This window comes from Carassius gibelio, chromosome A4 (assembly GCF_023724105.1).
Source record: "Carassius gibelio isolate Cgi1373 ecotype wild population from Czech Republic chromosome A4, carGib1.2-hapl.c, whole genome shotgun sequence".
Lineage (NCBI taxonomy): Eukaryota > Metazoa > Chordata > Actinopteri > Cypriniformes > Cyprinidae > Carassius > Carassius gibelio.
Window position 1 is genome coordinate 4,314,989 of NC_068374.1, and position 72,089 is coordinate 4,387,077.

The 72,089-nt window shown below is 37.0% G+C and overlaps 1 protein-coding gene and 5 long non-coding RNA genes across 11 annotated transcripts; 3 read left to right on the top strand and 3 right to left on the bottom strand.

The window, feature by feature from the left end:
- Nucleotides 1-2,802: 2,802 nt before the first annotated feature.
- LOC127968761 (uncharacterized) lies at nucleotides 2,803-7,101 on the bottom strand. Its single transcript, XR_008156121.1, has 3 exons — nucleotides 6,804-7,101; nucleotides 6,615-6,711; nucleotides 2,803-3,303 (listed from the first exon to the last, which is right to left on the bottom strand). It is a non-coding gene; the product is annotated as an uncharacterized LOC127968761 (long non-coding RNA).
- Nucleotides 7,102-19,116: 12,015 nt separating this feature from the next.
- On the bottom strand, nucleotides 19,117-20,146 carry LOC127968732 (uncharacterized). Its single transcript, XR_008156092.1, has 4 exons — nucleotides 20,011-20,146; nucleotides 19,623-19,733; nucleotides 19,419-19,522; nucleotides 19,117-19,261 (listed from the first exon to the last, which is right to left on the bottom strand). It is a non-coding gene; the product is annotated as an uncharacterized LOC127968732 (long non-coding RNA).
- A 400-nt stretch (nucleotides 20,147-20,546) lies between these two features.
- Nucleotides 20,547-31,191, top strand: LOC127967944 (uncharacterized). Of its 5 annotated transcripts, XM_052568716.1 has the most exons (14): nucleotides 20,547-20,955; nucleotides 21,117-21,210; nucleotides 22,285-22,427; nucleotides 22,964-23,038; nucleotides 23,417-23,485; nucleotides 23,584-23,637; nucleotides 24,781-24,849; nucleotides 25,345-25,398; nucleotides 26,929-26,997; nucleotides 27,101-27,154; nucleotides 28,740-28,799; nucleotides 28,891-29,105; nucleotides 30,182-30,341; nucleotides 31,040-31,191. In XM_052568716.1, exons 1-14 carry the CDS (start codon nucleotides 20,763-20,765, stop codon nucleotides 31,135-31,137), a joined length of 1,407 nt encoding a protein of 468 aa, XP_052424676.1. In that variant the 5' UTR covers nucleotides 20,547-20,762; the 3' UTR covers nucleotides 31,138-31,191. The 5 variants fall into 5 exon arrangements, with proteins under 5 accessions (XP_052424676.1, XP_052424683.1, XP_052424694.1 ...); XM_052568723.1 differs by lacking the exon at nucleotides 22,964-23,038 and having other exon boundaries at nucleotides 31,040-31,190; XM_052568734.1 differs by lacking the exons at nucleotides 25,345-25,398; nucleotides 26,929-26,997.
- On the bottom strand, nucleotides 21,098-30,320 carry LOC127968642 (uncharacterized). Of its 2 annotated transcripts, XR_008156036.1 has the most exons (11): nucleotides 30,173-30,320; nucleotides 28,864-29,063; nucleotides 28,738-28,778; nucleotides 28,541-28,588; nucleotides 28,232-28,291; nucleotides 26,911-26,985; nucleotides 25,909-25,990; nucleotides 24,763-24,837; nucleotides 23,399-23,473; nucleotides 21,719-21,823; nucleotides 21,098-21,182 (listed from the first exon to the last, which is right to left on the bottom strand). It is a non-coding gene; the product is annotated as an uncharacterized LOC127968642 (long non-coding RNA). The 2 variants fall into 2 exon arrangements; XR_008156037.1 differs by lacking the exon at nucleotides 21,719-21,823.
- Nucleotides 31,192-40,629: 9,438 nt separating the features above from the next.
- LOC127968535 (uncharacterized) lies at nucleotides 40,630-43,377 on the top strand. Its single transcript, XR_008155997.1, has 4 exons — nucleotides 40,630-40,780; nucleotides 41,055-41,088; nucleotides 41,986-42,033; nucleotides 42,122-43,377. It is a non-coding gene; the product is annotated as an uncharacterized LOC127968535 (long non-coding RNA).
- Nucleotides 43,378-52,059: 8,682 nt separating this feature from the next.
- Nucleotides 52,060-53,603, top strand: LOC127968636 (uncharacterized). Its single transcript, XR_008156035.1, has 2 exons — nucleotides 52,060-52,225; nucleotides 52,908-53,603. It is a non-coding gene; the product is annotated as an uncharacterized LOC127968636 (long non-coding RNA).
- Nucleotides 53,604-72,089: the final 18,486 nt, after the last annotated feature.

Sequence of the window (72,089 nt, forward strand, 5' to 3'; positions counted from 1 at the left end):
TGCACAAATACATTAACATTTACCAGATGCTTTGATCAAAACTGGATAATTCGGTAGTCTTTCGAAAATTAACCATGATTTTACTACAGCTTTTTTAGTAAACCCATAGTAAAAACAAAAATAACCATTACTACAGTACTTGCATGGTTAAATGCTGTATGATTATAGCACCTTTTGACAATACTTATTTCAAAGTAGGTTTACAGGAAATGCATGTTTCAAGGTTACAGTTTAAAAAGCCAGAGGTGACTGAGACTCACTGGGAAGACCATCTAGTTCATAATAAAAAGTCATGTGTTCAGTGCTGTCAGCATCGCAGGCTAACTTTATACCAAGAACTTTTTAAAAAGAGTTACATAAAAACAAAATAAAACCAGGCAAACAATAATTAAGCAATTAAAATGTTTTAAATTGCATGATAAAAATTCTAAAATATTTTCTGATAAAATCTTACTAAACAAGTCTCTAGTTTTGTATTCAGTTAACATTAACATTTCTTTCAACATTTTTAAAGGGTAAGTAAAAAAAATGCAATCCATTTTGTATTTTGTTATATTGTTGGTAACATTTGTAAAAGAACAATGTTTATTTTTTCTCCAAGATACTGTTTATTTGCTGCAAAACTGATGCAAAACAGCATGTTTTCATTTAGATACTGCATTGTGTCATTACGTCAAAACTCGTGATTTCATTTTGCATCATCCTGCAGAGTGATGCTTACAAATAAAAGGGGACATGTAGGTCCACATAACTCAGAGAGAGTAAATATTGTTCATTTACAGATATAAGAGAAGTTACAGTAAAGCAGGTTGAAAATAATCAAATTTACCCTTATAGGCAAAATAAGGATAATATTTGTTTTGTGTGTTCATGTACAGTTGTTGTCTGTAGTCTTTGTGAGCGTCGGTGTCATCTGAAGTCTTCACAAGTGAGTTTGGATTCAGTCTGGAGCTGGTGTAATCTCTAGTAATCTTGCGATGGCCATCCTGAGATAGAAACAGGAAATAAAAAGGAGAAAGTTTAGAATAGCTGCTGCTGTTCATATTATTTCAGACAAAATATTATTTATTTAATCACATATAACTGGAGTGCATGGTTATTAGATGTGTTGTGTGAATACTAAACTATCCCAGACAGCACATGTACGTCTGGCCGACGTCGGCCCAATATCGAAACGTCGGCCTCTACCCAGATAGCACACGTACGTCGCGGAGACGTCTGCTAAAGAGCGCATCATCTGATAAACATCGTATTCTTTTTTTATGGTCGTATTTTGATCGTCTGTAGATCGTCTGTTTGAGCTGTTAAAGGAAACGTCTTCCCTACCTCTAAATGACATCTATACGACGTCTCTTTAGCACCCGAAATATGCCGGCATGTGCGTCGAGGACGGGAAGCTGCAGACCAGCTGCTACTTCATTAGGGAAATACGCGAAGAAATAACGATTATTTAAAATTCATATTCTGTGATATTTGCTTTTCAAACATCACATTATTTTGTAGATAGACTTTGCATCAATGGATCCATACTTGTCCCATTTTTGTCTTATATTCCATTAATATTTAGCACACAAGGAGGCACCAACATTTTTTCATTGCTCTAAATGATCAGGCAAAAGGTGACTTATAACCTTCTTTACTGGAAACAAATGACAAAAAACACAAAAAGGGTTTTAACCACGTAATCCATCATGCAATTTTAAATGTTTGTCCAACTATCCCTGTTAGTTTGGTTCTTCTGTAATAAGAGATAAACCTGTATGCAAGTTATTTTGTAGAGAGCATATAAGATCCTTGACTACTTGTAGGTTTTAAGTGTTCAACATTACAAGCTTGGTGATTGGAATTAACGATTAAATGTAAACCTATATATATACACTGTATATATACACACATACATATATATTTGATGCTGAGCAAGTAACTCCAAAGTAAATGACATTACTGTACTATTTACTCTAAAAAAAATAGTGCTTAATGTTTCAAATCATAATGCATAAATTATTCTTGGACTGTCAAGCACACACATCTAAATGTTAAACTTGAGATATTTGTTAAATTCACTAGTTTTAGACAAATGTTCTATAGTCTATACAGTATTTAATGCAATTACTGTACATCCTGCCTATAATTAAACTACAGAATAATTAGGAGCAATAGACTACTCAATAATTAATCACACCCAACACTTACCTGTCTAAATAACTATACAACTTCCTGGAAAGTTCAGCTCCAATCCTTCTCAAACACTACTGAACCAGCTATTTATGAACTTCAGGAGTACTGGTTAATTACAGACAGGGCTGTTGGATCAGTGTTGAATTTGAACAGAATTGATCACCCCTGACCATTAGAATTAAGGGTTGATTCATGGCTTCTGTTCATGTAGTTCTTTACCTCCACAGCATATATTAAAATTATGTAATGTACACCCAGCCATGGCTTACCTCACAGATTACATTTAATATTTTGTTTAAAAGCGCCAAAAAAAAAAAAGCTTTCAGTATCTATTGAGAATGGTTACAAAGACATTCATTTTTAGATATTTAACTATACAAGATAGAAACCTCAAGAGGAAACAGACTACACAAACATTCATCTGACCAGATGTTATGCAGCCTCACAACATTAATGACACATAATTTCTTCTTTCCCAGTTAAACAGTTTTAAACCTGAATCCAGGTCAATATAGCATTTCAATAAAGTAAGATGATGACACTGAACACCTGCTCATCATATTACTGCAGGAAGTCCCATAGCTGACAAGTGAGAGTTTACACTTTAGACGTGTTCAACTTCAATTGGTCTGCGCAGCACTGCTTAAAGTATGACAAAGTATCGTGAGAGTAATTCAAAAGCATAAGAAGCTGTCTTACAGTCTTATTGCTCTCGTGGTACTGTGATGTCATACTTCGATCGGTCTGCACAGCACTGCTTCAAGTCAAACACACCTATTATCTCTTCTCGAGAAAGATTGTGAATTTGCTTTTAAATAATAAACTTGAGATACAATCAAATAATAAGGACATATTTTAACAACTGAATGCACAAAGGTAGGCGAGACTGTGCTACATTGTGAACAGTAACAAATCAGGAAAACTGTTAGGCAGGACTAAATTATTTGAGCTTGATATTATGTAGAGATTGTTGTGAATGGCATATCTCATATCCAGAACAGAAATCCATAATATTAGCAGTAGGCAGGGTGCAGACACTGGTGATGGACTGTGATGAGAGACAGGTGTGGGAATGATCGTGGACCAGGGGTGGATCTAGGAGTCTAGATCACAGGTTGGTTTGTCCTAAGGTATTGGGTGAAGAAAAGAAACAGTAAGAGCATTTTAATGTAACAATGTATACAAAATGAACATCACATCATATAAAAATGAAATAATCGACTTGATAGTTCCCCAAAAATGGTGCAGTTTTGGGCACCACTGATTTCCATTGTAGGGAAAAAAAATTATATGGGGGGAAAAATACTATGGAACTGCTTGGTTACAAATATTATTTAAAATTCTTCTGTTCACCAGAACAAAGTCATTTGTAATTTTGTTCCAAACCTGTATGAATTTCTAACACTTTAATCAGTGACACCAATATACATTATAAAACATTATGTTATAAATAGTTTAATATTTTTACAATAACTGTATCATTGCTTTTTGTTGTAATATTGTTTTATTGTAATATTCTGTGTGGTGGTGAGATAGAAATTAAGTTTAAATAGATTTTTACCTTTTATGGGCATTTTACCATTATAAAGCCATTTTTTCTATAAGTTTGCATTATCTTTTGAATCAAATTCTTCCATTTAATCATTGAATTAGAATAATAAGACATCTGGGCTGTTACCAAGCAAATGAAATCAGTATCAACAACATTCATCCTTGCATTCCAGACATAAGCTGCACCTGAAGTGGCGTTTAGATGCATTTACACACTGTTTAAACCAGAACATGAATGTATTTAACATGCAGTTACAAATGCTTAAATAATGTTTTGAAATATTAAACATAAAACGTTGAATACTGATATTTGAAATTATTTAAAAAGGAAGATACTTTAAATGTGAAATTAAAACCGCCAGTAGGTGGCAGCAGGTCACTGTTAATAAGTGAGTCTTTGTGATTGAACCGAATCATTTAAACAGTTGATTCATTCAGGAAGAAAAAGCCATCATGTTGCTCAGAGATGCAAACCAGTGCTGTGGCTGTTTGGAATTATTTTTGTTGGCAAAATAGAGCAAAAACAGACAATATGGTGTCTAAAACACAAGTCTCTTAATAGAATTTATAGTTTATTGAACTGTTTTTAAAAAAATAAAAACCCATTACATTTGTAAATGGTAATTTTTGGAGAAGAAAAAAAGGCACTCTTCCATGTGAAGTTTACCAAAATTTAAAATTTAACTATATTTAAGTGGTATAAATATACACATGTTCTACCCCCATGTCTTTTAATTTGTGATCATTCTGAATGTATTTTAATAAACTGAATCATGCAGTGAAAGAGTGCACCCTAAACGCACACACGTAATGCGTGCACTCTGTAGGTGTTTTCAATGTTTTTTTGCATCGTGAGAATATTGAGCAAAATAGCTCACTCTCATAGTGTTACTTAACTATATCATGTTATTGTAAGGTCCAGGCACTCGGCCCAAGGAAGGTATCCGGTGCTGGATGAAGGCTTCCTGCGTGTTCTGTCTTTCAGCGCGTAAAGTTATTCAGTTTAGGTTAAGCTCAAATCTGACTCCATTTTATTATTTAATCTGACTCCATTTTAGTATGACCTCGAATTTAGGTTGAAAGGCAAATTGGTTGTTTGTTGGTCTCTAATTATTATTGTTATTCTTCTGAGATTTGATTATTCTAATTTAACTCTTTACTTTATTTTACTCGTTCATTAGGAATCTATGTCGCTCAGGGTGCCCCACGACGGCCGTTCTTCTACGTGTGCCCCACGATCACAAACTCGCCAGTCTCAACAGTAGTCAGAGGTTTATGTCTAATCCATTTAGTCCCCCTCAGCTACCCATGTACAACTTAGTTAAAGCTCAAAACAATAATCAGCGGTTCTGCTAGCACTATCTGTCTAGCCCCCCCCCCGACAGTCATATAACTTCGTACAACTTAATTAAAGCTGAGACAATAACCAGCGGTTATGACCAGTACTGTTACTAGCCCCCCATAGTTAATGCAACTGAGTACAACTTAACTAAAGTCAAACGGTTTAGCCAGAAATCTAAAACCTCACCTGATGCGCCCCATGCTCCATCTAGTCTGAGTTTTAGTATGCACTTAACCCTGGACGCAGATTTGCGGAAACATAGCCTTCACTTAATCTCCTTGAGAAAATAGTTTCAGAGTCAGTCAGAGTAAATCAAATGGAACAATTTATTATCAGTCAGGTAAGGATTATGCCAATTACATAGCCAATTCATAGATATCAAATCAATACTAGACACCAAATTCTCAAAGATGAATCTAATAGTAAAAGATGCATACCTGACTCTTAGAAAAATACATAGTATGAAGTGTGTGGACACACTTCATGCTATGGGCTCATTCCAGCTACAGAAGGCCCTGATCCTTTTGCTGCAATCGTTTAAATACCTCACACAAACATCCCCCGAGATGAAGACAGAAACTAACAATTGGAATTTGCATTAGGTCAGGTCCCAGACCAGGGTAGTTTACACCTCAATGGGAACAGGAGGTAATTTACATGGAGGACCCTAGGAAGGGGCACTCCCTCCCATTACAGATATACAGAATATCTCTTAATTCTTAGGAAATGAATTATCTTTTAATCTACTTTTGTAAGACAGAGACCATTGTACCAGTTGCACTGAGACAATTCAAATGACACCAAACATGACTGTAAATATCACTTGCATTAACATATACCATTATATTCTACTATTGACCATTCTGAGTGAGCTATGTGAAGGGAAGGAATGGAATGAGTAGGAACTGTTGCATATGTGAGAGAGGCGTTTCCTGCATTTTCTCTCAGTGAGATGTGAGAACAGATGTCTGTATGTTAATGCACTGTGTGTCCTTAGTATATCTCAGAAGATCAAAGTGTCTGAAGTTTCTGTAATTCTTACATTATGAATAAACTAAACATTCTGAATTTCTACCTCCATGTGTTTCTACTGAGTTTATGTCTGCTGTTATGCTTATTTGTTCTGAAGTCTCTCACAGAGAGACAAACAGAGTGAGCCTCAACATGAACTTGTATTCTGTATTCTGCTAACTTACTGCAATTCTCTCTGATGACGCAGTAACTTACCGCGGGGAAGAAAAAATCTCATCTGTCCAATGATTGTAAACAGTCATTAGGTCCGTCAGACTGAAGATTTTTTAGCGGTAATGTGACCAAAAATATTTAAGACCTATCTAATCTGAATTTAAGACATTTTAAGGCCTCATAGTAGGAAAACACTATTTAAGACATTTTAAGACTTTTTGAGGACCTGCAGACACCCTGAATATAGCTGTTATATATAGCTGTTATCAAATTGTTCAGAAAAATGATTTAAATTACTAGTTTCAGCTTAAAACAAACCATTCACTGACCAACAACAGAATCTTTAACAGTTCATTACCTCGTCAGAGTGTGATAAGAGGTTCAATGGTTGAGGATGGAAAGGAGGGTCCTCACCAGGTCAGGTTTCCACAGCTGGTGCAGCAGAATTAAGGAAACTAGAGTTAAAGAAAATGTCACAGACACATCACTCATATATCAAAGGAATAGATATAATAGTTTAAAAAAAAGTGTCGAACATAAATCTTACAGTGGATTTGTGTGGAGAAGCAATATATTAAACAAGCGTTTTACAACAAGGTGTCTGCATTGAGTCTGTGAGTTGCAATTGTAAAAATCACTCCATCCAACTTGCCATCAGACATCCGCTGTGAATCAGGACTCAAGCCTGTATTAACTGTTACAGAAATAATGGAATATAATAACAGAATTATTGTTCGTTATGAAGCTATGGTAATTTTTGCATTTATCTCCATACTAAATGTGTTTAGGGTACTGTTTTTCATGAATACCAGACTTTTTATTATTATAACAGTTTTTTTTTCTTACTGTGTAGTGAAGAGCCATTCATGGTTTTACCTGTGGCTACCATGACCTACAAATGTATGGTACTATGGAATAACATATGGTAAGTTTTAATGAGCAAATATAAAGAAAAGCAAAGGCTATGAAGGACCAAGTCAGATGAGCTGTCAAAATACTTAAATATTTTCATATAAAAATTAGTTGATTTTTTTTTTATACACTTTTAACACAGATGTTTTTTAAACAAATTTATATTTGCATCCCAACTTGAGCACTTTACTGTCAAATATCCATTTTCATGAAGAAAAAAAAAATCAAACCATTATGTTGCCACTGTGGCAAACTGATTCTTAAATTGTGTGTCACTGAAATATTCAGGGCAAGTGTAATGTGACACACAGAGAGAAAACGATAAATGTACACATTTCAATATTTTCATACTCTTTTAGTACTGGTTGTCAAATGAAATTTAAAATGCCTAATAAAATATAATAACTAATAAAATAACCTAATAAAATAAAAACAACTGAACTAGGATATGAAAATATTTTAAAATATTTTCAACATATGGTGATTAAAAGTAAAAAAAAAAAAAGTAACAAAAAAAAAAACACCAGGATACATTTATGCCGCGTTTCCACCGAAATTACCCGGAACATTTTTACCAGGAACTTTTTTTCCCAGGAACTTTTTTCCCCCCAGACCTGTTGCTTTCTGCGTTTCCACCGCGGTGTAAAGTACCGGGTAGATTAGGCAAATAGACTGGTGACGTAGGTCTGCGCGCGTTTCTCAATACAAAGTACTGCTGATTTGTTTGTTTTTTTAAAGTACGCTGATTTTGGACGTGCATCCTCGGTAGTTAGTTCAGACTTTGTGCATTCGACTCAGGAGTGTGATGTCCGCGACGACGCAAGTCCGGTAAATCTATAAACAGCAGCGTACTTGATAACTTCAGTCAGCTCGTCTTGGCTACTGCAATTTTCCTATTTACAATAAAACGAAATGGGATATAAAATACCACTGCCTCCTTTGGTTTTCATTTAAGCATAATAACAGCTGCAGAAATGTACTTAGTTCAGGGATATGTGTATAGCCATTACAATGAAACGAAATATTATATAAATTTGCCTTTTTTATTTTCATTTTAACATATAGATAAATTGAATACAGACCAAAGAAAACCTGTTAGATTTACCCCGCAGCTGAATTATATGTTATGTTTAACCACTAAAGACACATCAGAGCCAGCGGCACATATCAGAAGGTCTAGCCGATTTGAGGCTGCATCTCGGCGGATACATGAGGACTGAGCTCTCGCTGATCGAGTGGAGCTCACCGTCGCAGAGATCGGCGAAACACATTTTTTAAATAGGCACGGTCTTTATAAATAAACCATAGATTTGCGTTTTAAACAACTACATTCTCGCCTGAAATACTTTTAAAATTACATTTCATGACACAATAACAGTAATATTTGAAAATGATCCAAATAAATGGTGGTTCCCAGCAAACACAGAACGTTGTGAGGACGTCGCCAGTTAGTCGTCATTTGGTCAGCGCGACATTACTTTATGGCAACGTTGTGAGGACGTCGTGGTAAAGTTCCATTTTTTAAAATCTTGGCTAACTTCCCAGAAACGTCATGGGCACGTACTCAAAAGACGTCGCTAGTTAGTCCCATTGGGGACATTGTAGCGACGTGGTCAGCTGGTCTTCAGATAACTTTTAATATTATTGCACTAGATGTATTATTATTATTAAGATACCATTTGAACAGCATATTCTTTGGGAAATATACAAAAAAAAATTAATCAAGCATGTTAAAATAATTATATATATATATATATATATATATATATATATATATATATATATATATATATATATATATATATATATATGCCATCAGTTTAAGAACAATAAAATAAACAATTTACTTAGCAAATGGTGATAATGTTTGTTAATGAAAGAGAGTACGGGACAAATTAACATTTAAACCTTAAATTAGCAGCGCACGTCACTTTCTGAATGAGGTGCGCGACGTGCGCGTGCCCGTCATTTTGTAACGGTCAACTTCCAGCAGACGGACACGGAGGAAAGGTAAGTCCTATAAATCTACTTTTATTCATAGATTTTAACTGATATAACGTTAAATGCCATCAAAGAGGAGTAGTGTTTTGTATTTTTGTAGGTTTTCTCTTTCAATTTAATAAATAAATGCTCTGTTTGATTAATTAGCTCAAAAGCAGTCTCAGAGGTGGTCTAAGGTAACGGTAACTGTTAAAATCGAATATAACCTTACCTAGTTTAAATTATTTGAAATTTATCACTATAAACTATACAGTGTTAACTTTCTAATAATTTAATTTTTAACCGTAGTAACGTTAATTAGTTTGTTTGAATACCTGCTGCTGGAGCTTGATGATGCTCATTGCTATCCATGCTGTGAACTTGAATATAAACCGATAGAACGTTAAATATAAAGTTTAACGTTAATTAGACCGAGGCTGCCGAAATCATGTTCAGTGTAACGTTATGTGGGATTAATAAATTCCCCTTTTCTCCCTCAAGTGGCAGGCTTGTAAATTCTGTCATCTGTTCATTATTGGTGTTGATGGTGTTTTTCACATGCATGCTTTTTAATGCTAGTTTAATTCTCAAATTGATCTGATACTTTCGTTCCACAAAAAGTAAACACATTTTTCACTTTCTTAGGGCCTGACAACCACCAGTTGAGTCCATGATTCAGTGAGTTCCTTATAAGGAAATATATTTGTTACCACCTAGTAATTTAAATGTATTATTTATTGCTTTAAAATGAACACATATATTTATCATCAGGGGAAGAGACAGTCTGGGCAGCAGCAACAAGACAACTATTACAAGTAGAGATGGGTTTCAAGAACTGGTACTAATTTGGTTCCTGACTTGTTCGGTACTGAAAACATTTACATAAGGTACAGGATCAATAGTGCTGCTATCAGTATTCTTGTAACATTGATTCATTACCCTTTAGACACAACCACATATCCTCCAAATCATCTCTGCGTGGATGGCAGCAAGGATCCAGGATCAAGAGATCATTCTTCATGGAGACTGTTCCACAGGAAGCAGTTTCTCCTGGGTGAAAAACTAAACCTGGTTGTTTCAGCATCACTCAGGCAAGACTAAATACTTTTAAATTGATTTCAGTTGGTTATGTGTTTCAGGTCATCCTGACCATTCTGCTGTTCTGGATGTAAGGCCGTGCTGGAACTACATTTCTCGTGGTTGAAAGATTTGTGCAGCGGTATCCAGACATATAACGCCCCATCACACGGGGCGTCAACGCCTCTCGTTTACTTTTAAATGAAGTGACGTCAAGGATGGTGAAATTAATTCTAGAAATTAATTCTAAATAGAAGTTGAAGACTTCTCAAGCGCCAATGCAGCCGTCCTCCAGTCAGAACATCCTATGCAAATACCCTAGCGCAGACGCAAGCCAATCAAGTGCATGCAATACCAGAAAACTAATGTGATTGGCTGTCACTATGAGAAGAGACAGTAATTCTGATCCGATATCAGTGTCGTTTTTTGCAAAAAAAAATTTAAATCAATGTAGAATTTTCTATACTTCTGTGTAGGGATGTCAATTTTCAATCATTTCCATGATCGATCGTTGTTTAAATTAATGAACAAATAATCGATTAATCGTTAACCTTATATATAATATAATATATATATATATAAAACTGTAAATGTATATATTTTACAGTAAAGACCAAAAGTTTGGACACACCTTCTCATTCAAAGAGTTTTCTTTATTTTCATGACTATGAAAATTGTAGAGTCACACTGAAGGCATCAAGGGCTATTTGGCCAAGAAGGAGAGTGATGATGACCTGGCCTCCACAGTCACCGGACCTGAACCCAATCCAGATGGTTTAGGGGTGAGCTGGACCGCAGACAGAAGGACAAAGGGCCAACAAGTGCTAAGCATCTCTCGGGGAACTCCTTCAAGACTGTTGGAAGACCATTTCAGGTGACTAGGGGGGGGTGGCTAATAGCAGAAATGCATAAAATTGAAAACCAGTGGTAGAGAAGACTTTTGTAATTTTACAAAAGATTACCTTTTTTTCAATGTTTTGAACTTTGTGTTTTATAAAATAATAATGAAGAAAAAATTCAACTTTCCAGAAATGCTAAGTTTTCTTCCCCATCATTTCTAATATGGGGTGCGCTTCCCTAAAACCAACTTTGGTCACAAGTTCCTTCTTTACCAATAGAGTTCAGTGGAACTAACAACCGTAGTAAGCTAACTGCAGATGTGATTTACATCATGTATGTCATGAGCAGATGTACACTTTGATCATAGCGCCAATAATGCGATTAGGTGCATGTAAATGCACTGATTTGTGATAATCAGCAATGTTTCCCGATCAGCAAATCAGTATATGAAAAAGATCATGTGACACTGAAGACTGGAGTAAAGTTACTGAAAAATTCAGCTTTGCCTCATAATTATTTCAATAAATATGTTTAAGTATATTCAAAAAAAGAGTATGAAAACTGTTACTTCTTTCTTTCTGTTTTCTTTTTTTTTTTTTTTTTTTTACATTTTTTTTTTTTTTAATCAAATTAATCTAGCCTTGGTGAGTAGAAGAGACTTCTCTTGAAAACCATAAAGAAAAGATTCCAGGATGAAGAGGAGGAGGAAGAACACGTTTAACAATTTTCTATAAGCTTGCCATTAGTTATAATAAAAACAATGAACATGACTACAATAATATGCTAAATGTTATTAAAAGATTCCAGTTTGCAAGAAGTCTGAGTGTCTGACTCTACACTAGAGGAACTCTTTTCTGAAGAAGATCAGGTGCTGAGAAGAAGCCTTGTTCTACAGCAAAACACTGCATCAAGCCTCCTGTCCTTCCCTCAGAAGAGCCTGTCTTCTGCTGCTGGGGTAAGAAACACCCTCTTCCTCTTCTCTATCGGCTGTCCTTCACCTAACTCTGTCTGAAAGAGTCATCTCCACAGTCAGTAATCACAGATTCTTCTGAGAAAGTCGATATGTTCATTTTCTTAAAAAACTTTGTTTTTTCGGGTGGGACAAATAATACAGGAGAGATGCTAGAAATCTCTATATTGTTCATTTTTCATATCTTTACGCTTTATGAATGTTTTTCTTCTGAGAAGCTCAAAAATTATGGTTCTTTGGTAATTGCTTTATTGTTTAGGTTTATCCTCTGATAGTGAGCACAGAGCCCTGATCATGACATGCAAGAAAAAGAAAGAAATCATGTCCATGATTTACTAATTCATTCCCTCTATGTACTAAAACGTGCACGATTACTTTTACATTTCATTGATTTGCTAAATCGTATGCACAATTTACTAATTCGTTCTCTTGATGTATAAATAGTGTACACGTTTTAGCAAATCGAGGGAATGAAATATAAAATCGTGCGCATGAATTAGCCTAAATTTTTTCCTGCATGTCGTGTAATTAAAGCACATCACCACCAGACATTTATACCAGGAGCCTCATATACGACGCTCACAGTTTTACTTTGTGCAGTATCTCTGTGCAGTATCTGCTGAATTGTTTCATATCTATTTATCATGTATTTTTTGTTGCACTAAATTATGTTGTATCAATAAGTTTACTGATAATTATTTTTAATTTTCACTAATAACGTCATTAACCATCTCCCCATCTTTAAGACAAAAAATTCTCTATTGTTTATATTGTGTAATCTATGAATTGATGTGTTTAGTTTTCTGTGCTCATAACTTAGTAACATTTTGCATGGTTAAAGAACAGGTGCGATGTTCAAAATGTTTTTATACAAAGTAGTGCTGAATAAATATTGATTTGTGAATGAATGCAGTGTGTTTTTGTCTATTTTATATTAGAATGTAATGTTTTTGTATTTGTTTGCATTGCATGTATGTAATTAATGTATTAACTATGAATCCCCTATAATTAGATTACAATTAGATTTCATAAGGTTTATTTTTTGCACCAGAGATGGATTGAGTTTATTAGTTCTTTATGTATTTCAAGGTAATGGTGAGGTGAAAATATGAATTACCAATATGATCCTGTAATGTCACGTCCTCATAACGTGCCAGTTTGGTCGTCAGGACATACTCATCACGTTCCAGTGACGTTCCAGTATAACGTCGCCACGACGGATATGGGAATCACAAAGTTACGTCACTGGAACGTTATGTGGTACGTCGCTGAGACCAATATGGTATTTTATAGGAACGTCCTCATAACGTGTCAGTTTGGTCGCTGGGACATACTCATCACGTTCCAGCGACGTTCCACTATAACGTCGCCACGACGGATATGGGAATCACAAAGTTACGTCGCTGGAACGTTATTTGGGACGTCGCTGCAACGAATATGGTCTGGTCCAGTTACGTCGTCACAACGTAACTGTGTTAGCTGGGTTGAACTCAACCAATGCTGCGTGAACTCAGATGGCTTTGGCTACTGTTATTTTCCCCTCAGTATATTTACAATAAAACGAAATAGGATATAAAATACCACTGCCTCCTTTCGTTTTCATTTAAACATAATAACAGCTGCAGAAATGTACTTAGTTCAGGGATATGTGTAACGTTATATACATCCATTACAATGAAACGAAATATTATATAGACTTGCCTTTTTTATTTTCATTTTAACATATAGATAAATTGAACACAGACCAAAGAAAACCTGTTAGATTTGCCCCGCAGCTGAATTATATGTTATGTTTAACCACTAAAGACACATCAGAGCCAGCGGCACATATCAGAAGGTCTATCCAAGGTGAGGCTGCCTCTGGGCGGATAGATGATCACTGAGCTCTCCCTGATCGTGTGGAGCTCACCGTCTACGAGATCGGCGAAACACATTTTTAAATAGGCGCTGTCTTTATAAATAAACAACAGATTTGAGTTTTAAACAACTACATTCTCGCCTGAAAAACTTTTAAAATTACATTTCATGACACAATAACAGTAATATTTTGAAAATGTTGATCCGAATAAATGGTGGTTGAACTCAACCAATGCTGCGTGAACTCAACCAATCAGGATGTTTAGCGCCAAAGTCCCGCCCCCGAAAGTTCCTGAACTTTAAAAAAGTACCACCTCGCCAGCAGGGACTTTCTGGGGGGCATTTTTTTACCCGGAACTTTTATTTAGTTCCTGGTTCCTGCGGTGGAAACACACCAAGTACCGGACCAAGTCCCTAGTTCCTGGGTAAAGTTCCTGCGGTGGAAACGCGGCTTTACAAATAAATAAAGGTAGCAAACAAGTAACGTTAGCCCTTGACATTATGTCCTTGAGGTAACACAAAAAACAAACAAACAAAAAAAAAACCTGTACTAAGCAATATTTAACCATTAAACTGTAGCAATATTTATAACCTCTCTAAACATGAGCACATTGGGTTTTCTGTATACAGCTCAGGAAAAATTATAATAATAATAATAATAATAATAAAAAAAAAAACACACACACGAATGAATGTCACGTGACCGTAGGCTACATATATGCGGTGACCGTTGTAATTTTTATCAGATGACCGTTGTGATTTCCTCAGCCTACTGTACCCTCAACATTTTTGGATCATTTTTCCCACATTAATAACCTGTAAATAGCACCAATTGTATATATTAAGTTCCTGTTCAATCATTAAGTCTGTTTCTACTACTGTTGTTTTAAAAGTTAATTACTTGTCTTTAAGTTTGTTTGTAGTTTGTCATCAGTTCGTCAAGTGGTTGGTAAGTAACATTTATATGGCTTAATCAGCCCTTTCTTTAAGTTATTATATTCAAGATAAAAATCATTATACATGTAAACACAGACACACACTAAATATTAAAGTTACAGATACAAACAACCCAACTAAAACTAAATACCGAGATGTTAAGGGCACGGTTTTTCCCCTCGCGAAACAGCTGAGGTAACGTACGTCATCTCATTCACTTAAACGCCATTCTGAGCGGCTCCAATCACCGGTCGGGCGGGAAAATCTGAAGCGCTGCTCTGCTCAATACTCTTGGTTTAGGCCTATCGGCACTGAGGGAAATAATGTACAAATTTAAAATGTTGCTATACATAGCTCGTGCTGAATCTAAATCGCCACTCTGTACCCTTAAATAGGATACTTTTCGAAGGACACCCATTTGTGGTGGTCCAAAACCTGAGTGGACGCTATCAAGTGCACTCATTCACTCCTATTTTACAAGTAAGATTTACACTCAGCGGCTGTCCGAAATTGCTCACTCGTTTTCATTCATTCCTACAAGTTAGCTGTATTATCGGACGTCATAAGGGGCTATCTCGGATTGGTGTATGCTGCTCAAGTCCTCATGGGAAGTTCGTACTTACGAGTTGACAAGTCGTAATTACGACGTCGGGTGCGTTGAAGTCAGTTTAGTCGGCACAAGATAGCGGTGTACCTTCTTTTAATAAATTACAAGAAAATATAATTTGTTAACTCTACTTATAGAAAATGAAGAGCAAATAATTTGCATCAGGTGTGTTTTGCAAATTAAATTATTTTTAAATAATTTATGAAGCCACTTGAATCTGTATCGCATAAAAACTTATATTGCAATCCTGTCTATCAATTTCAACTAAAAAATTACCATCAACAGACGTTGCATTTTTCGATTCTGTCATGTTTCTCATTGACACGCCCCCAACTCGGAGCTTAAAGAAAATTGAGTTTCCCACTCGTAATTACATTTACATTTAGCAGACGCTTTTATCCAAAGCGACTTACAAATGAGGACAATGGAAGCAATCAAAATCAACTTTGTGGTGGCGTTCATGTGCGTTTAACTCAATACGATGTATCCGACATGACTTGAACGCACCAGCTCTGAGAAATGTTAAGGCAAGTCAACCATGAACAGAGGCTCTGAGCTAACGTTATAACAGCGACCCGGATCAAGTTACACAAGCACTAAACATATATGTAAGACCCACTATTCCTGAACATGCAGTTAACAGGTGTTAAACATTATTACCTTCGAGACGACGACACCCTGGCAACAGCACAAGCGCAGGCCTCGTTTCCAGCTGGTATTAACACGCATTTCGTGAATCACAAAAAGGCCTGTTGGTGAAACCTAATTAAAATCTCGCGAGACACGAAGCGCCATTCAACTCTCACCTGAAGATTAGATTGACACCAAGTACACTGTCGTTATTGTTTCTGTTATATAAGATTTCTATTTTAAATAAGTGCTGTTGTTTTTAACTTTTTATTTCTCGAAGAATCCTGAAAAAGTATCACTGGTTTCAAAAGAAAAAAACTAAACAAAATAATTAAAAAAAAAAAAATACATATACTAAGCAGCACAACTGTTTCCAACACTGATAATAAATCATATTAGAAAGATTTCTGAAGGATCATGTGACACTGAAGACTGGAGGAATGATGCTGAAAATTCAGCTTTGCATCACAGAAAAAAATTATACCAGAGTATATTAAAATAGACACCCATATTTTTAATTTCCAATAATATTTCACAATATTACCCCTTTTCTGTATTTTGGATCAAATAAATGCAACCTTAGAGCAGAACAGACTTCTTCTGTGTTCACATGATTCTTTGGAAATCATTTTAATATGCTGATTTGATGCACAAAATTGTGAAAACATTTACATTGAATACATGTATAGGGAAAATGTATCAATTTTGGTTTTAGTGAACTTTCAACAAATAAACAGCCTTAAGTAATACGATTTATTTTAAAAACATGAAAATCTTACCAGTACCAAACTTGTGTGTAAATGTATAATTTTATGTGAGCAGATCTCTTAGGTGCAACTGATGATGCTTTAAAGAACATAATGTGTTGAAATGAGAATTAAATCTGTTTAAACCTCAATTATGGAAGATTGTCAATCTTTGATTTAAATCAGATATACTGTATTGTATTGTACTGTAAACTATTTATTAGGGATGCACCGAAATTTCGGCCACCGAAAATTTTCGGCCGAAAATGGCCTTTTCGGTTTTCGGCCGATAGACTTTTATCACCGAAACAACACGGCCGAAATGTTGTGATGACGCAAACAGAAACCGCGACCTGCACGTGCACCTGCATAAGGCAGACAACGAGCTCCACGCGACATTCACTTAAAAACAGTGAGAACATTCTCTCTCTTCGTATTCCTTTATTCACAGCACTAAAACGTCTCCTAACAAAGAAATTAAGACGGATCACGAAGTAAAAACAAAGAAAAGTACAGTCTTATAAAGTCTGTTAGCACACGTCTCACTGAGATCTTGTCGGATCCTCTGCACTTCGCGAATGTGCTTGATCCGCGTTATAAAACCATTACTTGGATGCGGAAATAAGGCAGCGCGCACGAGAAATGATCCAGGCCGCGCTGGATGCGGAGAACCCGCGTGGAGACGGAGAAGCGCCAAGTGCAGGAGACAGATCAGAGCACAGAAAAAAAGACTGGTCTCTGCACCAGATGAGGGGCATGCACCCTCGGTGTCTGATATGTTCAGTGGAATTCTGCAAGAAAGTGCCTCAAATAATAATAATACGTTGGCTATTTTGTTCTTAGGCTACTATATATATATATATATATATATATATATATATATATATATACACACACACACACACACACAAACATACATACATAATATCAGATCGTAGCCGTATTTATGCTAGATTTCTGCTTTAATTTGATAAAAATGTTTATTTATGCCCTGGCCCTATTTAAACACACTCTCTCAAATATTTCTCAAATGTCAGGCAGATGACAAGCTCAACTGCTCAACAGCTAGATGGTTATCTGTCTGAAGTCCCCATCCCCAGAAGTGATAACAGTCTTGCCAACTGGAGAAGTAATGCACTTTCTAGTCCTACAGAGAACAATTTCAAATGCACTTCACCTAAATGCACTTTGTTTTTATGAGAGAACAGTTCATTTTAAAACTTTTCTGCAGGCCAGTAGGCCTATGTACATTATTATTAAATATACACATGAGTGGGATACATTTTTAGTTTGAATTTTATTTTATACTGTGCATTGTTGCAATGTGCTTAATAAATATTTGCAAATCATTTTTAATTGTGTATTTTTATGTTTTTTTTTAAATAAGTTATGTAATTTTAATTATCTTTGAAACTTTAATATTAATTTATGCAATTGCAATGTCTTAATTTTAGTAAAGTTAGTACACGGTCATAGCAATAAATGCAATGGTACTAATAATTGGCATAATTTCTTTCGGTGTTTCGGTTTCGGTTTTGGCCTTGGTTTTCTCTTTTTCGGTTTTCGGTTTCGGCCAAGAATTTTCATTTCGGTGCATCCCTACTATTTATATAACCATAAAATGCATCAGTACACATCAGTACAATTGAAAACGTAGATAAAATGTTTTTTTTTTTTTTTTATAAATGTAGTTATTTAAAATTTCAGCAATTAACTATGTCCTTTGTTTAATTTAACTACAGAAAGTTATCCATTACCATCCGTCAACCAACTAAAGGTATGTACATTAATTATGTTAATGCACATGACTTGGTAGGCCAGTAAACAAACAACAAAAAATGAGTTTGTTTGTATTAAGGTCTTAATACTTAGCTTCAAATGAACCATCCTATTGGACACTGAGAAGAAAAGCAAAGGACAAGGTGGATCAGCAACTGCAGACAATACAGACAACGACTTGTGGGAAGGAATTGGGTTTGATGCACAGTAACACCTGTCAAGGTCAAAATGATGATGATGAAGAAACATTTATGGATGGTCTCTCTCATGTTGATGAGACTGAAGATAGAAGTGTTCCTGATGACAGTGAATCAGACACAGAATCAGAATCAGATCCAAATTCTCTAGAAGATGATTTGGCATCCTGGGCTACTGAACACAAACTCACACATGTGGCATTGAATTCACTGCTCAACATTCTACGGCTACACAGTTTAAATCTGCCAAAAGATTCGAGGACAATGCTAGGAACTGTGCGTTTAAACCCTGAAATACAAGACAAGGCTGGTGGCCAGTATTACCATCTCGGAGTGCTGAATTCAATTGCAGAGGTGCTACATCAGAATGTTGACATTCTGCACAACATTTACACATTGGAGCTTCTGGTCAGCATTGATGGTTTGCTACTTTATAAGAGCTCAGCATCACAGTTCTGGCCCATCCTAGGGACACTGCAAAACATCAAACAAGAGGAACCAGTGACAACAGGTTTATTTTGTGGCACAAGTAAACCTACATCCGTAGCTGAGTACCTTCAAGAATTCATCTCTGAAGTAAATTAATTAGCTAAAGGATTTGAATTTGAAGGAGTGATGTTAACTTTGCTACTCTCTTCGATGGTCTGCGATGCACCTGCCCGTGCATTCCTGAAAAATGTTAAAGGTCACACAGGCTATCACGGATGTGAAAAATGCACACAGGATGGTTTGTACCTAGAAAACAGAATGACATTTCCAAGAACTGACATGCCTTTAAGAACTAATGAGAGTTTCAGAAACAAGACAGATGCTGGTCATCATCATGGTCCATCACCTCTTGAAGAAACATCCCTAAACATGGTCTCTGGTTTCCCCCTCGACTACATGCACCATCATGAGACAGCTTCTTCTCTTGTGGCTGAAGATGAGTCCTCTGACTTGTAGGCTGTCAGGATTTCAAATAAACACATTGTCAGAAAGACTGTTAAATGCTCGAAGAAGTGTGCCCATGGAGTTTGCACGGAAACCAAGGGCACTGAGAGAAATTGATAGGTGGAAGGCAACAGAGTTCAGGCAGTTTTTACTGTATACCGGACCTGTCATGATGAAAGATCTTCTTAACACAGAGGTGTACAAAAATTTCTTGCTACTTTTTGTGGGAATCTTCATCCTGAGCAACAACAGTTTGATTGAAGAATACTGTGATTATGCCAATGACTTACTGGTGCTCTTTGTCTCTCACTTTGGTCAACTGTATGGTCCACAATTCTTGTCCTACAGTGCACACTGTCTTGTACATCTTGCAGATGATGCAAAAAAGCATGGTGTCCTTGACAACTTCAGTGCTTTCAAGTACGAGAATCACCTAAACAAACTCAAAAGACTTCTGAGGAAACCAACATGCCCTCTGAGTCAAATAATAAAAAGACTGTCAGGAATGCAAAGATGCTGCAAAAACACAAAACCAGGCCACATCTGCTCAAAAAACCACATGCGACTGGTCCTCTTCCTGCATCCTTTCATGAGGCGACACAATATAAAGAGTTAAGAACAACCCCTCACACTCTGAAACTGGATCAGGCAAACAGTCAGGTTTGCATTGGCGGCAAAGTTGCTAAGCTGTAAAACATAATTTCATTCAGGGATGAAATTTATGTAGCTTACAGTACCTTCAAACACCAGGAATCCTTTTTTGACTATCCACTGCCATCCTCTACACTTGGCATTCATTTAGTGGATGACCTCTCAACAACAGTTGATTTCTGCAAGTTTGAGGAAATAGAGAGCAAAATTTTTCTTGTCCCCTATCACAATCAATTCGTTTCAATTCCTCTTTTACATACGGAGTAATTCTTTATCAGCACTTTTTGTTTCATAGTTCATGCATTTCAATTACATTGTTGAAAATTAATTAGTTAATAAACAATATGGGTTTCAGACTTGCAAAAAAAAAAAAAAAGAAAGAAAAAAAAAAATGTACCTAATCGTGGAGTTTGAGGGAGAAGGGACGACTGGACCAGCTGCCAAGTCCTGGTATGCAGATGGCTACTCCTGGTGGCCACCATATAAAGACCTTGACAGGTTGCTGAAGAGTGTTAGGACAATGGAGGCACCACAGCCAGAGAAAGGGTGGACCCGACACAGAGCAAGAATCCTGCATGAGTCAGGTAAGAGTAAATGATGCTGTAAATTAAACATGATCTTGCCCAGAGTAGACCTGTATTTCATTTTTCAGAATGTTTGCACATCATTTATCCACACTGTAAAACATGATCTCACATAGTTTTAATAAACAAAAATGAGGCCATACCTTCATTTCTTTTTCCAGCATCTTTTCAGTATGTAGCCAACAACTGGAAGAAGGCCAGCTACACTTCTGACATAAACTCAGAACCTGAAATTACAGGAAAAAGGATTCCCAAGTAAGTCCTCACAAAAAGACAAAAGAAATGGTTTGTCAAATGAAAATAGCATCATTTGCCTTCATATGTCATCTATCTTTAAAATTTAAGTAAGGGATAATGCACAGCTAGCTTATCCCTTACCCTAATCCAGTATCTAAGCTATTTTATTAATAAAAATCACAGGACAGCATTAAAAACAAGTTTCTATGCTCCTGAAAGTCAATGAAATCAGCGCATTAATACAGAACGGTGATATAAACTGACTTGGAACTACCTGTGCATTAAGGAATAATTGACGACAGGCAGTTGAATTATTAGAAAAATAATGCACACCCGAGGTTGTGATGCGTTACACCTCAGATATGCAGTATTTTTCTATTATTTTTATTTTTCACTATTTTTCAGTTGCCTGGAACTACGTTCGCCGTGCATTTCCCAGAAAATAATTGCACACCTCAGAACGTTTGTCAGCCAATCAGATTCAAGCATTCAACGGCCCCATAGTATAAACTGTTTTAATACATACCTGCCAGCCAATCAGAATATCCAGACAGACCATGGTATAAGTTATTGAATAGGAGCTTCAGTGTGACTGGTACAGTCATTCCAAACCAACAAGACCTTCGTTCATCTTTGGAACACAAATGAAGATATTACTGATGAAATACCCCATAGACATCAATGCCACTACCACCTCAGAAAGGTATTAAAGTCATTGTTAAAATAGCGCATTCGGGTCTCAAAATGCTGTCTCCTGCATCAGCACCTCTCGTGAATGCATGTCAGAGACTGACACAGAAAAAAATTAATTGTTGAAAGTATTATCGTCACTTCATAATTAAAGCTGAACCACTATAGTGCTCTTGGATTTCATCCAAAATATCTTAACTTGTGTTCTGAAGATGAAACGAAGTTCTTAGGGGTTTGGAACGACATGAGGGTGAGTAATTAATGATAGAATTCTATTTTCTGGGCGAACTAACCCTTTAAGGAGAAATAAAGCATAACATTTATTGAGCACATTTCTATGAGCTACATAACACAAAGAGGCAATGAATGTGTGCAGTTGTTATTTTATCTTTGTTTTCCTAGAAAGAAAACAAGTACCGATCATATCTACTCGCCAGATGGAGAGGCAGCAGATCAACCACCCATTAAAAAAAGAAAAGCTGCAAACAAAGCAAGTGTTCCACCTGCACCAAAACCTCCAGCAATTCCAAAACGCAACAAAAAAGGTAATGAAAAATAATAATAAAAAAATGAATACTATAAATAAAAGTACACATTCCATGTTGACTCAACCAGAGGTTGAAAGTAAAATATATATATATATATTTTTTGGTTCCCTGTTGAAATAAATAAAAAATGAATATCATGGATTTATATCTACTGTGTAATCCATGATTTTTTAGAGGGGGGTCAAAATTAAGATTTATCAGCCAAATTACAAGGGAATTAAAAAGTAACAGCATTGCTATTTTATTTTTTTACATAAAGATTGGTAGCTTTATTAGTAAAATCTGTTGACTTCAGCAATCTTTGCTGCATATGTCAAAAAAACAAAAACAATAATCTGTGACATTCAATATTTTGGTTTTCTTTCTTCAGAAAAAAAAATATTGGAAATATCAAATTTGATTCAGGGAAGTTTCTGAAATTTGGCTGATCTGACACAGAATGACCCAGTATGAAATAAGTAAGATTAAAGGTGCATAACAGCCAGAACACCAAAAGTGAAATCCCCCCCCCCCCCCCCCCCAATAGTCAACAGCATTTGTCAATCAGCAACAAAGGGACATGGAAGACCAACAGCAGAACTGGTGTGAGAGTCTCCCCAGCTTTCAAGGTAAATAATTAGTTGTATTTGGCTAGCTGGAAAGCTAAAGGAAGATCAGCATTTGATGCAATTAACGGGTTAGTTCATTCATAGAAACCTCTGTGAATACTCATGTCATTCTAAACCCACAAACTTTATTTTCAAAACACAAATAAAAATGTCTTCAATGAACACAGGGATTTCTGTTCCTACATTTCCATAGTCCATACAGAGATTGTAGAAATAATGGATACAATATGAGTGGTTTAATTCCAATCTTCTGAAGAGTCATAATCACTTTATACAATAAACATTTTTTATTTGTAAGCAACTGTCCCTTTAAGATTATGAACTATTGTAAACCGACTTAAACTGCTTGATTCAACTTACCTACTCCACCTTTCTCAGCTCCACTGCGTATGTCTCAGGCAGACCATCACGGAGACGGCTGGTGTGTTGATCAACCTAACACACAAGGTAAAAGACCATAATCATGGATAAAGGAAATCTGAAACATATTCACAGCATTTAAATAAATCTTAAAAACTGAACAACATTTTGTGTTCAATCCATAGAGCACAACTTTGCTGTCCTGAGACCCTCAGAGGACCACCTAGGAAGAGCCCAGAGTAAGTTAATTGCACATAAATCTGTGCTTGATCTTTTTTTGTGAATAATAACTGCAAAATAACTGCAAAGTTATTAAGGACCCATCGATATGGATAGATACATCGATCAAGTGTCTAACGATACAATGTACTGAGGCTGCACATAAAAATAAATAAATACACACACACACACACACACACATATATGGAAAAAAATGAATGACAAATGTCTTTGAAACAAAAAAGCATGTTGAATTGCACCAACTGAAAAAAAGAATGAAGTGAAGTGAAAGTGACATACAGCCAAGTATGGTGACCCATACTCAGAATTCTTGCTCTGCATTTAACCCATCCAAAGTGCACACACACAGCAGTGAACACACACACACACCGTGAACACACACCCGGAGCAGTGGGTATCATTTATGCTGCGGCGCCCAGGGAGCAGTTGGGGGTTCGGTGCCTTGCTCAAGGGCACCTAAGTCGTGGAGTTGCCGGCCCGAGTCTCGAACCCACAACCTTAGGGTTAGGAGTCAGCCTCTCTAACCACTAGGCCACGACTTCCCCGTTAATTCAACACTTATTTCTTATATACTGTCCTTTAAAAATCCAAGTATTTTTCAAGTACCCTCTCAAAAATATGGTTGTTTTCAAGGGTTTTCCAGGACTTCAATTTCAAAAAGTGAAATTCAAGCACTTTAAGCACCTTGTACGAACCCTGGAGCTAGAAGCGGCACGCCTCGCGTTGATCATGACATTCACTCAATTCATATTCAAGGTTGAATGAAAAAGAAGTGATTATTTTTATATTTCATTAACTAATAGGATAAGCAAAATTCACATACTGTTTCACTGCATTTATTTAAAATGTATTGTAGTATTTTGCAAATCACGTGGATCGAGTTCTTTTTACTGTGTGGATGACCGTCAGCCTCCACCGAAGACCGTTTTTGACCCAGGAAAAACCCTGGATTTCGAACATCATGACCACCAACCCCACTCCCCTCAAATTTTCTTATACTGATCTGCATGATTTCACATGGCTCATGATTTTAGACCCAAAAATTTATAAAACGGAATTCTGGCTGCTGAGTGTGTTGCAGGCCTTAGTCTGTTAATTTGCAAAATGTAACAAGCAAATCTCACCCACTCCATCTTTCTCAGCTCCAGTGGGCATCTCTCAGGCAGACCATCATGGTGACAGCTGGAGTGCTCATCCACCTGACACACAAGGTACAAGAGCATTAAATAGAATAAAGGGGCGATCACACTGCACTTTTCTTTCCATTGATTTCCATTAATATGCATGCGAATGCATCAAATCGGAAACGCAAGCTTTTGTGAAAAGGTTCGCATTTCGCTGCATTTTAAAGTTCAAGCTTGCTGAACTCTTGACCTGCGAATTCACATCACGTGAAACTGTATGACCAATAGCAGTTTGATACATCACAGCATAATAGCTGAATTAAAAGAACATGTATGTAAAACTGCAGCGCTGCAGGAAAGTGGAGTAGATTCTGTGTTTTTAAATTTTTAATTTATTATTATGCGTTGTGTGTTGAATTTAAGTTTTTTTTTAGTTTTTAAAACAACACTGCAGAGCATGACATCATATCACAATTGTTGCAGCATCCAAGGAAACTTTGCATGCTCAAAGTCTTGTGACCGCAGCATTCACAGCCCTTCACACAATCTAAAACGGAATAATATTTTGTGTTTAATCCGTAGAGCACACCTTTACTGTCCTGAGACCCTCAGGTGACTACCAAGAAAGAACACTGAGTAAGTTACATTTAATCGCTATAAAGGTGTTGTAATCTGAAATGACACAAATGAACACATGATAAAATGGATATCTACCATGAATAGCTGGGTAAGAAGGGTTTAGGACAGGTGTGGCTAACTATGGTCCTGGAGAGCCGCAGCAGTTCTGCTCCAATCCTAATTAAAACTAACCTTCCTGTAAATTTCTAGTAACCCTTCAGACCTTCATTAGCTTGTTCAGGTGTGCTTAATTAGGGTTGAAGCAAAACTCTGCAGGGCTGCGGCTCTCCAGGACCAACATTCGCCACCCCTGGTTTAGGAGCATACACTGTGAAAAGTCAGCTTTTTAATAACCTAGTAGGGCTGGGTGATATGGCCTATACAAAAATTTAAAAAATCCCAGATTTTTTCACAAAAAATCTGATTTACGATTTAAATCAACCCCACCCCCCAACACTTAAAATCAATATTCAAATGACAAAGAAATTGTTCAAAACAAGTTATAACTTCATTTTGTTTTGATTTTACCTTCTGGGATTTGATCGGGATTTCCCTCTTGAGGTTAAAGTGCAATCAGAAACAACAAGCCAAAATGACAAGATGGCAGGCCCTGCCATTGTAAACAGTGAAAATGTTACATAACATAAAATGTAACATGACATTCTACTAATTCTACTACATTCTTACTAAATGTTTGTAAGACTGTCAGAGGTCTTCACTATTTTTTTTTTTTCATGGGAGCCGTACTGATAGGGCTAAATCAATCAGAGAGACACTTTAACTGGAAAGTATCAAAAGTTACATCTAGTCACAAATAGCATGTCTTTTTATCAATCTGTCATCCCTGATATGCAATGCAATTCAATACAAAAGGCTATCATTCTTCATCATTTACCAGTCAAATCTGTAAGTGAGACAAGATGATTTAGATAGATAAATATACTATAATGAATGCTAGTTAGTTATGTTATATTAGGTTACTATTCTTTACATACAACTGTTTTAGTTATTTTTTTCAATTTGTAAAATTACTTATGTAAGAATATTTAAATATTTTATATATTTAAAGGATTTTAAGATTCTCAAGTTGGTAAACTAATTAATAAGGTGGGAAAAGTAGATCAAGAGTCGTTCTGGAATCGGATCGTGACTCCCAGAATCGGAACGGATAGTAAGGTGACTAAAGATCTCTACCCCTACTATTGTATAAAGCAGTTTTTTTTTTAAATAGCAAAAATGTGTTTCACAGTAATAGTGCTTTTACTGTATTTTGGATCAAATAAATGCAAGCTTGGTGAACATAAGATAATTCTTTAAAACATTAAAAATCTTACTGTTCAAAAAGCTTTGACTGATTGTGTACATGTTACCATTTACTGACTTATTTTCTTCTGGATGGCATTGATGCCATGATTTTACTTTAAAAATAGATTTGAATTCATATTTTTCTTTGTTTTTATTATTTTCTGAAATTCAATTAGCTAGAATTTTAATGTGCATTTACTTGTCTGAGTAACAAGCAAATCTCACCAAGTCCATCTTTCTCAGCTCCAGTGGGCGTCTCTCAGGCAGACCATCATGGTGACGGCTGGAGTGCTCATCCACCTGACACACAAGGTACAAGAGCATTAATTAGCATAAGGAGATGAAAATGAGAAAAACTTCATTTACAGCATTTTAAACCAGATAATATAAGATGCATGATCTGTTTAATCCACAGAGCACACCTTTTCTGTCCTGAGACCCTCAGGGGCCCACCAAGGAAGAACACCGAGTAAGTTAAGAAGAGGAAAAACACAATGTCTGATAACTTGAACAATGTCCAGGAATACAGACATGATGGACTGCAACATTCACAGGAAGCAGTTTGTTCTGAAAGTACAATAATCTGCACGTTTTAGTAGAATTGAACTAAATCAAACTGCACACCATTTCAAATCATATTAAATATTGTCATGGATTTAATGTTATATAAAAATTTAGGGTATAATAGGACATGACAGCATTATTGTTTATTTTAATCACATTCCAAAAATAATTTAAATGAAGTTACACCAAAAAAAATAAATAATAATTATTTGGTACATACCATTGGTTTTGAAGTCATGGTAGGTATGATTTTAGTATAGCAGGAGAAAAAAATAATCAAAATTGCTTTCTTTAGTAAACAGTGATTGACTGAACAAATTTGGTCTCTCTTAAATGAACTATAACCAAAATTATTTAATGGATAAAACATTTCAGCTAGTGCCATAAATTACACAGGGAGTCCAGTTAGTTGTACATTACTATATTGTAGGTTTAATTTAACGAAACCCAAAGTATTAAATTCCAATTAATTTTTAGGTTATATAAGGGGGTTGGGACACTTTCACGCTGCAGCCTTACATGTGAGCCACATCTCTCGGAGAGTAAACGGTGTAAACAAGTAGGTGTGTTCGATTTGACGCAGCTCCTTGCAGGACCAAGAGAGTTAGAGCAGACTGCTTTTTAGGTTTTTGAATTGCTCTCGCGGATGTCAACACCAATCGATCTGCGCGTTGCCGCTTCTTGTCGAACACACCTAGTGCTGCAGGCTTATTGGCTCACTGATGTTGACAAGATTAACCCCTTAGGTATCGAAGTTTGGTATCGAATGACAAGACGTTTTATCGATACTCGATGGTATCGTGGCATTTCGGTTGGTGCCTAAAAAGTATCAAACTCTATACCCAGCCCTATTTATAACTTTGACAATAAGTGCGTACCATGATAAACTAAACTAAGTCATTTACTGGAGTGGCATCAACTTTTCATCTGCATGCCCCTAAAGATGATGCTACACACAATGAATCGTCATTGGTTGCTTTACCTGGTAGTCCTTGGCCAATCAAAGGGGTTCAGACCTTCTGTTGTCAGCCTGAAGGCCTGGCTACACAAGACAAAGATTATCTTAACTTTAAGGTTTAATGTAACTGTGCACAAGAACAAATCAAACTAAGATATGGACTACAGAAAACATTCCCAGAGCTCGCAAAATCGCTAGCCCGACGTCCTAGGGCTATTGTGTTTTACCCATTACCCAGTTACCCATTTTTTACCCATTACCCAGTTAGACATTTTTTTTTTTATTATTGATGTTAAAACCATCATCATTAGCTTACTTTAAGTTTTTACTTACCAACTCCATTTTGAGCTCCAGTGAGGCTCTTTAGCAAACCAGAAAACACTGAAATGCATATAAGGGTCAGGATAAATTTTTTTTGAAAATGGTAAACATTTTACCCTAAATAATGTGACATTCTTTTGATAACATCAAGGCAGATGCATGTAACACTACATCTAACATTTAAAACCTTACAGTAAATTTATACTTACAGGTACTTCTGGTGGGAGACAGGAAAATCCAGTCTTGAGTACTGTACCAAGTCAATGTACACGTACGTTATTTATTAATTTAAATAAGTTGCAAAATGCATCATTTCATTCATCAAAGCTACATACCAAGTTAAATTATCTTATGTATTGCAGCTGTAGAAAGGGCAATTCTGGAAACACTAGAGAAAATGGACATGAAGATCAACCATCTGACTTCACTGGTCCAGTCTCTAGTGGGGAACAGGCGTGTTGTACCCCAAATGCAGATAGCTGAAGAGGAAGAGGGTGGTGTCTTTCCTCTAGCATCTACTGCAGACCTAGATAGGCTGGAACAAAGATTGGTAGACAGAGGGTTTATGCAGAGAATGGTAAGAATCACTGAAACCGTCAAACCTACAACTACTAACAAAATGTAAACAAACTGTTTGTGTGCTAACATGTGTGTGCATGTTTACACACTACCAGTCAAAAGCATGGAATGATTAAGTTGAAATGTTGCTGAAAGAAGTCTCTAATGCGCACTGCATTTACTTGCTAATGTATAACATTTATGAAAAATATAACAGAAACAGTAATACTCTGAAACATTCCAATAATAAGCTATTTTAAAATATTTTTATATACTCATTAATCCAGCCTCCAGTGTCACATGACCCTTCGAAAATCATTAGAATATGCTGATCAGTTAATAGCAATTATTAATGGCAGTTATTAATAATGGTTCATCTTATCAGTGTCAATTATCATCAAAACCAGTTTTTGCTACTCATTATATTTTATGGAAACCATAATTAATTATTTTTTAGAGGAATCTTTGAAAATTAGAAATAACGCTGATTTGCAGTGGTTAAAATCAGATGTTATGTTGGCGTATCATACTAGATGTATTTGAAAGTTCTATTATAATCCTACTGTGTGGTCATCACCGGTCTATTAAAACATATGGACACGGTTTGTGTCACTAGTTAAAATTGCTTATTTCTCTGGATTTAAACATTCTTCGAAACATTTGGGAATCGGATAATGTAAGTACACAAGTCAGCAAAATATATAACACTGTTCTAGCAGTGCACCATGGTTTACACAAAAACTTGAAGCAGTACAACCATTTTCACCTTTGATAATAATAATAAATGTTTCTTGACCAGCAAATCAGCATATAGATTTGATCATATCCTGCTGAGAAAATTCAGCTTTGCATCGCAAAAGTAAGTTATATTTTAAAATAGTTAAATATAGTTCCTATTAATAGTTTCATAATATTAAATTATACTGCATTTTCAATAAAATAAATGCATCTTTGGTGAACATGAGAGGCTTCTTTCAACAAAACAAAACAAAAAAAAATTACAAAATCTTAATTGTTCCAATCTTTTAATTGGATGTGTATAGAATACAGGTCAATTTAATGCTAAAATATTACTTTAAAATGTACCTGTTGAAGGTGAACAGATTATCCATCAGTGGCGGGCCGAGCATGAAGAAAACTGTATGGAGGATTTGCTCCAAGGTGTTCTCCACTGACGTCGCCCGACAGTTGAACTGGTGCGGGAGGGGAGACAAGAGAGGCATCCGAAAATCACACATCGGAGCACTCCTAGTAGGCAAGTTCAATAATGTTGTACAAATACAAGCAATAGAATTAATGGCGGAGCTGTCATTACAACATTAATCAGTACAACTAAAATAATGTATAACAGGTTTCAAATTGGTTAAACATAACCTGACGTGGCATCAACCATTATCAAAAATATTTAGAAAAAATTACTTGTGAAAAACTTAAATTAGACTTAAAACATCAGTTAACCCCTTTAGAAATCCATTTGCCCAACCAAAACGCACGCGAAACAACTTATGGTATAACGTTAACCTTACTCGCTAATTAACAAACAGGTGATAGTCATCATACACAACTTAATTTGGAAGCTATTATAAAACCGATCGCTGACACAACAATTAGTTTTAAAATATACACGTACCTTAAGCAAATCCTCCCTTGCAACTAATCTAGACGTGTATTCTGCACAGCAGGGCACATGGTTAAGTTGAATAACGCGGGAAGAGCTTTGACGCATGCACCCTAACTCACGTGCATAGTTCACGTGCTTCTTCTTCTTGTTTGGCTGTTGGCGTCGAACCAGCAGCTAATATTATTTGTTCTTTATGCTATTTAGATAACTTTGTCCAATTTATTCAGAAGAACCAGATAAAGAAAAAAAATATCTGACGTTCATTGCAATATAAGTGAAAGCAGGTTGCTCGATCTTTTTACATTTTTGTAATTGTTTCTTTTAACATACAGCTTCAGCTATGAGGAACCCCGTCCTTCTGTCTCCAACCGAAGCAGACGCGGAAAAATTTATTAAAGATTTCCTACGCTTGGCCCCAGGGAGGATTTAATTTAAGGTTTTTTTTTTTTTTTTGGAATGCCTGTATATATGTTACAAATAGTGTATTGTTGTTGGCATAAACTGTTATCTTGTTTTGTATAAATCAAATGTTTTTTTTTTTTGCCTGTTTTTTTTTTTTTTTTTATATATATAAATAAAATCAACAAATGTATGTTCTTTAGTTGATCGTGTGGTTTATTTATTAATTATTATGTTTGGTAATTGTAACGTGCATGAGGGAGGATTATTTAAAACATCGCAAAGGTATTTTATTAAAATAATGGGAGGGGGAAGTTTTGATAAAATGATGTCTATCCTACATCAATCAGACATCTTGCAGACGTATGAACATCTGATTAACATCGTTTAAAGAGCGGATCCTAGACGTTCTAATTTATTTACGTCTGGAATACATAGACTAGGCGTCGTCTTAACAGCTGGCAGGGACGTCTCGGCGACGTATGCCAGATGAGCAAACGCCCTAAAATATACATCTGCCAGATGCAAAAGACGACATCGCACAGACGTCTCCGCGACGTACGTGTGCTATCTGGGAATAACAATGCGAACTATACGCGAAAACTTAAATATAGCTAAAGTTACACTTATTATAAAAATAACTAATTGTAGACACAAACACGTATGAACAGCTTATGTATATATATATATAAATAGAAATAACGTTACACAACCTAACCAGAACTTTGAAAAGTCCAAAAATTAACTTCTCAAACTACTTGAACTAACTTACAATAAATACTACGTTAGCTATAATAGTTTAACCTAGAATGAAAACTTAACGAAATAACTTATTTTAGCTACCAGTCAACTAGAAAATACATGCTAATCTATGTAAAAAAGGCGAAGTCAAAAGGATTCAGTCTATTTACCACCGTATTCAACCAACAGACGTTGTTGAGGTTTTGACAGTTATTCACAGACAGTTTTACTCGCGAGACGCATTCAAATGTTGTATTCCCGCTCTTAGTCAGGACATATACACATAACATGAAGAAATGACTTCGTCTTTTTTATTATTATTATTATTAGGGCCCGAGCACCGAGGTGCGAGGACCCTCTTGTATCTGCTTTGTTTTTAGGGCCCGAGCACCGATGGTGTGAGGACCCTCTTGGAATTGCTCCGTTTATTATTATTAGGGCCCGAGCACCGATGGTGTGAGGACCCTCTTGGAATTGCTCCGTTTATTATTATTATTATTATTATTATTATTATTCTTCTTCTCTAAGATGAATCGCATTTTTGAGGGCCTAAACATGCTCGAAAAGTCATGAAACTTTGCACACACCTCAGAACTGGCGAAAATTTACGTCTGATATGGGTTTCAGAAGTGGGTGTGGCAAAATGGCTCAACAGCGCCACCTATACACGTTCAACGGTGTGCGCCTCGAGCTACGTTTCATGTACATGTATGAAAATCGGTATACACATGTAACTCTCCAATACCTACAAAAAAGTCTCTTGGAGCAAAATCCGAAACCCAACAGGAAGTCGGTTATTTCTAATATTATGAGCAAATTTTGTGTCATTTTTGTCATTTCCATGCGTTGTATTTTAACGAACTCCTCCTAGAGATTAATTCAGATCAACACCAAATTTGGTATGCTTAATCTAAAGGCCTTTGCGATGTTAAATTGCGAAGCTTTTGAGTTTTCGTTGAAGGGCCTGTGTGTGGCGGCCTGGCGAATTTCGATGATTCGCCATGAAACAGGAAGTTGCTATAACTCAGACATACAATGACCAATCTGCCCCAAACTTCACATGTTTGATGAGACTCCTGTCCTGAACAGTTTGACATGACCATATTCAGTTATAGTCATAGCGCCACCTATTGGCAACAGGAAGTGACATATTTTACGCTGCGACAAACTACTCCTAGAAATTTTTGACATCAATGTCTTTTTTGTCGTCAGTCTAATCTAAAGGCCTGTACGATGTTAAATTGAGAAGATCTTGAGTTTTCGTTAAAGGGCGTGTCCATGGCGCCATGTCAAAGTTCGATGTCTCGCCATGGGAGTAGAAGTTGTTGTAACTCAGTCATAAAATATCAGATCTTGCCCAAACTTCAAATGTTTGATAAGAGTACTGACCTGAACACATCTGTAGGCTAATATTCCATTGGGTGTGGCAAAATGGCTCGATAGCGCCACCTATAAATTTTGAATGGAGTGCGCCTCGAGCTACATGTCATATACATGTACGAAAATCGGTAAACATATGTAACACACCAATAGCTACAAAAAAGTCTCTTGGTACGAAACCCGAATCCCAACAGGAAGTCGGTTATTTTTAATTTTCCCTGCAAAATTGGTGTTGTTTTTGTCATTTTCAGGGGTTGTATTTTAACGAACTCCTCCTAGAGATTTATTCAGATCAACACCAAACTTGGTCAGTGTAATCTAAAGCCCTTTGCCATGTTAAATTGCGAAGGAATTGAGGTTTCGTTAAAGGGCGTGTCCATGGCGGCCTGACAAATTTTGATGATTCGCCATGAAAAATGATGGTGCTATAACTCACACATACAATGTCCAATCCGCCCCAAACTTCACATTTTTGATAAGACTCTACACCTGAACAGATCTACATGCCAATATTCAGTTATAGTCATAGCGCCACCTATTGGCAACTGGAAGTGACATATTTTACACTGTGACAAACTACTCCTAGAAATTTTATGACATCAATGTCTTTTTTGTGGTCAGTCTAATCTAAAGACCTGTGTGATGTTCAGTTGTGAAGATCTTGAGTTTTTGTTAAAAGGCATGTCCATGTCGCCATGACGAAGTTCGATGTCTCGCCATGGGAATAAAAGATGTTATTACTCAGGCATAAAATGTCCGATCTTGCCCAAACTTCACATGTGTGATAAGGGTCCTGGCTTGAACACATCTGAAGGCCAATATTCCATTATAACGATAGCGCCACCTGCTGGCAACAGGAAGATTGGCACACATATGGAATAAACTTTGATATATTGCACTTATATTTATGAGTTTAAATGCATATTTCTCAATGTTCACCTTTTTACTAAAGCCACACGATGGCGGTGAGCCCGGGTGCGAGGGCCCGTTCATCGCTGCTTGCAGCTTTAATTATTATTATTATTCTTCTTCTCTAAGATGAATCGCATTTTTGAGGGCCTAAACATGCTCGAAAAGTCATGAAACTTTGCACACACCTCAGAACTGGCGAAAATTTACGTCTGATATGGGTTTCAGAAGTGGGTGTGGCAAAATGGCTCAACAGCGCCACCTATACACGTTCAACGGTGTGCGCCTCGAGCTACGTTTCATGTACATGTATGAAAATCGGTATACACATGTAACTCTCCAATACCTACAAAAAAGTCTCTTGGAGCAAAATCCGAAACCCAACAGGAAGTCGGTTATTTCTAATATTATGAGCAAATTTTGTGTCATTTTTGTCATTTCCATGCGTTGTATTTTAACGAACTCCTCCTAGAGATTAATTCAGATCAACACCAAATTTGGTATGCCTAATCTAAAGGCCTTTGCGATGTTAAATTGCGAAGGTTTTGAGTTTTCGTTAAAGGGCCTGTGTGTGGCGGCCTGGCGAATTTCGATGATTCGCCATGAAACAGGAAGTTGCTATAACTCAGACATACAATGACCAATCTGCCCCAAACTTCACATGTTTGATGAAACTCCTGTCCTGAACAGTTTGACATGACCATATTCAGTTATAGTCATAGCGCCACCTATTGGCAAAAGGAAGTGACATATTTTACGCTGCGACAAACTACTCCTAGAAATTTTTGACATCAATGTCTTTTTTGTCGTCAGTCTAATCTAAAGGCCTGTACGATGTTAAATTGAGAAGATCTTGAGTTTTCGTTAAAGGGCGTGTCCATGGCGCCATGTCAAAGTTCGATGTCTCGCCATGGGAGTAGAAGTTGTTGTAACTCAGTCATAAAATATCAGATCTTGCCCAAACTTCAAATGTTTGATAAGAGTACTGACCTGAACACATCTGGAGGCTAATATTCCATTGGGTGTGGCAAAATGGCTCGATAGCGCCACCTATACATTTTCAATGGAGTGCGCCTCGAGCTACATGTCATATACATGTAGGAAAATCGGTAAACATATGTAACACACCAATAGCTACAAAAAAGTCTCTTGGTACGAAACCCGAATCCCAACAGGAAGTCGGTTATTTTTAATTTTCCCTGCAAAATTGGTGTTGTTTTTGGCATTTTCAGGGGTTGTATTTTAACGAACTCCTCCTAGAGATTTATTCAGATCAACACCAAACTTGGTCAGTGTAATCTAAAGCCCTTTGCCATGTTAAATTGCGAAGGAATTGAGGTTTCGTTAAAGGGCGTGTCCATGGCGGCCTGACAAATTTCGATGATTCGCCATGAAAAATGATGGTGCTATAACTCACACATACAATGTCCAATCCGCCCCAAACTTCACATTTTTGATAAGACTCTTCACCTGAACAGATCTACATGCCAATATTCAGTTATAGTCATAGCGCCACCTATTGGCAACTGGAAGTGACATATTTTACACTGTGACAAACTACTCCTAGAAATTTTATGACATCAATGTCTTTTTTGTGGTCAGTCTAATCTAAAGACCTGTGTGATGTTTAGTTGTGAAGATCTTGAGTTTTTGTTAAAAGGCATGTCCATGTCGCCATGACGAAGTTCGATGTCTCGCCATGGGAATAAAAGATGTTATAACTCAGGCATAAAATGTCCGATCTTGCCCAAACTTCACATGTGTGATAAGGGTCCTGGCTTGAACACATCTGAAGGCCAATATTCCATTATAACGATAGCGCCACCTGCTGGCAACAGGAAGATTGGCACACATATGGAATAAACTTTGATATATTGCACTTATATTTATGAGTTTAAATGCATATTTCTCAACGTACACCTTTTTACTAAAGCCACACGATGGCGGTGAGCCCGGGTGCGAGGGCCCGTTCATCGCTGCTTGCAGCTTTAATTTATTATTAGGGCCCGAGCACCGATGGTGTGAGGACCCTCTTGGAATTGCTCCGTTTATTATTATTATTATTATTATTATTATACTTCTCCAAAATGAATCGCATTTTTGAGGGCCTAAACATACTCAAAAAGTCATGAAACTTTGCACACACCTCAGAACTGGCGAAAATTTACATCTGATATGGGTTTCAGAAGTGGGTGTGGCAAAATGGCTCGACAGCGCCACCTATACACGTTCAACGGTGTGCGCCTCGAGCTATGTTTCACGTACATGTATGAAAATCGGTACACATGTGTAACTCTCCAGTACCTACAAAAAAGTCTCTTAGAGCAAAATTCTAAACCCAACAGGAAGTCGGTTATTTTTAATATTATGAGCAAATTTTGTGTCATTTTTGCCATTTCCATGCGTTGTATTTTAACGAACTCCTCCTAGAGACTTATTCAGATCAACACCAAGTTTGGTATGCCTAATCTAAAGGCCTTTGCGATGTTAAATTGCGAAGATTTTGAGTTTTCGTGGAAGGGCGTGTCAGTGGCGGCTTGGCGAATTTCGATGATTCGCTATGAAAAATGAAGTTGCTATAACTCAGACATAAAATGTCCAATCTGCCCCAAACTTCACATGGTTGATAAGACTCTGAAACTGAATAGATTGACATGCCCATATTCAGTTATATTCATAGCGCCACCTATTGGCAACAGGAAGTGTCATATTTTACGCTGCGAAGAACTAATCCTAGAAATTTTATGACATCAATTTATTTTTTGTGGTCAGTCTAATCTAAAGGCCTGTGCGATGTTAAGTTGTGAAGATCTTGAGTTTTCGTTAAAAGGCGTGTCCATGGCGCCGTCACGAAGTTCGGTGTCTCGCCATGGGAATAAAAGATGTTATAACTCAGGCATAAAATGTCCGATCTTCTCCAAACTTCACATGTGTGATAAGAGTCCTGGCCTGAACACATCTGAAGGCCAAAATTCCATCAGTTGTGGCAAAATGGCTCGATAGCGCCACCTATACACTTTCAACAGAGTGTGCCTCGAGCTATGTTTCACGTACATGTACAAAAATCGGAATACACATGTAACACACCAATACCTACAAAAAAGTATCTTGGTACGAAATCCGAATCCCAACAGGAAGTCGGTTATTTAGAATTTTCTCTGCAAAATTGGCGCTGTTTTTGCCATTTTCAGGGGTTGTACTTTAACGAACTCCTCCTAGAGATTTATTCAGATCAACACCAAACCTGGTCAGTGTAATCTTAAGCCCTTTGCGATGTTAAATTGCGAAGATCTTTAGATTTCGTTAAAGGGCGTGTCCATGGCGGCCTGACAAATTTAGATGTTTCGCCATGAAAAAGGAAGTTGCTGTAACTCAGACGTACAATGTCCAATCTGCCCCAAACTTCACATGTTAGATAAAACTTCTGCCCTTAACAGATCTACATGACCACATTCAGTTATAGTCATAGCGCCACCTATTTGCAACAGGAAGTGACATGTTTTACGCTGCGACAAACTACTCCTATAATTTTTTTGAGATTAACATATATTTTGTGGTCAGTCTAATCTAAAGGCCTGTGCAATGTTAACTTTTGGAGATCTTGAGTTTTTGTTAAAGGGCGTTTCCATGGCGCCATGACAAAATTTGATGTCTTGCTACAGCAAGAGAAGTTGTTGTAACTCAAGCATAAAATGTTCAATCTTCTCCAAACTTCACATGTTTGATAAGAGTCCTGGCCTGAACCCATCTGAAGGCCAATATTCCATTATAATGATAGCGCCACCTGCTGGCAACAGCAAGATTGGCACACATGGAATAAACTTTAATATACTGCACTTATATTTATGAGTTTAAATGCATATTTCACAACGTTCACCTTTTTACTAAAACCACACGATGGCGGTGAGCCCGGGTGCGAGGGCCCGTTCATCGCTGCTTGCAGCTTTAATTATTATTCTTCTTCTTCTTCTTCTCCCGAATGAATCGCATTTTTGAGGGCTTTAACATGCTCAAAAAGTCATGAAACTTTGCACACGCGTCAAACCTGGTGAAAATTTTCGTCTGATATAGGATTCAGAAGAGGGTGTGGCAAAATGGCTCGACAGCGCCACCTATACCAAGGAAATCAACAGCCTTCCAGCTATGTTTCACGTACATGCACGAAAATTGGCACACATATGTAACACACCAATACCTACAAAAAAGACTCTTGGAGCGAAATTCTAAACCCAACAGGAAGTCGGTTATTTTTAATATTATGAGCATATTTTGTGTAATTTTGGTCATTTCCATGTGTTGTATTTTAACGAACTCCTCCTAGAGAGTTCTTCAAATCAACACCAAATTTGGTATGCCTAATCTAAAGGCCTTTGCGATGTTAAATTGCGAAGATCTTGAGTTTTCGTTGAAGGGCGTGTCCGTGGCGGCCTGGCGAATTTCGATGATTCGCCATGAAAAATGAAGTTGCTATAACTCACACATACAATGTCCAATCTGCCCCAAACTTCACATGTTTGATGAGACTCCGAACCTGAACAGATTGACATGCCCATATTCAGTTATAGTCATAGCGCCACCTATTGGCAACAGGAAGTGACATATTTTACGCTGCGACGAACTACTCCTAGAAATTTTATGACATCAATGTCTTTTTTGTGGTCAGTCTAATCTAAAGGCCTGTGCGATGTTCAGTTGTGAAGATCTTGAGTTTTCGTTAAAAGGCTTGTTCATGGCGCCGCGACGAAGTTCAATGTCTCGCCATGGGAATAAAAGATGTTATAGCTCATGCATAAAATGTCCGATCTTCCCCAAACTTCAAATGTGTTATAAGAGTCCTGGACTGAACAGATCTGCAGGCCAATATTCCACCGGGTGTGGCAGAATGGCTCTATAGCGCCACCTATACACTTTCAACGAAGTGCGCCTCGAGCTATGTTTCACGTACATGTACAAAAATTGGTACACACATGTAACACTCCAATACCTACAAAAAAGTCTCTTGGTACGATATCCGGATCCCAACAGGAAGTCGGTTATTTTTAATTTTCCCTTCAAAATTGGTGTTGTTTTTGCCATTTTCAGGGGTTGTACTTTAACGAACTCCTCCTAGAGATTTATTCAGATCAACACCAAACTTGGTCAGTGTAATCTAAAGCCCTTTGCGATAATAAATTGCGAAGGACTTGAGGTTTCGTTAAAGGGCGGGTCCATGGCGGCCTGACAAATTTCGATGTTTCGCCATGAAAAAGGAAGTTGCTGTAACTCAGACATACAATGTCCAATCTGCCCCAAACTTCACATGTTGGATAAGACTCTTGACCTGAACAGATCTACATGCCAATATTCAGTTATAGTCATAGCGCCACCTATTGGCAACAGGAAGTTACATATTTTACACTGCGACAAACTACTCCTAGAAATTTTATGACATCAATGTCTTTTTTGTGGTCAGTCTAATCTAAAGACCTGTGTGATGTTTAGTTGTGAAGATCTTGAGTTTTTGTTAAAAGGTGTGTCCATGGCGCTGTGATGAAGTTCGATGTCTCGCCATGGGGATAAAAGATGTTATAACTCAGGCATAAAATGTCCGATCTGGCCCAAACTTCACTTGTGTGATAAGGGTCCTGGCCTAAACAGATCTGAAGGCGAATATTTCATCGAGTGTGGCAAAATGGCTCGATAGCGCCACCTATACACTTTCAACAGAGTGCGTATACACTTTAAACGGAGTGCGCGTCGAGCTATGTTTCATGTACATGTACAAAAATCGGTACACACATGTAACACACCAATATCTACGAAAAAATCTCTTGGTACGAAATCCGAATCCCAACAGGAAGTCAGTTATTTAGAATTTTCTCTGCAAAATTAGTGTTGTTTTGGCCATTTACAGGGGTTGGACTTTAACGAACTCCTCCTAGAGATTTATTCAGATCAACACCAAACTTGGTCAGTGTAATCTAAACCCTTTTGCGATCTTAGATTGCGAAGATCTTGAGGTTTCGTTAAAGGGCGTGTCCATGGCGGCCTGACAAATTTCGATGTTTCGCCATGAAATAGGATGTTGTTGTAACTCAAGCATAAAATGTCCAATCCTCCCCAAACCTCACATGTTCGACAAAAGTCCTGCCCTGAACACATCTGAAGGCCAATATTCCACTATAATGATAGCGCCACCTACTGGCAACAGGAAGATTGGCACATATTTGGAATAAACATTGATATATTCTACTTATATTTATGAGTTTAAACGCATATTTCTCACCGTTCACCTATTAACTAAAGCCACTCGCTGCTGGTGAGCCCGGGTGCGAGGGCCCGTTCATCGCTGCTTGCAGCTTTAATTATTATTATTTTTTATTTTACAAAACACCTTGTTTCCTTTCTTCATATTAAATAATAAACAAAATTAAGTTTTATTTAGGTACATAACCATGACATGTCATAATTTTAAGTTAGAACATGATTTTGGTTTGGCTGATTCTTAATTGTGATGTTTAGCTAAACAGAATAAAATTTTTTTCTATAAATGTGTTCTCTGTTATTTCAGATTCTCAGATTGACTATGAAACATCCTGTTTGTGAAAAGACAGATGCTGAAACCCATCAAAACAATAGAGGATTTTGGGCCACCATACTAATATGTGAGTCTAAATATCTAATTGGCCAATTTCACAAAAATCAGAAATAATGTGACCCTGTGATGTTAGTTACTCTGATTCACTGGCAATTGCAGTAACGTGCTTTTCTCAAATAATTCTTCTTACCTTTTCTGTATTGTCTTTATCAAACTTGCTGTTAAATATATTCTACAAATAATAATAATAATAATAATAATTTTTAATTATTTGTATCTTAAACAGCCACTCATACCATGCTTGATTGCCAAATTTTTAATTGTGAATTTTTATCTGACAGATGGGTGTCATCTTGCTGGCAATGAAACAAAAAGGTGACAAAAGTACTTTTTTTTTACAAAGATTTTGTCAGAGTTTTTTGTTTTCATTGACAAACGATGTTCACAGCTATTCACACTCTTTCTCAAAAAAAAAAATATATAAGTCTTATTTTTTGTCACAGCAGTTATATTGCATGTTTCCACTGGGATTTTAGACCACTCCTCTGCAAAGATCCTTGATGTTGGATGGCTTCCTTTCCATCAGTCTGGTCTTCAGTTCTCTTCACACTTTCAATTGGATTCAGGACTGGACTCTGGCTTGGACCACTTTTGATGTGTGTTGTGGGTTGTTAGATAACAACTAGTAACATACAGCAAAAGGGGTCAAGAAATGATTGGAAGAGAACAAGATCAATATATTGCAGTGGCCAAGTTTTGTCTTTTGTCTTCATTTTTCATGTTGCCTGTGCTGGCAGCTGACACTATAAATCAGAGGTCTCCACATTCCGTCCTGGAGGACAGGTGTTCTTCAGAGTTTAGCTCCTACTTGCCTCAACTCACCTGCCTGAATGTTTTCGTATACCCAAGCAAAGACTTTGATTAGCTAGTTCAGGTGTGTTTAATTAGGGTTGGAGCTAAACTCGGCAAGGCACCAGCCCTCTAGGACCAAGTTTGGTGACCTCTACTATAAATAAATGCATAATCGCTTACTTTAATATTCTCTGTATTTACTTCCATATGACTCAGCGATGCGTGATGTTTTCAAGAATTTTTTTCTTTGTTGCTGTAGGTTGTTTTAAGTGACCTCACTAATGCGGTATTTAGGGTCATTTTCAATAAAATGCATACATACACATACATAAATCCAACTTTACATGGTAAAACTTAAAGCATTCACAAACAAACTAACAATTGATGCTAATTGCGGTCTAATATTTTTCTGTGTTTCAGTGCCTGGTGTTCTAATGTTCACTTCCTGGAGGATGGATGAAGTTTTAGGTAAACAAATAAAAAAAAACTAAGTTTTACCTGAAATCTTATAATCTTAAAACTTGGATTTTGAATCCCTTTCTTGACTTTTTAATAGCATATTGGTTTGGGCTACAAAGGAGGAGGATCAAACATGCAGAGATTTAAAGATATTTTTAGTTGAGAAAATGTTATAAAAATAAGTAAAGAAATTACTTGATAAAAACAAATATAGTACATTTGTAATACAATTGAATCCTGAATAAATCTTTTATTACTTTCATGTGTTATGTTTAGTATTTTGTTTTTTATTCTTTAACTTTTTTTATATTTATAGTTTTATATTGTTATATTTTTACCATGATATTGATGTGCAATATGTGTAGTTTTAACTGTTTATTATGATTTCAATGTATCTTACTATGGGAGCCGTTGTTTGGTCAGAATAAATTTAACCATATACTGTGGTTGCTACAATTTTTAGAGATCTGATTTCGATAATGAACAAAAATGTACCTCTGCATCCTAACATAGTATCAAATGTGTATTTCTAAGAGACAAAAAGTGATATAAATATTATTAATATTATTGGGAAACCCAAACAGTTTTTTTTTTTTTTTTGGAAACAATATCACTCATTAGAACATCCAGAAACTCAGAAACTAACTTTTCTATTTAGATATTTATTTTAAGGAAAATTAATGGGCCGATTGCACCAGCTAGACGTAAAGAAGCTGAGTGTTAGTACTATGCTGGGCTATGCAACGTCTAGCTTTACGCTAAATATTTACACCTGTTGCACCACAATCGGCGCAGCTACGTCCAGTATGGCATTCTCCCACAGATATAGATCTATCTGAGACTATGTTCACGCCACAATGACTACAACTACTAATCTAGAACTTAATTGCTTAAGACATCATAACAAGTGAAGCCACCGCACCATGATTTCAGTAAACATTTCCTAACAAGTCGGTGTTTTTAAATCTAAAGTCTCCCTGCACATTCCCATGACGGATTTAATCAAGGTTAAGTCAAATATAACATTTTGTTGGGAAAATTGTATTTGCATCTACTATGCTGCATAAAACGTATTATTACCCCAAAAATGTTGCTGTCTGACAAAGTTTCTCAAATAATGTGTGTAAAATATGCTAATAGTCCAAGCTTACATGATGATGTATGTCTTACCTGTATATTTTTGTTTTCTTTACCAACAATGGACTCGTTTCCTTCCTGTTTGTTGTCTCCTGTACTTTCTGTTTGGAGGTCATTGTATGTGTCTGATTGAGCAACTGTCATTATGCATTTCTGTTCGCAGTGCTTTGCTTAAATTTTGAACCCTTCGCAATAATAAATGTCTTTGGAATTTTCCATTTGGGTTGTGGTTGTACGTGTTTTACTTGATTTAATATCCTTATGGATATGTGCTATGCGTTAATTTATTTCACACAAAAAAAAAACGGACCAGCTATAAACATCACATCTTTTTTCTCTTTTATTTTGTGATCTGCATGTAGTATTTAGCAGTCTTAAATGCAATAACTAAAATAATTTATTTCCTAAATAAGTTTTCATGTTGGCTTACCAACGGTTTATTCAATACACGTTTATTTATATAGCACTTTTTTTTTTTTTAAGGATTTTGTTTTAGGCAAAAATAAAAAATCCAATATGCGTTTATATTAGTTTGATTTTGTCAACTATCTTTGAGTTGCAAGGTGTCAGGTCCAGTGTTGGGAAGGTTACTTTGGAAATGTTATAGTTTACAGATTACAAATTACCTTATTTAATATGTAATATGTAGTGTCACTGTTTCAAGTGACTTTAAGTAATGTAACTGATTAAATTTGATTACTTTTTGATTACTTTTCTAAATTTCTATTGTTTTCAAATTTTTATTATTTTGAATCATTTAAAGCAGGCAGGGTTCATGTTACAGTGGTATTCAACACTGATTACTCTCAGATTTCAGAATCCTTCTTCATTTGAATTAAGACTATAATTTAATTGTAAAGACAACCACCTCAAAATAGGACTTTAGCAGCTCTTTTTACTTTGCAATATTTTTTAGGTTGAATACAGATTTAAAATCATAAGATATAGTTTAATAGCTATGATACTGTTGTTGAAATCAAATCTTTGCATAGCTATGACAGGAAACATTGGCATCTAACAATGCCTTGGAAAAAAGGCAGTTAATCTAAATATAAAATAAATAAATAATTTACATAAACCAAAATAGGAAATAAAACAGTTATGGAATAAGCATGTGTCATATTCTGTGTCTTCAACTCCAGAAACATTGGTGTCTCATATATTAAATATGTGTGAAAATATTCAAATGTAACTCCCTTTGTAATCATTAACAACATAATAATTAACTGCAATTTAATTACAGTTTACATTACATTAACAGATTGCTACATTTATTTTGCAATTAAATTATGTAATTTAGTTACATGTAACTAGTTACTGCCCAACACTGGTCAGGTCTGATGATAAAAGATAAAGGACTGAAGTTTTTTTCAAGTGTTGGAATGGAAATGGCAGATGAGGGATGAAACAGGGACGTTCACAAACTGTCTCAGACGAATGTCCTCCGAACGTCCGCCAGCGGACCAAATCCGGACGTCCCCCGAACGTCCGCCAGCGAACGTTATAAATCGGACGTACTGCGGACCTAAGCGGACGTTCGGAACGTCCGGGGGACATCCCCTGTTTGCTGGGTTAGCTGTTTTTTTATGTACCTCCCTTTCTGCTGTACTTGCTCTGCACTACACTTAATGAATATCCTTGTTTAGTATGCAAGTCAGTGCTTGCTCTGTGTTCCTTTTTATATTAAAACAGATCTTCATTATAGTGACTGTGCTGTATGTGAACTCCACTCTCACATTTAAGGGCCTGATGTGGCCCTTCTCATTCTCATACTGTATTCTTTGGCTGCCTCTGACCCCTGGAACCCTTTACTTCATAGTATATAAATAAAAAAAGGTAAAATAGGCTTTTCAGCACTAGCGTCATCTATATCATATGTAACAATAGAACACCTTCTGTATTTCACTTTTTTTGATATACTGTATAGCAGGATCATTAATAGGATTTAAGAGCCTTCAATAATATTAGTCCCACACCCAGCCCAAGGTAATAAAAAAAAAAAACTGTATGACACATTTACTCCAAATAAACATGGAGTTAAGCTAACAAGCCACCAACTTCAATTTACCAAATAAAAGAAAAAATAAGAACCCAGAGTCTCTGAAGGCATAACAGCATAAGTATTAATAGCTTTACCATTTTTTTGGCTTTAAGTGCAATGGTTAAAGATGCTCTTTATTAAAAAAAGAACGTTTCAAACCTACATTTAAGTTAAACAAGTGATTGTGAACTTCAGTCAAGAGAAGTCAAACTTAGGAAATGGAACTCAAACAGGCTTTATTAAAGCAATATTTAAAGCATAGATCACGTTCATAAAAAAAAGGGGGGGGGGGGGTAGAAGAAAATTAAAAAGCATAGTGAAACAACTCAACAGCTCCCCTTAAACCCCCCCCCCCCCCCCCCCCCAAAAAAAAAAACATCCCTGAAAGACAACTTAAATTATTTTTCTACAGAGAAAAGAAAATCAAGCCCTTCTGCTTCGGCATCAGACACAATTTTGTCCATTGTTGCATTTGGACCAGGGGATGCACAGCTACTTGGACCAGGGGATGCACAGTTACTTGGACCAGGGAAGGCAGCAGTACTTTCACTAACGTCAACAAACTCTGCCTTTACAAGTACACAGCCCATCATTTGGACCCTAAGCCGTTCATGACTTAAGACTTTGGTTGCCAGGTTGTATCTCTGAATTTAAGACCTCACGGAGATGGCCATCATCCATTATGATCTTCTTGTGAACTCCATTTACCTCAATTGATACATGGCCATTTAAATTGGACTTGCATTTTGTAAAACGACAACAATTGTCACATTTAATGCAACGATTCATAAGAGTGGTTGTGTTTACTGCATCCATGTTCATCGCTCTGAAAGCAGTTACCCAAGTCAGGCAGAACCTTGATCTCAGTCTGCAAAGTGCTCAAAATGCATGGCTTCATGTCAAACTGCCGGACTGACACGTTCTGTAACTCGTACCACTTTCCAACATCAACCTGGCTATCACCCCACACGCTTAAAGCCATGCTGGAAGTCTTGTCAGCTACTTGATAGGTCTTCCTCATTACTTGCTTGTGACTTCGAGTCAGGGTCTGCTTCTTAAAGCAGAGAGAGAGTATCTTGACTTGGATGGTCACCTGTGACAATTAAAACAGTTTCAAATGCTCATTCCTTAACACAGACCTCAGTAAATTCAGGGATAAACCTCATAATCTCTACTTTAACTAACATCTGCAAAACTTTAAACTTTTCAGCAAGAAAAAAAAAAAAGTAAAAGTTACCCTCTGATACTCCCTGACATCACTGGCAATTTCAGTTAGGGTTCTGGTTTCACTAGTGGCTCTCAGACCATCATCAAAAGCAAATGACAACTGTTGGATGATTGAAATCTTGCTGTAGCTGTTTACGATTATATCTTCTTTTCCTGAATGTTGAAACGATGGCTTCAATGTGATTCCAGTTAGTTTTACAGGACTCCTGTAAGTATAAAAAAAAACACAAAAAAAACACTCAAGTTGCTATTTCACTTGACAACCATTATGGATGAATAAATTCTACAATAACACTTTAAAGTCTGTCATGTCAGAGACAATGTTAATGCTAGTTCTTGACAAATTAGAACTGCTATGCTGCTGAAGAACAGGTATCCATTAGTTACAACCAATACATACACAAACTACTGGGAGCAAGAATGACATCCTGTGGTCTTAAAACAGCATGTATTAGTATGTAACTGGCGTGGAGAGATCGGATAAAAAGCCACCAGAGAACGGCAAGGTGGAAAAACAGACTGGACTGAGAGCTTGTGCATGCTTCTCCCAATAGCAGCAGGATGAACCACGCCCACTCACTACAGCTTAATAGTTTAGTTTAAAAGAAAAAAAAAAACATTTTTATTCAGCAATGATGGATTAAATCTATGAAAAGTGAGTGTGACTTTTTTTGTTTCAGATAAATGCTGTTCTTTTGAATTTTTTTCCATGAGATGTCTTTTCAAAATCATAAAATATCTTACTGAATTTTGAACAATAGTGTATATTTGTGGTTATTAACTGTATGGTTCAGTGTTCTTTGTAGATGTAGTCTGACAGGACTCTGGGGTGTAGCAGGCCATTAGCATTGAAGAATCTAGGAACATAAGCAATTTGTCACAGAGACAACCATATTTAGTGTACAATGCCAGTTTTATTACAAGGAACCAAGCTAAAGCAGAGAGGAAAATTGAAAGAAGAAAATAAAGAAAACTATTTCGTAACGTAACAGAATTTGTTTCTAGGTTTTCTTATTTAATATAGCTTACTTGTCAAAGCCTTCTTAAAAATTTAAGAAGCTTTCCCAGTTCTTCTGCCTTCAGAAATTGCTAAATCTTGGAGCTTCCCCTGTTGCTGAGGTTTTTTTCCTCTCCTGAAAGGCTGAAATCAATAGTTTTTGTCAATATTTGTTTACCATGAGCGATCAAAACACATGATTCAGTTTATTGTCGCGCTGATGTAAGTGATGTCACCGATTAACGGTTAACTTACAGTTTATATGTTTAACTTTAGGCAAAATAAATGAGCCTATTTCCAGTCACCCATTTAAAATAAATAAATAAAACACAGCAAACCTTTCACAGACCTGTCAAATGCTCTCATCTACGCATAAAGATGTAACAGAAAAATCCCAAACTTTAATAAAGAGCTCCGTCTATGGAGTTAGCCTAATGTTACCTCCTCTGAAAAGGGTAACATGCTAACAGACTGATTCGAAGACATTAACCATTTCTATGAAGTAAATTCAACAGAAGCGAGTCAAAAAAAAAAAAAGCAAGAGAAGTGTCAGGAACATTTGTATGTAATATCTGTGTGAAAAAAAGCAAGAGAAGTGTCAGGAACATTTGTATGTAATATATGTGTGATTTTAGGGACTAAACTTACCGAAATCTTTGAAAACAGCAGCAAAAGTCAGTGATTCCCTGTTTGTCAGTTGTTGTGTTGGCGCTCCGTTTCTATGGCAACTCCCTCCGCTCCAGTGTTTGAATGAAACTCGAATGTTCAGCACGCACGCCCATTTAAACACGTCACAGTCACGCAGAATTTACATGAATAAACATTTAAAATTAGAACATAACTTAAATAAGTTTATTAAATAATTAATAAATCATCTATTCTTTTTACTAATTTATCACATTATGGGGACCAAATGTAAATATAGTAAGTATAGTATAGTAATTTATGATATTGCTAATTTATTTGTTTGTTCCTTTCTTATTACTGACCTATCTTATTACTTGTCTTTAACACTTTGAAATGTATATTAATCTAGTTGTTTTTGCTGTGGTATTTTTTTAATCACAGGCAATATTCCTCTTGCAGTGTTTTGTAGGCTGCTGATTTTTGCTCATGTTATTCAGCTGCAACAGAAGGCTTTGTAAAGAAAGATGTTTGACATCTAAAAAAATTTTATATTGGATTTTTTATCTTATTGGAATCTAAACTAGGAATCGATAAAATTCAAACAATACCCAAACCTTAGTAAGAAATGTTATGAACATAGATAAAATAACTGCTGATAGTCAATCATATTTACAGTACAAACCTTGTCAGTGAACTATGAGGGCAAAAAAACAAAACAAAAACAAAATAATCGTAATCAAGGTAAAATGTTCAATTAATCGAGGTTTTGATTTTAGGCCATAATCGTCCAGCCCTATCTCAAAGTGTACACTGCACAGACGAGAAGACTTGTTAGGAGTCCAGTTCTGTCATTTCATGTTGAGCATCCACGGGTATAGTCTGAGAGGGTCGTGATCACCTAGTGGAAAACTTTACACAGACAAATAGATAGTTACCTCTTTCACAGACTATTTTGCATGTAAACAATTCAATGACTTTAGTATTCAAAAGCTCAGAATAAATGTATTTTGGCTTAAAAAAGGTGGAGGCCATCACGGTCCTCATTCTGTTTGGGATATTTTAAAAAAATTAATTTGGCTTAATGCATTTAGACAGTGTTTTTCAAAGACCAAACTCAGAAAACATGTTAGTAATAAATCATAGCCTACTTATGTACAGACAAGCAGATGAGTCCAGAATACGAACGCAACACGCATCTGGCGGTTTCCTCCCATAGAAATAACTGTTATAAGGAAAACGCTTAACTTACATGGCTTAATGCATTAAAACAGTGCTTGTCTGTACATAGTATTATTTATTAATCATGTTCTTACTGAGTTTCGTCTTTTAAAACAGTTTTATTTGGTTTAAGTCAAAGTGTTTTCTCATAGTCTAAAGTTAATGGTGTTCAGTGTAAGGAAAACACTTAAAAATTGTCGTTAAATACGGGCGTTAAATAACGTTACAGTCGTTAAATAACGTTACAGCTAATCACAGTCTGTATGATTCTGGAGTGTAAAGTTTTAAATCCCGTTATAAAGAATAAATAGATAAATAAATAAAATTACATTACAATATCACTCACCGGAAAAAATGGATCCCAGACTTGGACGGTCTGTTAATACAATTAACCGCATAACAAGACATTTTATTTGATAATTTTAAGAAATAATCATGAAAACAAACATAGAATGTTTAAAACAAAGGCAGAAACACGGCAGAGATGACAAGTTCAGCGGCTGAGGTGACATGACGGCTAACAGATAGCAACGTCAATCAACCTGTCACTCAAGTGGCCACGCCCTTAATTATGCAGAATTTCAAGGCTTAATATAATTTAAAAGGATGAGTTATAAAAAAATTCACCCCCCTCACAGTTGTCATGAAGGGCAAAAGAGACCTATACAGACCTAAATCATTTTTTTGAACCAGGTAAACATGTTTGTTTTTTTGCTGTAAAGTTGGGCATTTTAACATGGGGAGTCTATGGGATTCACTCTCTTTTGCAGCCAGCCTCAAGCGGCCAGTCGATGAATTGCAGTTTAAGTCACTTCCTTATTGGCTTCACTCGAGAGAGCGGGAGGTTGCCGCTTGGTTTCACATCAAAAAACCAAATCTGCCGATAATTTCTGGCTGCTAAAACTTAAGGCATGCTGTCAGTACTTGTTTTACATGAATGTATTTTTCAACAATACATTGAGCAGTGTGTAACATTTTACCAGATTTATTCCTACACTTAACTTTTATTTGTTGTCCACAAAGTAATGGTTGCTTAACTAAATGTTTAGTATAGTTTAATATTTGTATAAATCTTTTACCCTCATGTTTTTTTTTTTTTTTACTTTTGCTGCTGAATTATCCACTAACCCAGTTTATAATATGTACTATTTTTGTCATAGATTATGATTATCTTTTTATTTGTTATTTTTCATTAAAATTAAGTTGTCTATATTTAGTAGATTGTGTTTAACACACAAAACTGATGATGAGGTTAAGCACACAATAGTATAGAAATTCTACATTAATTTAAAAATAAAACTGAGTTGGCAATGGTTTTGAAAAAATAGTATCGTTGCATCCCTACTGACAGGTCACATGATCAGCCACTGGTGGGTCACATGACCTGTCAGTGGCGGCTCCTGCCAGCCAGTTGAAGATTGAACCCCTACTCCTGATCCAGACACAGAAGATTTAGACGAGCATGCCTCAGACGTAGACGCAGTTTGCTCCAGTTCCTTGACCATAGCGACCACATTGTTATTCTGAATGTGGAGTTTCAGAAAACCACATTCTATCAAATGCTCTTCCATGTCTTGAGCATCCTGCAGCAGATGAGTGAGGTCACAGTTCAGTAAATACCTGTGCAGCACAGAATTGTTAATACACACATTAAGTTCTCCAGAATCACAGAGCACAGTCACATTAGCGATGGCACTGGCCGTGTACATTCACGTCTTCTGTAACATGTTGTACTTCATGCATCTATGAAACTTATTCAGGTCAAACTCCATTTGAGTACACCTGCAGTTCCTGCACGCACGGGACACAGTCACCTCCGCTCTGGTTATTTCAGCACACACAGAAATAACTGGATCCTCTCTGACGTCACTGGGAACAATTGCACCAAGACCTGACAGAGGTCTAACCTCCTCAATACTCGTTTAACGTGTGGTTGCTACAAAAAACTCACCATGAAACTCCCGGGTGCTCAAATTTTCTGAATTTATAAGACTTCCCAAATAAATCCACACCAATTTGAGATTCCCACAATTGCAGCCGAATTGTTCCACTAGCGTCCTCGAATATCACACTCTGTGTCTCCAGTTGTCTGCTCTGGAACTCCACATTGTCGGTCCCAGCCCTCAAATCTGCCCAGTGACTTCACCAATCTGACAAAATATTAACAAAAACTAGACAAAAAGGTTTGTCAAGACAAACTTTAGGATTCATCTGTTAACAAATCCCAATTAAGCAAGCTACTCAAACTATGGTGAGCTACAAATTATTATTTACTAATTTGTAGTAATGTATGTTATGTTACACTCAATTATTAAATTTTATCAGCGAGCATATTTTAAAATCATAATAGCAACAATAAGAAGAAAATATTTGAGAAATGCTAGTTTTGTGAGAGACACAGTAACCAGGTGAAGGTAATGAGGAAATTAATTGCTACATTATGAGACACAATTACCCTGCTCCCTCCAAAATCATCAGAAATGCACATCAAGACAAGGGGGTAAGAAAATGCCCCCTACACAATCTAAATAAATCCAATACGAAGTGAAGTGAAATATGAAAATAAATTAAACGTCTTGAAGCATGGCGTACAAGATGACTTTATTAATTTTTTCTCAACGTTGAGCTTTACAACGAATCACACACGTCTCTGTTGAGGTAATGATCACATAACCAATCAGACGAGTTTAAAATAGTTACTGGTGAAGGAAACAATCAGCTGAAATCTGATTCTTTTTCTGAATCTACACCATGCACTCAAAAAATTACTCTTTAAACTTACTCAGAGCCATATAGAGTGAGAGTTGCGACAACTCCATTGACTCCAATGGAACGCTTTTTTTACAGCAATGGCGGCTCGTGGAGCCTCTAAATAGTTCCCGGAAGTAGCAGCAAACCGATGCCGCGCCGTAGAGATGCAGCAGAACAAACCATTTGCGACGCACTTTTAAAAGGTAAGACGTTAAAATTAATACGATTGTATATTACCAGTACATCTAAATAACAATAAATTGTAAGTTAAAACCTTCTGGTAGATTATTACTCATTAAATGAGTAGATTTAAGGGATGTTATCAGATAACTAACAGATTAGGCTAGGATTGGAGCTGAATAAAGTTAGTAACGAACACCCTATTAATTGTAAAATCTGTTCTCTTAATTCAGTTTCATCCATCGTGTTTGGAATTAGAAAAAAAGGAGTATAAATATATTTTTTTGCAGAGTGGGGAAAGTTAGCTAACGTTACATAGCCTATTACGTTAGTTCAATATAACGTGTGACAGCGGGGAGTGGTAAAAATGAGGTTATAACGCTATATCCGTATTACACGTATTAAATTCCTTAATAATAAAATACACCCTATTGATATAAATTTAGAGTGAATTGAGTTTGCAAAAACATGGGTGGAGTGTTTTTAGTCATTGTGATTCATTGACTATTACCTGTCTATATTATATAATAATACTGTATTATATACTTAAACTTGTTAGTGTATAAAAGTAACATACTGTGGGTGCTGGTGGGGTGGATTAGTGGTGCCACTGGACTGTTCTGGGATGGAGCGTCAGTGATGATCTTTATTTTTCTTAGTGCTGCCTTTGCATTGTTTTTCTTGTCTCTTTAATTTTTTTAATAGACCCAGGTAACTGGCTGACGGTTCACTGGAATGCTGACTGGCTGCTGACTGACTTGCTGCTGGTTGACTGGGCAGTGTCACCTTTTCCTGTCTCGTCTCTAGCCATGTCCTTTTTCTTCACTGTCACTTTCCCTTCTCTGAGTGTCCTCGTTCTTTTTTCCTTCTTTTCCTTTGAAACTGATACATGGTAGAATACATGGTATTGCTAATTTTAAATATTGAAAATATCACATTACTTCAACTAGTACGAGTTTGTACATATTATATATGAATCACCTGAAATAACATAGCTGTAATCAGCAGCCATTTCTTGTATGTTCACAGGTCTAGGGGTGCATCGTGGAGCAGGGCCCTCCTCTTTTTGACCACAGGACGATGTACAAAGATTGTGGGAATAGCATCTGGTCTCAGCCTACTTTTGAATTTTTTGGTCATGACAAATTGCTTTGCCTCAATTTGCCTGCAGAGTGACTTCAGTTTAGTTTCCACAGACAACTTTTTTTTTGTCTACCCACATACAGTACATACACATGGTGGTTAAATGCACAGTTATAGGTAACACTGATGACTCACTGCAATGTCTCACCATGAGTCTCAGCTCCCTGGGTTTTGCAAGGCTTTGCTTGTTCCTTATTTCTAGTAAATCATTTTCAATGTAAAAAAGTGCAAATAAATTTAAGTATAATTACCTAACAATTTTTTTGTTGTAATTTTTATTTATATTTAGATTGCTCCTGCTGACTTTGTAGTGTATTTTTGTCTGCCATGCATCTGAGGAATCACGCAGTCTCGGGGTTTTGTTTCCAGAAGATAGACTTTATTTCAAAGAGAAGCAAAGCCGAGATCCTCTGTGAGAAGATCTCCTGAATGCTAGGTAGCATCTCATTATATACCCTATACAGGGCGTTTCCAAAAACTTTTCCTTATGCTTGCAATTTTAATCCCTCCCTAGAGAGGAGAGGCCCTCTGCTTGATTTACTCTAAACACAGGCCCGCAATGTATGTCTGACCATGTGTTTCCCATTAGTTCTGTACATTCCAGCACGTAAGCATATTCCTTTCTATGGATTATAATGGAGAAACGAAAAGTAACAAAAATGGCTAGATTCACATTGATTATTCTTGATTGATTAAAATCTTACTAATAAAAATCTTCCACAACTTGAGCCAACCATTATTTTCTCCTCTCTATGTCAGCTGGGAAGACATACATTCGCACACCTTTCTCTGACCGAGTGGAGCATCCCCATGCAGCACAGCAAACCATGGTGGATGGTTTACAACATGGACAACATGAAAGAAAGGACACATACAAAATGCTTGGCATGCTATTAAATTTCTTAGAAATGTATTCATGAATTGCTGTAAATAGTTAATTGTATTTATTTGAATAAAAATACAAAGTAATCTCGTAATATATAATTACAATTTAAAATAACTGTTTTCTATTTTAAAATGTAATATACTCCTGTGATGCCAACCTGAATTTTCAGCATCATTACTTTTGAATGGCAGTGTACATGTTTATATACGAGTATGCTTAAGTTGTTTTAAACCTGAATATATTGTGTACATGAATAAGTATAGTAAGAATTATACTAGATATAATAGATATATTATTTATAATACATAATTATATTACTATATGTAATTGTAAGAATTATAAACAGTAAGCTTCATTTTACATTTATTTAACATGCTAATTACTGCTGCTAACAGTTAATTGACCCATAGTGCTGTGCAAACTGAAAATCACCTGTCACCAGCCTGTCTCTGTTCTACCTGAAAGTCATCAATATGACATTAGTTAACATGAGATCAGTGAAAAAAAGGACAATATGTAACGTAAAAAGGCAACAGCAACCCGTGTTTATACAACTTAACGTTAGCATGAAATACGTTTTTAAAATAACGGTACTTGAACACATCCTCAAATATTACCCGATTTGATATTTTATAAACAACATTGCTGTAACTACATACTCATGCTACATATGTCGGTGTGTTGTATAAATATATAAAATAAATGCATTTATTGACTCCTTATTACCAGAAATCGCAGTTCTGTCACTCTACTCTATCAGTTTGAATGGCCGCCAATGCACTTCCTGGAACTATTTGAAGTCTACACGAATCACGTGACAACCAAACATTTCGAACTTCCGTTGTCGCAAGTCTCTCTCTCTATGGCTCTGAACTTACTTAAGTCAATTATGGACAGTGGTTCCACGCAACCAAATTGTGTTTTGATAACATTAATGGAATTTTTTGAATCTATGCAAACTCCTTGTGTTGTGACAACACAATTGAATGAGGTAGAATTTATGTGAAATAGTAATGTCCAACCAACTCAATTTATTCACTTTGCTTCAACTTAAACCAGTTAAGTTAACTCAACATGTTTTGATTTATTACAACCTAGCCAAATTTGTTTCACTCTATCAACATAAGGAGGTTTCTTTCAAATTACTCATTTCAATTATGGACAGTGGTTCCACACAATTAGTTCTAGTTACTTTAACACAATATTTTCTATTTAAAGTTACCCCCTTCAACAAAGCATTTTTTGTGTGATTTGTCTTGTAATGAGACAAAAGACAAGATGTCACAAATGATCAAAGTACAAAATAGCAAATAAAATTCTAATTGGCATTCATGGGCAACCAATCAAACCTTATTCCAGGAACAGGAAGTGGCTCCAGAAATAACTTCTTCAGTATTCCAAATGTGTACCTGAGTTCAGGAGGGTTGCTCAAGTTCAGTCCATATATCAGTCCCAGCAACATGGTTTTGCAGACTGTAAACTGCTATAGGTCCTGAAGAACTGTATCCTTTAAAACTCCAACATCTGCTGGACTGTCTTCAATGATGCAAGTTCAAATAGATTCCCACCAGTCTTCTGGATCACCTCCTGATTGCTGGCAACCTCTGTATCCTAGAAGTATTTAAAAGCATGGAGAACTCAAATTCTTGTGTATTAACTTTAACAATTCATTTATTAACCTTGAAAAAAAAAAAAAAAACTCACCATATACTCCATACTGCTAGGGTCTTCATTGGATACTTCAATTTCATTAGTCTGAAGATGAAAACAACAAAATTTAGACTTTGTTTTCTTTTTCTAAAATTACATGAAAAAAAAGTCAGTCATTCATCTTCTTATGGGAAATACAGGCAAGCAGTCAAGATGGGATTCTAACAAACATTACAGTGGAAAATGGTACACACATCTGGACCCTGTACGGTAAGCAACAGAACTGGAATGTTCCCAGACCCAGAAACATAGTAAAGACATTAGTAAAACATGTGACACCAGTGGTTCAACCATAATTTTATAAAGTAAACAAAAATACTTTTTTGTGCAAACAAAACCAAAACAGCGACTTTATTCAACAATTCTTCTCCAAATCGCATCTTCCACCATTATCAACAGCACGTAAATAAATCATGCGCATGGTGCTGCTGACCTAGAACACGCATGTGCTGAGCCTTGATTACACGCAGAGGAAAGCAATTTTCATGCCTCTTGTTACTGTCCATAATGGCGGCATATGTTATTTGGAGAAGAATTGTTGAATAAAGTCGCTATTTTTGTTTTCTTTGCATAAAATGTATTCTTGTACCTTTGTAAAAGTGTGGTTGAAGCATTGATGCCACATGGACTGTTTTACTGATGTCCTTACTATGACTCTGGGAACATTTCAGTTGCACTGCAGCCTTTATGGAGCTTCAGAAATCTCTCGCATTTTCATAAAAATATTAGGGATGCACCAATTGACCGGCCATAAATCGGAAACCGGACGGTTTTTGCTTAAAATATGCGATTGGTAATCGGCCGGTCTTTGGAATTTTTCGGCCGATTTTTCCGGAAGTGCGCCCGCGTGCTCCGACTACATTACTTCTGTGTGAAAGCAAACACGTCACGGGATTGATTCCAGCATTGAACCCGGGTCAGGGACCTAGTAAAATTCCTGGTGTCACGGAGTGACTTTGTAAGGGCGGAACTAAAAGTGACGGAGATTGGTTCCGCCCGGACCATAATCCTCAAACACCGGTTACTTCCGGGAACTCCGGGAAAGGAAATCAGGGTTTCATTGATCGCAGGTGGATAGATGAGCGGGGCGATCGCGGATTGGGCAGTGTGAAGAGAAGGAGGAGTATAAAGAGGGCCTCAGAAACTGCGGAGGGGGAGTTTTTTTATTCTAGTCGATACGGCGAGTGAGTTGGAGTGTTTGGGCGAGTGCAGCGGAAAGAAGGCGGAGGATATTGTTGGCTGGGCGAAGACGGAGACAAGGGTTTGGCAGAAACAGAAACCAGGCTGAGTATATTGGGATGTCTACCTAACTGTGAAATGCTCTATGAACATGTGTAACAAATTCTGAGTGGTTGAAAACAGGAAGACTCACCGGAAGTATCGCCGAAGGAGGCACTTTCGACAGGTCACGTGGCAGCAGGAGAAGTATCCAGGAGCTGGAAAGAAGAGGGAAAAGAGACCTCGTGTTAGTAACGGTGTGAGTACCCTAAACCATCGTACAGCAGCATAATCATCTAGAGTGAACTATCTGTGAGCCTTTTTGTGAGTTTGTGGCATAGTATGTGAGCGGCCCCACCGTGGAGGATTGTGGGTTAGCCGGGACCAGTGAGTGAGAGAAGACGTTGGGGTGTCGTGGCGGCGACGTTTAAATCTGAATATTCGTTGCATCAGTGTCTCCACGATTTCCAGGACGAGTTTTTGGTCAGACGGGGTTTTGACCCTAAATTCACCAAGAGTGTGTGGAGTGCAGTGGGTGAGTCTTTGTCCTTTGCTGTGAGTGTATACACTTGAAAATTTCAGTGTTGTGCTGTGTTTGTGTCGTCAACAACCACCTTTCAGGCCCGATGAAATCCTGCGAAGGAAGTGAGTACTGAGGCGGGCGAAGAAAACATCTCCAATTATATGCCGTCGATGACATCCTGACCCCCCTTCCCCACGTGACGGTGGCGGGAAACAATTTCAAGTAAGAACAGTGTGGATATAGTGGGAAGTATTAACTGTGAGGAGTAGGCTGCTGTAGGAGGAAATCAGCTGTGCGTGTATTATTACCTGCTGTGGAGTTCTTCAAAGGTTCGCCCCTGTCTAGATCTCTTGCCCTGTCGGTTGGAAGAAAGAAGAGGGAAGCGTTCGACCCACCCAGTGTAGCACACCCCGGGTGAAACAACTTACCTGTGTGTGACACCAGCGGAGGCCGTGTTCGGCCCAACGCAGCAGCAGCTTTCGATCCGCATCTCTATCAGCAGTTGGTTGAAGCCTCAGAAAAGGAACGCCTGACGTCTATTTCCTCAAAGGTCTGTGAGTTACATCACTTCCTGTTTCCCTGTATATTCACCGTAAGCTATTGCCCAAAGCTAAAGCCAGCATATTGTGTTGTATACTCGCCTGTATGCCCAAGTGAAGCCCCAGTTACATTTGATGTACTTACCTTATGCCCAAAGCTAAAGCCAGCATATTGTGTTGTACACTCGCCTGTATGCCCAAGTGAAGCCCCAGTTGTCTTTTCTACAGACTTACCTGTCCCCCGAGTGAAGAGCCAGCGGCCCCTCTGTCCACCGTCCGTGTCCAGTCCTGTTATACTTACCTGTATGTTCTTGTGCAGATCTAGCGGGTCCCTTTGAAGCGTCTACCTGCACGTCGACCCGTCACTCAGGATGCAGAAACCGCGGAAACCCCGCCCCCCCCCCCCCCCCCCCCGTACACTTACCAGTACGGTTTCAGTCGGATCCCGGCAGCCATTGTGCAGCTCCACCAGCATCTGGACGACCGGGAGTCCAACCCGTTGGGCCGCCTCGGAGTTCGCCACGAGTAGCAGCAGGTATCCATCGTGCATTTAAACTCTCAATACTTACCACTTGTATCTGTTACGTCCAGGAAAGGAGAGGGTCCTGGACAGTCGTCCTGCAAGCCAGAACAAAGGGGCACTTGTGAATAAGCTGATTGTCGTCACATAGCCAGAAGGAAAGAGGAGTGAAGGACTCACCTGAGATCTCCCGCGACGGAGTCTAAGAGACTCGAGACTGTTACTCTCCAATTGGAGAGTTGGATTTTAGCCTCCCTTCCTCCCTTCCCCATACCCTTTTTTTTAGTAATTTAATAAAGTTTGTTTTAATATTTACTTACCGTCTCTCGTGTGTCTGGTCATTGGGGTGTTCTTGGGACCTCCTCGAGGTGGAAACTAGGAAGGGGCGTGACTCACGACATCTGTGGTCCGCTTCGACCTGTGACACTGGGTTCAATCCCGGGACAAGCGCTGTGTGAACAAAAGCCAGATCTAATGCCGTGTCTAAGTGATGACGCACGTTATCGTGCAACTCTTTTAGCAGCTGTTTTGAAGGAAGATCAACGTTCACTGAAAAAAAAGTGCAAACTGTATGAAGCAGAGATCAGTTAGTTCCTCACTTTCCACGGTGACACCGGGATCGTTCGCCAGATTCAGTGAAAGTATTACCTGCCTAATGTTTTCGACTCGTACATTACACGTCACGCCCTGATGTCACGTGTCGTTACGGGACCTGTATTTGCCAGAATCGCAGTGTGAAAGGGGCTTTATTGAGCTTTTCCTCAATATTGGACTGTAGACTGTGGACTGTCCTTCCTCCTTATTTGTTGCTTAAAGATTTAAAAAAAAATAGTCCAGTTTGCTTGTAAAAAAATCCGGTATCGGCCATGAAAAATCATGATCGGGGTATCCCTAAAAAATATCATAATTTGTGCTCTGAAGATGAATGATGGTCTTACGGGTTTGAAACGACATGAGGGTGAGTAATGACATTTTTATTTTTGGGTGATCTAGCCATTTAAACACACCTGAACCAGCTAATCAAGGTTCTTGGGAATTTTAAAACAAAAAAGTCTTACCTGAAGTACCTGAAGGCAGGTGTGTTAGAGTTGAACTCCACAGAACACTGGCTTTCTTAGATCAGGTCTGGACACCCCTGCCTTGCATTAAAATAAATCTATCAGTTTATAGTAATACCACATATTTTGTATTTATTGTATTAATAAACCTTATCTTATTATATCTGTCTTTTTTTTTCAATTTCCAGTGGCCAGTGAGAGAATAATGTTTTAATACAAGGTTGTGTTGAGTGCAGTTGTTCTTACCTGTGTAGTGGGCACCAAGAGGATTTCATTATTTGTCCGAGGTCTCTTCTTCAGTATGCAAACATCTTCGTAAGTTTTGCAGTCCGGATCAAGTTTGGCAAAGATTGTTGATTCTGATGGGCCTATGGTAATTCTGTATGTCTCAAATTCTGCACAAATCTGTAAACACATGAAGTGCAATGTGTTACAAAAAAAAAAAAATTTTGAACAGCAAAAACCAATTCAATGATCAAAATATTAAATGATTTATTTGTGTGAGTGATGAATAGTGTCATGTTTACCATTCCAAAAGGGAGGACCTGATTACATATCTGGAGCATTTGTATAATGTGAACAGCTCAGAGTAGTGTCCGGTTTAAAGTCATTGTATGACCACACCGCCATGTTCATAAACAAAGCTTCAAATACTTCCACTGTGCTAAGCCAGGGGCCTCCAAACTCGGTCGACATCTCATGGTTAGACATTTATTGATTATTTATCTTTTTCAATTAGTTAAATTATACATATTATAACAAATAAAGGTAATTACTTCCACTTTTGAAAGTCATTATGTATTACTAATACAATCAATTTATACAAATTTTTTTGGCCACACAAAATGAGATAAGAGAGAAACTCCTATTCGCCATTTGATTAGTTATATGAGGAAGTAGCTGAATGACAAATCATTCTGTCTCTTAACATCTCTTATTGTAAGCCATATGTATAATATAAAGTAAAGGTAAGTGATAGGACGTTTTATTTTTGGATAAACATTTTATTAATAAATACAATCTCTCTTAAAATACCTTATTGGGTTATGATAATCTTAACAGTTTGGTTTGATCTAGCGCAGAACTAAAACTTTAATGAAATATTTCCCCCACTTATAAAATGATTTTATTATTAGCTAGCTCCACACTGGAGAGCTGCTTTATAACAGGAAATCAAGTTATAATTCTAGCGACACTTACTCTGTATTTTCATGTTTAATATTGAAAAGCTATCGATTGCATAAAGTACTGTTATATAAATAAACGTGACTGGACTTTTCTTTACTGGAGTGCCTGGAGAACCTCAGAGTTCATGCAAACATCCACATCGCTGTGTTCTTAAGAGCTGCTTTTACATCGCGGTCAGTTTTTTGTTGTGTTTATGCAGTTATTGAGAGGAAGGCGTGCAGTATATATTTACATATTCATCCAAGGTTCGGATCGGATCGGTTTGCCTCAAACTGAAGTGCTATCTTCTTCTTTTGAATTGAATCAGGAGAGTGTTTTACAATCTTGCGCTACAGCGCCACACTGGTCAAACTGCATTATTGGAGGCTTTCAAATTAGGCAGATACGAGATCAAACCACTAACGTTACTCAAAAACATTTGCCGACAATTTTATTTTTATCGTCGGCGTTGTCGATTATGTTGAGTAATTGTGTCAGCCCTAGTGTATATATATACTAAAGTAAATACATTACAGAGAGTCGTGCGCTTTCACATCTCCCAACCGCTCAAAATCATCTATTAACGGTGCAATAAACCGATTACACAATACTAGACTGCAAAACAAAAGCACCCCAAAACAGAAACTCTAAGAGAAATTAAAAACTTTGACTTAACACAAGAAAAACTTTAGATTGTCTTACCTTACTGGTACCTCTTGCTCCCCTCCGCACCGTCATCAAATGCGTTGGAAATCGTCACTTCCGGTTTTTTTTGAATTATGAAATGAAACCCTTTACGTTAGTTTAACGATTTATAATTAAGTAAAATTTAAAATTAAACAGTTTAAGTTGATTAAACACAATACAATTGTGTTTTGGCGGAAAACTAAATATATTTGTGTTGTTTTAACAAAACATATATGTGTAAAACGAACAGTGCCACAAATCCATTTTTTTGAGTGTGTGCTCAGGCACACTGTCTCTCTCTCAGACTGAATACAGTTCAGTTCTCGAGGAAACCTGAAGATACGATGCAAGAAAGATAGTCATTTATAATTGTTTTTTGTTTTCCATGCTACTAAAATAACAATGTCTTGATCTTCTAATGCATTAAAAAGCAATTAACTAATTCATAAATGGTTGTGGCATACAAGAATGCCCCCCCCCCCACACACAAAACATAGATTATATTATTTTAGTCAAGTCTGCTTTATTGTCAAAATAAGTGTACCACAGTTTCTTCAGAAGTCGAACAAAAAGAGCATGTAAGATCAATGTCAGATTAAAATCTCTGTATAAAATTCTTTACAGGGTAGAACCGGTGTATGATTATTGAACCAAATGTAATTTCATAAATAAACCTCTCTGGCTGTAATGTAAGACGTACGATAGTGCTACAAGGACAACTGATTCTCCTTGAAACTACACAGCTTAAATATACAACTATGTTGAATTTCTGCCCCTAAAATTTAAAATACAAGACATTAAAATGCAAGCATTGATAATGCAATGCATTTTTTTTCATCTAGTGGAATTCACCAAGCTTTTTTGGTTCAAAGACATTTGTCGTTATTTTCCTTTCCATAGGAAAGAAATAGATGGTGAACAGGTTGGTGGTATTGCCCCTTTTTTGTGCTCACTGTTGATCGGCTGGTCCTTCAGACTGCGGTGGTTAACAAGTCATTTCCGTCTACTTTTGGAGAGTGCGGTTCATTGTTCTTTTGTGTCTGACAATGCTTTACAGAAATAGCTGCATTTTTTGTCTGCTTCATCCAGCGATAAGGTGCGGTAGTGACTGGTGCTGGATTAACCATAGGAAAGAAAAATCAAAAGTGAGATCTCTTTAAACATCTCAAATATTGCTCCTAGACAGAAATTAGGTTACTTTAAGATCGAATGGAGATATTTGCTTGAGTCTCCTGCTTCTCAAGCTTGTCTCCTGAAACAAAAAAAATCATTCAAAAGTCAATCAAAAGATTCTCACAGTGGTCTCCTTTAAGCTTTAAAAGAGATTTCAACAACATCACACACTGTGCTTAGATTTTACTCTTTAGCTAAATAATCTGGGGGTTTCATATTTGTCTCCTGTAAAGCTTTAGAAGAGATCCCAACAACTTCACAGAGTGTGCATCAAGTCGAGGCACTAAATAAAAGGGGGAAATCATTATTTTAGAGTTAAAGGCTATGTTGAGAGAGAAATGACACAGAAATAAGGATAAGGATACTCATAAAGAGTAAGGGACCCGCCATAAGAAGTAAAAAGGTCCCTCGGATATTTTATTTTAGTAAAGATAATAAAGACAGATCTGAAAAAATTCACGCAGTTAGTATACAGTAAATGTCCTGAAATAATTATTACACCCCTTCATGTGACTGAAGGCTGTTTTTGGTTAGTTGTCATGTCTCTTTAAAATGTAAAACCCCATTCATCTCAAGATCAGTAAGCGCATGAAATTGTTTGCTTGCCGTTCCTTACATTAGTGAAAAAATGGGGACTAATAAACCTTTCGTCGTGTCGGGAAGAGAAAGCTTCTTAGGCTACTGACCTGTCTGAGAGGCAGTTTTCTTTCTTTCTTTGTTTCTTTCTACTACATTTATCTACTCGGGGATTTTATGTTCCTTACATATATTGGAAACATTTTCATGCATTTTTCTATTGTTACTATTTCAAACACTTCATTAATTATTCCAAAGTCATCAAAAATGACTCGTGGCATCAATTTATTTTTGTGTTAAAATAGAGACAAAAATAAGTCAAAACTATCATGCAAGACATTCTGTATCGCGGAAACACAACCCGATCACATGTGAAACTCACTCACGAAATCAGCTCCAGGTGGATCAATTAAACTGGTCTTTGAATGTCAAAGACAACACATGCATTGTCATATTTGAAGTTGTTTTATTGCACAGTGTTTTAAAAGAGGAAATCATAACCTATATTTACATACATGCAAAAATGTGCCGTACAAAAAAAAAAAAAAAACACAGGTAGACTGTTACATTTGTTATAAAAAAGGTATTGCTCTTATACTAAACATCTTGCTCTTGTACTAGTGTGACTGGAAAATGTGGTGTATACAATGCTGGACACTGAAGATAAATATAAACTAGTATCCCTTGATATTCTGAAATGGTTAATGCTATTAAAATGATAGTTTTAATATTTACAATATTAGTAAAAGTTAAGGTTTCTCCTAAAATAAAACTGAAGACATCTTAAGACAAAGATCTGGATGAGACATATAAGAGAATCAGGTTGTGTATCCTGAGCGTAGAGTAAACTCTGTCAGAGCTATAGTCTTGAGCAGCACATCCACGTGAAGCACAACTGAACCTCAGACAACAAGGGTTCGAATCCCTGCTGAAGGTACTTTCTTACCCCTGTTCAGTTCTTACCTGTTCAATCGTTTCCTTTCTCTTCTCCTGCTTTCCTCACCATTAAAGTTGAAAAAAAAAAACACATTGCAGTAAAAACAGCAACCTCTGTTTTGCAGTAAAACGTGTCTCAGAGTCTTGCAAGACTATAAAGAGAGCTCCCATGTTTCTCTCCCATTGTCATTTTGGATTCCTTTCTTTCTGAACTTTCTCATGTCTCTGTTGTGTCTACTTTTATTTCTCCTAAGGATTTTTAGAAGAAACATCCGAGACACTGTTGAGACTAAAATGAGAAATACATGAGGATCACAACTACGTCTCCTAAATTTAAGAGCAACCAGTGAGCAATAAAATATTCCTATAATGGAGCCTCGATAGCGATTGCAGCAAGACCATAAAGACATATTCTGTTTCAAATACTTCACATCTCATTTGTGTCTACTTCCACTTCTAAGGAATTTTAGGAGAAACATCAGAAATGGTGTGTATACTAAAATGAGAGATATATGAGAATCTCATTGAAGTCTCTTGAGTTAAGGAATAGCAACCACTGAGCAATACATTGTTCCTATGGGTATTTATGTCTAATATAATCACATGTGTACCATTAATTTTTAAATATCATAGTTATTACCAATACTGGTATATAGCAACACCTCTAATTAACATGATGATGATTTTGTAAAGATACTGAATGAATGATATTAAAAAAAAATTTAATATGGTAAGGTCATCAGATTTCTGAAATTGAAACCTTTTCTATTCCAGTGGTCAGATTATAAATAATAAAAAAAAAGTATTAATATTATTATTTAATTTTTTTTTAAATGGGGATAAAACATTAGTTTTATTTATTTTTTTATTTTTTGTTTGTTCTGTTTTAATTGTAATAGGTTCCCTGTATTACTATATATTACTATTATTATAATAATAATTATTTACCGTTTTTGTCTGATTTTAATCAAACAAATAAACAAACTAACAAACAAACAATCAAGATTTTTTTTTTTAAATAGTGAAAACTGTTAATATAATTCCAAGGCTTCACTCTCTGTTCTTCTGTTTCTTAGGAATGTGTACTTCCTCTTAATTCCTCTTAAAACACAGTATCACCCGTCTACTGACAACCACGTGTTCATTACAGTATGCAGACAACCTGCTCATCTCAGCTACTTCAGCACAAAGCCGTGAAGGCGCTAACACTGTCCGCAAGTTTTGGGCAGAAGCAGGGTTTAAAGGGTTAGTTCGCCCAAAAATGAAAATTATGTCATTAATAACTCACCCTTATGCTGTTCCAAACATGTAAGGCCTCCTTTTATCTTCGGAACACAGTTTAAGATATTTTAGATTTAGTCCGAGAGCTCTCAGTCCTTCCATTGAAGCTGTGTGTACGGTATACTGTCCATGTCCAGAAAGGTAAGAAAAACATCATCAAAGTAGTCCATGTGACATCAGAAGGTCGGTTGGAATTTTTTGAAGCATCGAAAATACATTTTGGTCCAAAAATAGCAAAAACGACGACTTTATTCAGCATTGTCTTCTCTTCAGTGTCTGTGTGTGAGAGAGTTCAAATCAAAGCAGCCTGGATATCCGGTTTGCGACCGAATCATTCAGTTCACCAAATCGAACTGAATCGTTTTAAACGGTTCGCATCTCTAATAAGCATTAATCCACAAATGACTTAAGATGTTAACTTTTTTTAATGTGGCTGACACTCCCTCTGAGTTCAAACAAACCAATATCCCAGAGTAATTCATTTACTCAAACAGTACACTGACTGAACTGCTGTGAAGATGAACACCGAGCCGAGCCAGATAACGAACAATAGACTGACTCGTTCACGAGTGAAGAACCGGTTGCATCGGTTTTCGGATCACCAGTAGTTCTTTCGGACAGTTCGATTCAATAAACCGGTTGAAGAAAACGGTTCACCAGTTCTTTTGCGCTCGACGTAATGGCGTCATTGGCGATGATTGCCCTTGATTCAAGCCTTCGGTTTACCCGCGCTCATAACACTAGCACAGAATCAGTTCAGAATCAATCACCAAAAGAATCAGTTCAGTTCAGACGTTCTGTGTGTCGGTCTGCTTCCCGCTGAATCACACATGCACAGTATCATCAGCTCCTCGGTTCTCGAATCGGACGCGTCTGACAGAAACGGTTCTTGACTCGTGAACGAGTCAATGTTTTGTTCGTTATCTGGCTCGGCTCGGTGTTCATCTTCAGTTCTCTCTTGACAGCAGTTCAGCCAATGTACTGTTTGAGTATGTGCTGGTTTGTTTGAACTCAGAGGGAGTGTCAGTCACATTAAAAAAGTTAACAGCTTAAGTCATTTGTGGATTAATGCGTATTAGAGATGCGAACCGTTTAAAACGATTCAGTTCGATTTGGTGAACTGAATGATTCGTTCGCGAACCGGAAATCCAGCTGCTTTGATTTGAACTCTCTCACACACAGACACTGAAGAGAAGACAATGCTGAATAAAGTCGTTTTTACTATTTTTGGACCAAAATGTATTTTCGATGCTTCAAAAAATTCTAACTGACCCTCTGATGTCACATGGACTACTTTGATGATGTTTTTCTTACCTTTCTGGACATGGACAGTATACCGTACACACAGCTTCAATGGAGGGACTGAGAGCTCTCGGACTAAATCTAAAATATCTTAAACTGTGTTCAGAAGATAAAAGGAGGCCTTACATGTTTGGAACAGCATAAGGGTGAGTTATTAATGACATAATTTTCATTTTTGGGCGAACTAACCCTTTAAGGCGTCAGACAGAAACTGCAGTGGGTGAAACCACAAGTCTCCTTGCTGCTGTCGCCTCTGGTTTGCTTGGTTGGGGTCACTTTATCTACAGCGATATCGTTGACTTGATTGCAGATAAATGCACAGACACTATTTAAACTGAACAGAGATGACATCACTGAATTCAATGATGAACTGCCTTTAACTATCATTTTGCATTATTGACACACTGTTTTCCTAATGAATGTTGTTCAGTTGCTTTGACGCAATGTATTTTGTTTAAAGCGCTGTATAAATAAAGGTGACTTGACTTGACTTGACTCTTACTTGCATTATCTCTGAAGGGCAGACATTTACTAAACCAACCACCAAGCAAATGTCAAGTTTTTTGGGACTAATACATTACTGCAGGGCATGGATACTGGACTGTGCTTTGCTTGACAAGGCCCTGCAACAAGCAAATGACCGTAAAGCTTGACCTCAACAAACAATCAGATGTTCTCCTTCAAAGCATTGAAACAGGATCATGGTGTATGCTTCTTCATTCTCCCAGGCCCGCGCAGCAACAGAAGAAACAAATAACAAACTAAATAAACTTACCCGGATTAAATCCAACACATTTAACAATTTATTGTAACCATTGCCACTAGCAAATAGCTCAAAATAAGTTCATAATTATAAGTTTCATTCATTTACTTTACCAAAACTCATTATAAAAATAAAACAAAAACATATGATAAAAATTTATTTAACAAATATTTTGTAAATTTTCTAATTATATTTAATATTTTCTGAATATACTGTATACAACAAATACAACATGTTTACCTTTTCAGATGTTACTTTATGTTTGTGCTTGGAAATTACTCTTATTATCCTTAATGATTTTATTTTTAGGCTGATTTTGAGCTCTACGTTTGTTTGTTTGTCTGCAAATGTAATGAAGTTGCTGTAGCCACTATTGTCATTGTTTACATTATTATTATTATTATTATCATTCCCAAATGGGAGTCTATGATTTAGTTATATTCAGCAATTTAAACAAGGAATAATAGTAAGATTAAAATCAAGGTGTACAGAGCTACAAATACAGACAGGAACCAGAAGCCCAAATCAGTTTTAATGTTTAAAAGGGTTTAACTGAGTGTTCAATCCAAGGTAAAGTTGTAGGGTTTTACAGTGTGTTAGTATCTAAACATGAACTGTTGAAGTAGAGCATCTCTGAAACAAAGGAGATGCAGAGGTGTTTTATTCACAATCCTTTTGACTTTTTTCCTTTTTTTTTTAGGGTGAAGTGAACTCAGGCAAGGTATTCAGATGTTTTAGGAATCAAAAGCTTAATCATTTGTTATAGTTGGTTTAGCTGAAAATGATTAGATGCTGAGCTTGTTCAATTTCATTATGTTATGCAAGACAAAATAATAATAATAATAATAAATTCTGAGGTGAAGGCATAGGCTAATATAACCAGTTCACCAAATCGAACTGAATTGTTTTAAACGTTTCACGTCTCCAATACGCATTAATCCACAAATTACTTTTTTTAATGTGGCTGACACTCTTTCTGTGTTCAAACAAACCAATATCCCGGAGTAATTCATGTACTCAAACAGTACACTGACTGAACTGCTGTGAAGAGAAAACTGAAGATGAACACAAGCCGGATAATGAACATAAACGCCCACTGCTTGAGCGATTCTCGTTCTCCAGTCAGGAACCAGTTGCATCAGTTTTCGGATCACTAGTACACTGAATGTCTCGGTTACGTACGTAAGACTCTTTCCCTGATGCAGGGAACGTAGGCGTTATGTCAAACAACATATGGGGTCTTACTTGGGAGGCCAACTATCTCTGAGTTTAAGAGAAATCGCCACTCAAAAATTGGTAAGTGGATTTTAACAGACCTGAGTCACTTCCCATGCCTACAGGTTTAAAAAGATGACACTCTTCAGGTTTTATACAGAGCGTGTGATCTGTGTGATGCACAGATGTACAAAATATAAATAAATATAATAAACAGAGATGTTAGTCCCGTCCTAACTGGTACATGACAATCGCAGACATCAGGTGATAAAAATCTAAACTCAAACATAGTTTAGAAAACTAGTCCCATCTGAATAGTGCTATAGCATGTTTGTCCCTGGTGTTAAACATTTGTAACATTATTGAACTTTTCTTTCTCAGCATTACCTAGTTCCCTTTAACAGTTATGTTTAAGGGTTCAAAAGGAAGACAAAGGCTGGTATACAAAAAAAAAAATAATATCTTACTTTATTATCACAAATGGTATAATTAAAAGATTGAAGGTTGGCAAATAATACTGTCCATAGGCACACAAATGACCAACAGCAAAACCTCACTATCACACAGTGTATCCAATACCGCAATCTTAATTAACACAGCACCCCCAATATGGAAACCCTGTACACAGCAAGCTCAAGCTGAATAATACATGTGAAACCACTCCAAATCTATGCTAGGGTTAGCCTTGGGTAAGTGTTGCACAATGTTATGATACTATTGGCCAAACCATTCAAAAAAAATAAAAAAAGAACAAGCAAAAAAAGACAACAAACAAAACAAACAAAATATACAATACACTTGGAGGTACAATATAATTCTCACACTTATAATAGGGGAAAGCGGCAATTACACCCAGAGGGACTCAGTTTCTTGCACTTGGGATCCCTGCTCCTAGTTGTATTAATTACTGGTGCTCCACCCGACTCCTCAGCATCTGATTTAATCTCCAAAAAGCATTCCCGTTTACCGCTACGACAGCAATTCGCCCGTATGAATGACAAGCTCTCGTTGTCCCGACTCGCTGCATCCCTGCTTTCGATTGAGGACAAAGGCGATGCGCCGACCAGTTACTCGTCCCACTTTTAACAAGCTGCACCTGACGCGAAGATAACCATCTGCTATAAATAACTTCTCAGCTCGCACTTAATGCACGCTGACCGGGCCAATCAAAATGATTCATCCACCCTGCTTTTATCTACTTCCTATTAGAAAACTACGTACCGGCAGTTAGCCTGCAACAAACTCCCTCTGTAGGACTGGGTTAAGTATAGGTAGCGTACATAGGCGTCTAAATCCCAAAAACACTTAATCCGGTCACACATTTAAAAACTAGTCAGTCTTTTTGGTTACAATAATGCTCCAGCTAGGTCAGCTTCTTTTTCTGGTGTCGGCATGAGCAAGTATGACCCACTCTGATCAAATGCATATGATTTTATTTCTGAAGGATCACCAATATAATTAATGATAAGATGGTGAAATGTAGGGCTGTCCTTGACTAAGGCTTTTTCTGGTCGACTAGTAGTCGTTCATTTGAAGCATTAGTCGACTAATCACACGTTTATTATTAAACCATTTAACACTAGAACTACCAAGGCAGTCATTTTGACCGTTTTAAAGATTTGCAATGTAATAACTTTGTTGAAATAAAACCCATATAACTACAGTTCCATGACTTTTCTTAAATTAATGCAAATTTTATTTTAACATTGTTATTTTATTAAAATTACAAAACACAAAAGAGTTCTGAGTATTTCTACCTTGAATGGCCATAGCGGTCAATTTGACCGCACATATTACAGGCGTTGTATCTCCTCAGCGCTTTTTCCCGCCGTTAAAGATGTGCCTAGCTGTTGCCTAGCAACCTTTCTCTGGCAGTTTTGTATGCTTTTGCTAAGCTAAAACTTAGCTTTACCGTCAAAATGGCAACAAGAAAGAAAATGACTGTCACTGAGGTTTTATCCTTGCTTGAGAACATTGATGGAGGAGCAGAGAGCGATGTCTCTTGGTCTCTTGACAGTTCGTCTGACACTGATTCTGAGAGTGATTCAGAGATAATTCCGGTTCGTAAAAAAAGGAGAGTGGACACTTCAAATTCGACAACTGTCATTTCATCTGCTACTTTGGGTATGTTATCGATACTATCCTGGCTGTTATCAATAATTACCCACTTCAATATTATAATGAGATAGCCTCTAACAACAACAACAACAACAACAATATTATTATTATTATTATTATTATTATTATTATTATGCTAGCCCTGATGAAACTGATATTTCATGAAATAAACAAACTAATTAGGCTATAATTTTTTGACGACAGTGCAAAATCCTGAATTATCAGCTGTGCCTGCTGAGCCAACCACAAGAGCACCTAGCCTGCCACTGGATGACGAAGCTATCTTACTAAATCCACCTTCAGCAGAGATCCAAACAGCGAAAGACGGTACTGTGTGGACTGTTATACAGTGCAGTGAAAACAGGGGACAGTTACAAAACCAGAATGTCATGACAGAAGCTGCAGAACCCACACCATATGCAAAGTGCAACATTGAAGATGCCCTCACCGCATTTCTCTGTTTGGTTGATGATGGCATGTTGAAGCATATCAGGGACTGCACCATTGCTGAAGCACACAGAGTAGAGGAGGACAGCTCATGGGATATAACAGTCGATGAGCTAAAGGCTTTCATTGCCCTCATCTACATTCGTGGTGCGCAAGGTGGAAAAGGCATGGACCTGGCGAGCTTTTGGTCAGCTGACTGGGGTTATGCATTTTTCAAGGAGACCATGTCCTGAAATAGATTTCAGGAAATCATGCGATTCCTGCGTTTTGATAAAAAGGAGACCAGACGCACACGGCTGCAAGAGAACAAGTTTGCCCTGGTGGCCGAGGTTTGGGAAAAATTTGTTCAGAACAGCATCGCTTGCTACAAACCCGGCGCCAATATAAATGTTGATGAGCAGCTCTTCCCAACAAAAGCAAGGTGTAGCTTTATCCAGTATATAGCAAGCAAACCCGATAAATTTGGTATAAAGTTCTGGCTAGCTGCTGACGTCGATACCAAATATATGCTGAATGGTGCGCCATATCTGGGCAAAGACGAGACACGGAGACCAGGTCAGCGACTTGGAGACAGTGTGGTGTTGAAAATGGCTGAGCCTTACGTGGGGAAGGGGAGGAACATCAC

Excerpts from the sequence above, each read along its gene's own strand:
- LOC127967944 (XM_052568716.1), top strand. The coding sequence starts at position 20,763 with ATGTACCTAATCGTGGAGTTTGAGGGAGAAGGGACGACTGGACCAGCT. Across the intron at positions 25,399-26,928 it reads CTACCAAGAAAGAACACTGA|CTCCAGTGGGCGTCTCTCAG; the intron begins GTAAGTTACATT and ends CATCTTTCTCAG. Across the intron at positions 30,342-31,039 it reads CATCGGAGCACTCCTAGTAG|CTTCAGCTATGAGGAACCCC; the intron begins GCAAGTTCAATA and ends TTTAACATACAG.